At 41.5% G+C, this 72,089-nt stretch overlaps 2 protein-coding genes across 5 annotated transcripts; one reads left to right on the top strand and one right to left on the bottom strand.

The window, feature by feature from the left end:
* Positions 1–26,810: 26,810 nt before the first annotated feature.
* LOC127341516 (mitochondrial-processing peptidase subunit alpha) lies at positions 26,811–31,850 on the bottom strand. 2 transcript variants are annotated; one of them, XM_071827995.1, is made up of 13 exons: positions 31,636–31,850; positions 30,348–30,593; positions 29,957–30,253; positions 29,703–29,870; positions 29,443–29,610; positions 29,267–29,347; positions 29,084–29,150; positions 28,604–28,698; positions 28,420–28,492; positions 28,276–28,346; positions 28,158–28,207; positions 27,295–27,407; positions 26,811–27,208 (listed from the first exon to the last, which is right to left on the bottom strand). In XM_071827995.1, the coding sequence occupies exons 1-13, from the start codon at positions 31,807–31,809 to the stop codon at positions 27,156–27,158; spliced, it is 1,656 nt and encodes a 551-aa protein (XP_071684096.1). In that variant the 5' UTR covers positions 31,810–31,850; the 3' UTR covers positions 26,811–27,155. The 2 variants fall into 2 exon arrangements, with proteins under 2 accessions (XP_071684096.1, XP_051223344.2); XM_051367384.2 differs by having other exon boundaries at positions 30,348–30,596; positions 31,636–31,824.
* Positions 31,851–48,450: 16,600 nt separating this feature from the next.
* Positions 48,451–53,981, top strand: LOC127341519 (NAC domain-containing protein 75). 3 transcript variants are annotated; one of them, XM_051367388.2, is made up of 7 exons: positions 48,451–48,559; positions 48,652–48,835; positions 48,954–49,131; positions 49,678–50,258; positions 50,969–51,220; positions 52,086–52,178; positions 53,401–53,981. In XM_051367388.2, exons 2-7 carry the CDS (start codon positions 48,722–48,724, stop codon positions 53,479–53,481), a joined length of 1,299 nt encoding a protein of 432 aa, XP_051223348.1. In that variant the 5' UTR covers positions 48,451–48,559; positions 48,652–48,721; the 3' UTR covers positions 53,482–53,981. The 3 variants fall into 3 exon arrangements, with proteins under 3 accessions (XP_051223348.1, XP_051223347.1, XP_051223349.1); XM_051367387.2 differs by having other exon boundaries at positions 48,951–49,131; XM_051367389.2 differs by lacking the exon at positions 52,086–52,178 and having other exon boundaries at positions 48,951–49,131.
* The last annotated feature ends 18,108 nt before the right edge of the window (positions 53,982–72,089 follow it).

Genomic DNA, 72,089 nt, shown 5'->3' with positions numbered 1-72,089 from the left:
TGTATGTGTAGGGTTGGTGTCTGAAGGTGCTTGGTCATTGGGGGAATTCTGTACTGTCCAAGATATTTTCAGCACCTGTGTTTGCTCTTATATTTGATCAGATCACGTTAGCATACTAAGGATGCAGGCTACTCTGCCGACCCAATTCCTTAGTTGATGCCAGGGACTTGGTGATCTACCAGTGTATTTGTTTCGATCTTTCAATTTGTTGCTTGCTTGCTACAAACTGCTAGTCAGCTTATTTCACATATATTTTTTCGTGAGGAATCTTTTATATACTTTATAGTAAGGCATGTTGCACCTTTGGCTAGTTTTGTTGGTGTCAGTGCATTGTCAATACAATTTCTTACCGAGGAGGGTTCTTATCTGAAGACAACTTTGTCACAGTTGATTCTCTTGCATCCAGAATTAGCAATTTTCCACTTTTAGGATCCTGTTGTGTTTTATGTCCTGAAAATGACACCATTTTGTCCCGTTTGTTGGTGAACATACCAGCCGACCATATATACGAAAATTCGTTCTATTTGTGTCATTGCCGGAAAGTTGAGGTTTGATTGGTTGTTGTTTAGTTATTTTAGCAAACACCATGTCATATTCCGCCTGTTTTGACTAGAAGAGTTTACACAGCTAGAAGTAGGTAACACAATATTCTTATGCATTTGAACATGCTTGTAAGACAACACAACCCGCTCAACAACTATTACTCATTGATATTTTTTTGGCATAAGAATTACAGAAATGAACAAATTGCCTTGAATTGGTATATTACCTCTGTTTTTAGTTGCCTATGTTTCTCTCATGAAGTTCTCCTTTCAATTGCTGATGTAAACTTTTTTTGAAATGGAATTGTCGAGGTAAAATGACTTTACCAATTGATACTCTGAATATTGAACTGAAGATGTGTCGTACTGTCGTCTACATGGTTGTCAAATGGTCCAAGCTGCCTGTTGAGTTATACGGTTTGGATGTGGATACTAGGATACAGGTCAAAGAGGCTGTGTGGACCAGATTTTATTTCAAATGTGTTTGGTATATGGGTAGGGTTGTTGTCTGAAGGTGCTTGGTCATTGGGGAAATTCTGTACTGTCGAAGATATTTTCAGCAGCTGTGGGTTTGCTCTTATATTTGATCAGATCACGTTAGCATATTAAGGATGCAGGCTACTGTGCCGACCCATTTTCTTAGTTGATGCCAGGGACTTGGTGATCTACCAGAGTGTATTTGTTATAATCTTAATTCTTGCTTGCTACAAACTGCTAGTCAGCTTATTTCACATATACTATTATTTTCTGAGGAATCTTTTATATATTTTATAGTAAGGCATATTGCACCTTAGGCTAGTTTTGTTGGTGTCAGTGCATTTTCAATACAATTTCTTACTGAGGAGGATTCTTATCTGAAGAAAACTTTGTCACAGTTGATTTTATTGCATCCAGAATTAGCAATTTTCCACTTTTAGAATCCTGTTGTGTTTTATGTCCTGAAAATGACACCATTTTGTCCCGTTTGTTGGTGAACATACGAGCCGGCCATATATATGAAAATTCGTTCCGTTTGTGTCAGTCTTGAAAGTTGAGGTTTCATTGGTTCTTGTTTAGTTATTTTAGCAAACATCATGTCCTATTCCCCTGTTTTGACTAGAAGAGATTACACAGCTAGAAGTAGGTAACACAATATTCTTATGCATTTGAACATGCCTGCAAGACAAGTAGACAACACGACCACTCAACAACTATTAATCTTTGATTTTTTTTGGCATAAGATAGAAATAAACAAATTGCCTTGAATTGGTATATTACCTCTGTGTTTAGTTGCCTATGTTTCTCTCATGAAGTTCTCCTTTCAATTGCTGATGTAAATTTTTTTTGAAATGGAATTGTCGAGGTAAAATGACTTTACCAATTGATACTCTTGCACTTGGAGTCTATAATAGCCATTGTTAGAATATTTCCATTCTACTTTTATGTTATTTTGTCGGTGAGTATTTGAGCCGAACAGATATCTGTTCATTTCCATTTATGTACATATGCTCAGTTTTTGTCGGTGAGTATCTGTGCCGAACAGATATCAGTTCATTTCCTTTTATGTACATATGCTCAAACCTAACATAGTTGTCACCATTAGTAGTCAATGTTTAAGTGACCGAAGGAACAATCTTCATAGTTGTCACCATTGTTCTCTGTTCCGTTGCAGTCGGGTGGAAAAACAATCGCTTTGGGCGTGTATACACTGTATTTAGGTAGTCCACCTGGTTGATGAAATGCCGTTCTCAGTTTGGAAAGAGTAGCACCTAGTTTAGCTACCTGATTCTCTGAAGCCTGAACTGAAGATGTGTCGTACTGTCGTCTACTACATGGTTGTCAAATGGTCCAAGCTGCCTGCTGGGCTGTAGGGTTTGGATGTGGATACAACGATACAGGTCAAAGAGTTTGCGTGGGCCAGATTTTATTTCAAATGCGTTTGTGTATGTGTAGGGTTGGTGTCTGAAGGTGCTTGGTCATTGGAGGACTTCTATACTGTCGAAGATATTTTCGTCTCCTCGTTGGGAACGTACCCATTTCTTGGTTGATGCCAAGGACTTGGTGATCTACCAGAGTGTAGTTGTTATGATCTTTCAATTTATTGCTTGCTTGCTACGAACTGCTCGCCAGCTTATTTCATATACACTATGGGGAATCTTTTATATATATTATAGTAAGGAATGTTGCACCTTTGGCTAGTTTTGCTCGTGTCAGTGCATTGCCAATACAATTTCTTACCGAGGAGGATTCGTATCTGAAGACAACTTTGTCACAATTGATTCCCTTGCATCCAGAATTAGCAATTTTCCACTTTTAGAATCCTGTTGTGTTTTATGTCTTGAAAATGACACTGTTTTGTCCGGTTTGTTGGTGAACATACGAGCCGACCATATATGTGAAAATTCGTTCCATTTGTGTCAGTGTCCATGAGTTTTTGAACATGCCTGTAAGACAAGTAGACAACACGACCACTCAACAACTATTAATCTTTGATTTTTTTTTGGCATAAGATAGAAATAAACAAATTGCCTTGAATTGGTATATTACCTCTGTGTTTAGTTGCCTATGTTTCTCTCATGAAGTTCTCCTTTCAATTGCTGATGTAAACTTTTTTTGAAATGGAATTGTCGAGGTAAAAATTACTTTACCAATTGATACTTTTGTACTTGGAGTCTATAGTACCCATTGTTAGAATATTTCCATTCTACTTTTATGTGTTTTTGTCGGTGAGTATTTGAGCCGAACAGATATCAGTTCATTTCCATTTATGTACATATACTCAGTTTTTGTCGGTGAGTATTTGTGCCGAACAGATATCAGTTCATTTCCTTTTATGTACATATGCTCAAACCTAACATTGTTGTCACCATTGGGAGTCAATGTTTAAGTGACCGAAGGAAGAATCTACATAGTTGGAAGTAACACAATATTCCGAAGCAGTTGCACATCCTTGTAAGATAACACACCCACTCAACAGCTATTATTCTGTGTTTGTCTGTTTTTGGCACATAAGCATTGCTGAAAGAAAAGGATGCCTGGTATTGGCAAACTACCTCCGTTTTTTTAATTTACCTATCTTCTCATGCATTTCCTCAGGCCTCATGTAATGTCGCTTCTTTCAATAAAGCAGCTCTTGCAGTGTGATCAGCTAATGATTGTTGCACCACTTTTTGTCAAATAGGCAAATACTTAAATAACCATCAAGGGAAGCATGTGCGAGAAGGTTACGTATGATGATGTTTAAAAGTCCTCATGGCGCATGGGAGGGGACCTGTACCACTTGGGATGTATGAGCATGGACGCAACACAGGTGCAAACCACGTAGTTATACAGAACCCTTTCATATTTGACCTTCAGATTTCTTTGAAAATGGATTAGCTATGCATTGTAATTGATATCATATGGTAGCCATGAACGCTTAATGCACGAGTTAATTTGCCTTCTTCATCTGTCTCTATCTGTTTTTTTTTCATGTAGCATACAGATCAACCACTTGATCTTGTGTACAACTGCGACATTTTATTCCTGGAGCTGATGCCTGGTGGCTATCTGATTTCATGGAATGTGACGAGATTGATAATATGAACTGACTTTTACTTTTACTACAGATTACGTTGCACATAGTGGCTACGGCTTTTACCCACTTTGAGGTGGCTATGACTTTCACTATTGTCCACAGGTGAACGGTCAGTTCTTCACAAATATATCTGTTTCAAACTATATCTGTGAATGCGACCGCATCGGTGGAATTCAACTGAACAGACGAAGCTGGAGTTCTAAGTTTCTTCAGGTACTTGACCCACCTCTTGACACGTGATTGATTGGTACTTAGACACGCAGTGAGTTAATGAATAGGATACTGTTTGCTGCGACTTAAGCCTCAGGTTTTGCACGTATACAAAGCAATGCATTGCAATTATTGTGAGGTTGTGACGGATCTGTCGGTTGGCCAGAACCCTAACCTCCAAGTGTATCTATACATAGAAAATCTACTTTCATCGAAGAACTCTCGCGGACTAAAACCAGAATTTCAGTGGTATGTATATATACAATGCATCATACAGTCGATTAGTCACGAATGGTATTTATGAACCCTGATGAGGTGTTGCTACTACTACTATAAATCCTAATAGCAGTGTCGCTGACAATGAGGCACACACAAGCACACATATATTTAATTAACAGGCCAGATGATGGTGATGAATCTTTCTTTCTTGGCTGCCAGAAATATCAAGAATGACCAGGATCTTCTCGGCAAGCTGTCGTGTCAACATTGGGATGGGTTATCAGGTCATAATGGTTTGATTTGCCTATGAGAGGCACAATGCAACTCGCGGGGAGGTAGATTGGTCGACAGAGATGCAAAGATTGTGTTGGACTCTTCTCTCGGAGCAGGCAGGGAGACAGTAGTAGGCAACCACAGAGTGGCAGGTTTTTTCTTCGATGGAGTAAGGCACAAGTGAAGACGATCTGAGCTGACCCGGAGGCCGTAGGAACGTACTGCAGAAGGTGACCGGCGTCAGGGACTCAGGGTGTATCGTTGGACCTAAGTACCTAATTAGGCTATTTTTGTCGCCACCATGCCTATCTTTGACGCCGTCGTGGTCGCGCCCACTTGGATTCTGGAGACTCTGGACAAGCGTATCGATCTGGTCGAGCTACCTGGGTCCAGGGCACCAGCTCTGTTGTTCTGACCGGGGCCATGTTTTTCTCATGACAGCAACAATGGGAGCCTCAAGTTACAACAGTACTGATGAGCACAATTCCACCTGGGACCCAACTGCGTGCGTAGGGGGTCATCAGTTGTGATTTGCAGCCTCATGATCTACCGCTGAGGTGACAACATGGAAAAGGTGTCGAAATGGGAAACGGATATCTGCTGTTGCCCGATGCAGACTGTAAGCCGTATGTCCAGCTCTGCGCTTTGGATTGATCATGGTCGAAGATGAAGGTATGTTTTTGTATATTTGTTTTGTTTTACCACCTGAAGAGTTTCGTCCAGATTTTTAAGACGTTTTTACTTCATTGCCACGCACAGTTACCCCACTATATATGGAAGTAGGATTGCCGATGGACTGTTTAATAACCAAAATAATGACCAGAATTTGTGACGGTCCTTACACCTTATATTAGTTGATCATATAGATGCTAGATTACAACACTTTTAGATAAAATAAATTTGATGCATTGCGGCACTAATCTTTAAGTGAAAGCCAATCACCCAGGACCATTTTCGACAAACTTGTTCGTACTACTGATTCTATTCGATCAGTGGACTGGATTAGACAACCGTGCTGTACTGACTCACGAATGGTTTTCCATGTCTGAGATCCAGCAAATGGGTCCTGCTTGAAGGTGAAGTTTGTTCCCCTGGTCAGGCATGCGATGCAGCACGGGCTTATTTTTATGTGCCTAGCCTCAGCTTGTCTATATCTGAGCGGTTGGGGTCCATCAAGTGTTGTACTGCTTCATTTGCCTTGGGTGGGACGCAAGTTCTGGGATTTACCTCTCTCTCCCTCCTCAACATCACTGACTCCAATGCCAAAAAGTATCATCATTTGAGCACAAGGCCTCCTCCATATACCCATGTGAGCTCATATGACATCCTTATATTTTTCTCCCTGTTGCGATTTGCAAACCACATTATTGTGCATTGGAAAGAAATACCCTTTTCCATCATTCCAAGCATGCAAGATGAAACAAAATGAACTTGTATGTACATGTCCCTTCCTCATTACTCACAGGTTTACTTTCCTTTTCACATAGTAATTACGCATTTTCTTTTATGCTCAAAATCTAGTTTAATGTCCATTTTCTGGTTAATTTATAACAAACATCGTCAGAGGGTGAAGTTCATTAAGGACAACAAACTGACCTAGTTTACGAGGAAACTAGGCCAGCCGTGCAAACATGTTGTTAAGAAAAAGCTAGGAGAAGTTCATCACTATGACGGGTAAATGAAATGATTTGCAAATAGTTTTTGTGCCTTCCCAACTTACGCGAGCGTCCTCTAATCCCTTATGGCACCATTGACATGATGGATTTTACACTGATTCAAAATGAAGTAGAAGTGACTGCAAATGCTTGGAAGTGCCCCTACAAAAATCACCCCCTCGAAAAAAATGCTTGGAGGTACACTTGTCACTCGTGTGATGAACACTAACTCGATCTCGTGGGCCTTTGCTAACTTAAGTTAATATTTTTCTTGAAGTGCATGCATAAATTACGCCACTCTGTGGTGATGAAGCGATGTGTTTGTGTTGGGTTAGCTGGTGGTACGACCCTAATGGGATAGCTTCATCTTCTGCATTTATACTTGTTGGTAGTTGTTTCAAGAGCTTGTTACTCATTTATGCAGCTTACTATCCTGGCAATTGGTGATGGTGTCACAACCTCTTTCTGGTATGACGAATCCATGTCTGGGTGGCGACTAGGTTGGATTCTCTCCTCAAATCATGTGCATCCTCGCCCTTTCCCTCTCACCTCTCTGCTACCATAATTTGATGGCACTCCTCACTAGTACAAAATAGCATGTCACTAACCCACATCGTTGAGCGGTTTTACGGAACCCCCAGCACCGGGCTCAACAAATGAGAGATTGACTTTAGAAAATTCATCACTAACATGCGCGATGATGGGAAAGAGGGCATGCCAATTGGCGTAGATGCCATAGATATAGACTGAATACAATTTATAGTAAAGGAATGTATATGAGAGAAATAAATTAGCGAGTATTTACTTTTTGAGAAAACGCAAAAGGGTTGTGTCCCATTTCATTGAAAGGAATAAGGAGTATTTACAAGCCAGGTACAAGACACGGGCTGAAGAAAGGACACATATGGCGCGTCGAATAAGGTAGTTCTATTGATATTTGGGAGGATGAAAGGATTCCATAGTTTCTCCTGAAAAATATTTACTAATAAAGGCTAGAATGTGATCACTAAGGTGAGTGACTTGATAAATTCAGCTACAAATCAGTGCAATGAAGCACATATTGATCAGACCTTTTGGAAGATTGATGCTTGCCGAATCAAGTCTATTCCATTGCCTCAACATGATATCACTCATCTTGTTGTGTGGCATCTCAGGAAGAACGGGGGGTTTCGGTATGTCCTGCATACCCATGTTGAATGGGAGATGCAATATGGAAGAAAATTACATGTTGGCCAAGGTCTAGGACCAATGAAAGCTCGTCTGATGTGGGAGAAAATCTAGAAACTAAAAGCATTTGCCAAGGTTAAAATATTTGTGTGGAGGGTAATGCATAATACTTGACCGTGCCGGGTCACACTTGTAAGTCGACATGTTAAAGTGAGTGGTCAATGTCAAATACGCAACAGTGGTGCTGAAGATGTGTTAAACATCTATTGTTCCTATGTCCAAGAGCAAAGCAAGTTTGGAAAAACCTTGGCTTGGAGCTTAAAATTTCGGAGGCATGTGCTATAGACCGTGCTAGTCAAGCAGTTCTAGAGTTCCTTTTGTGCACATATCAACCAAAGTTTCCAATTATGGGCCAGTGTTGTAACCTACGCAATTACATGCCGGTATCCATGGCTTTAACGATGACATGTGATCAATGGTGAACCTATCCAACTTGAGAAAAGATCAATTGTGGTAATCAGTTCATTAATATCCAACTTATCAGCTTATTCGCCTAGAGCAAAACCAAAGAAAGCAAGTTGGATTAAACCTCCGATAATTATGTTAGGGTCAACGTTGATACTTCTTTCAACGGAGACTATTTGAGAGGGACTACTGGGGCTGGGGCTGTTATTCGTGACAGCAAAGGCCAGTTCGTGGTGGCGTGCAACACAAAGATTTGAGCATGTGGTGGATGCACTATCCGCTGAAGCGCAGACACTAAAGAAAGTTATGGATCTTGCACAATTTGTCGGTTGTAACAGATTAGTCATCATGTCAGGCTATTTGGTGGCGGTGGAGATGATGAAGAAGCTAGCCATTGCGTGGCAGCTGCGATCTTAGATGATTTCTATCATATTGCATGTGATTTTGGTAAAATCTCTCTGGAACATGTTTCAAGATATGCAAATGTAGTAGCCCATGAACTAGCTAGGAGATCTCAACCATCTGGTTGGATGGACGATTCCTCTAGATTTTATTCGTACTTGTTTGTTAGACGATGCAACCTTGGTTTGAGTGTGTTTGAGTTGTTAAAAAGGGCTATAGCTCCTGTGCGTGCCCAAAGTATGCCCAAAGTATGGCTCCTGCCTTGATCCTGCACTAAGAGTTTGGATGCGGCTTGGCCCCGTCTTATTGCGGATACTTTAGTTCCAAAATTCTTATATTTACATCACAACCCGATCAATTATATATATGAAAACAAAAAACCATGATTAAGAATTCCACCATTACAAAGGATTGAAACATATGATTATTACAAAAGATAAATAAATATTCTCCTTGTGATTGATGAAGAACTCTTGCCACTCATCCCTCCATACCTTCATATAAATCAAGAAAACCATCGATTAGTTTTCTTGCATACATTTTGTCCTATGTTGACATCAATTAAGACATGAAGCGAAGACCAAATAGAGCGACACCTCTATCGTTGTTCATGTAGAATAGGAAGTTGACTCACATACTATTGGAGTAGTCGGAGCCGAAATCGACTGTATCAACAAAATTATCTTTGGCGGAGCCACCTTCTTTGCAAGCACATGCCACTCCTAAAGTATTATACCATGGAACCTTGTCGAAGCTTTGCTGACTTATAGGCTTGACATATGTTTCCTTTGTAAAGCTAGGAGGAACCGAGTTAGAGGATGCATCCCGGTGCACACTCATGTGGTGATCAAGTGAAGTAGTTCTTGAAGATTTTGCTACAACCCACATCCTCCTTTTAGGTGACTTGGACATCATACCCCAGAACACATCCTTGTTGTTAAATAGATCTCTTTTTCTTTTTCTGATTCGGGATAGGAAATAATCTCTTTCTCTTTAGAAGAGACTGGCGACTTGTTTCCTGGTTTACTTCAGGTGAAACTTAGGAGCTTCCAAACTCAAAGAGACCAGAAGAAGCTAACAAGTTCAAATTTCAGCCCATACCATTGGATATTAGGTCACACGGTTGAGACTATTTTGTGATAAATAATATCATTCAAATAAGATTTGGTCCACATATACTTAAGAGTTCAATGAAAGGAAAGAAGGTTGCTACAACAAAGCGTGGATACCCTTCTGGATGACATGGAGTTGAACAACACTTAGGATAAGGATCGTTTTGTAGATGTCAGTTTAAAGGTGGCATTCTCCAAATAGGAGGCCATCGAGTCTATAGGATACCAAGATCAAGAGTGATGACCTAGACTCGTCGTCTAGTAGCAAGTGAAATAGGAAACTAATGTTTCATGCTATATGCCAGGATATCGAAGAGCTTGGTGAAGCATTTAAAAGGACTTCCCAAGAATTTGATGTTATGTCCATTGGTGTTTTAGAGGATGATAGATTGATAGTGAATCTATTGACTTCCCTGAAGAAGGGTCAAAAGCTGATCAAGCTCATCATATATCAAGTCACCGGCTAGCCGACCCACATCCTATACCTAGAAAGGAGCCTAAGAACAACAATGTAGTTGTGAATGAAACAACTAACCCTATATCTAAGTTGTTGGTCAAGTATGATGTAATCCACATTTGAAAAAAAAAGATATGCCTTCTGTGTATGGTGGTTTACCTCTTTCTCTAGATTTGTGCAAGGCTTTGGTCATAGCTTCCTAGAAGATTATGAAGTGGAAGTCTCACAAACTAAAAATGAATTGAATGATGCGCTAAGGAGGACATGCTGCTAGACTCAAGTAAGCACAAAAATCCTTTTTCTTAGTTCATTTAGGTTGATGATTTTTCTAAAAATCGCATGATTGTTGATGCTGGATCGGCCATAAACTTGTTATATCTCTGTACTCTAAATAGAATAGGATATTCCATGAGACATTTGTTTTGGTCAAATGGAGATATCCATGGATTAATCAACCGGGCCAAGAAACCATGTGTACAACATCCTTGGTTTTTAAATTCGAGAAACGATGCAATTACGTGATGTTCCATGTAATTAATACAACCACCCCATATAATGCTTTGTTGAGTTGACAATGATTGCATGACAATCAAGTTGTACCATGAAAATCAAGGATATGGTACCCATGGCTTCTTGATGTGATTGATCAAAGCCATGAATAACCACATTGGACAGACTCAAATCTCTGGTAGAATATCCCAATCTTTTCAGAGTGTGCAGAGGTGACAAGTTTCATGGCCGATCCACCATTTATCATAATGTGATTTGTAGGTAACTCATTCATCTCACCAAACATAAGAAGATGTATATCGTGATTACTTGAGCGTGCATCATGTCCTCACAAGTGAACATGATATTTAGCATATCATTTAATTTAGTTTGAGTTTGTGAGACTTACACTCTATAATCTTGCCATAATGACAATGATATGACTAAAGCCTTACCCAAATTAGAAGAAAAAGAAAGTCATACACAGAAAGCATAGTTGGAATATTCTTCGAATGTGCAATTGCACTATACTTGATTGAAACCTTAGAGGTAGGGTAGGTTGTTTCATTCGCAACTACATATTGTTCCTAGGCTCCTTTCTAGGTGGAAGATGTGGGTCGAATAGCCGACGACCTGCCTAAGGTGGACTTGATCAACTTCCGGTATTTCTCCTTCATGGAAGTGAAGAGAGTCGCTATCATCCTCAAAAGCCCCAATGGTCATAGCATCAAATTCTTAGGGTAGTCCTTATAAACGATTTGCCAAGCTCTGTGATATTCCTAGCCCAGAGCGCGGAACATGCAATTTTCTTATTTCACTTGATGTTGGAGTCAAGGTCCTCGTCACTCTCGATCTTCTTATCTTTCGGACTTAATGGCATATAATGCTCCTCCTCGAAGAGTGTCTCTTTCTAGTTGACATCTACAACGCCCTCCATACCCCAAGTGTGTTGCTTTAAGTGCCATCATGAAGAGTGGCCATGTTTGTATTAACCTTCTTTTTTCTTTAAACTTTCAAGAAGGTATTCATAAATCATACCTTCATCTATCGTTTTTAATGATATTCTTTACCACAAAACAATCTTTGAGCGTGTGATCCAATATCCGATGGTATGGGACGGAATTTGGGTCGAGTTGTTAGTTTCTTTCGGTCTTTTTGAGTTTGGAAGCTCAATAGGTTTCATATGAAGTAAAACGGCAAACAATTCACCAATCTCTTCTATTGGGAATGTGTATTCCCTGTTCTGAAAGGTCATAGCTTTAAAAATCAAACATGTTGCATGAAGCACATACTATTTATTCTTGTCCATGAACTTCCATATGATCACATTGTAATTAGTTTTGCTTACTTGTAGAAAATAATTTTATGATAGGTGGCAAGTATGATACTTTTGGCTTCACCACGATAAGTATGATTTTTATCTGAAATGGTGACGAGAGGTCACCTAATTTGACAAATTAAGAAAAAAATTGGACATGAGACACAAGAATATTGAAAAAGGAAGTCCAAATACTAAAGCACATGCATAATAACTTTTGTGATAATGTACCTCAAGAAATTTGTACTGGCAAGTGTCCAGTTTGCCCCTCGCTTACAACCTTCGTGAGCGTCGGCCATATGGCCACATTGCGAAAAATGTTCCGTTTGTTTCAAATTTCCGAACACACAAGAATTTCTCCCGTAATGGACTTCTTTTTCTTTACCCAATATCTGGATTTTATTATATAAGGAAAAGTGGAAAACAACATCAGTAGTAACATCCAGAAGTATTAAAACTGCTCCACCAATTACAGAAAATGCAACTGCACATTCCATCTTCATCGAAACGCCGGTGCCTCCGAAGGAAAACAAAGATGACATGGCCAGTCACTGGTTCATCTACTTAGATCCATATATTGAGGACCAAGCCTCGTTGAAGCGCCGCAATGGTACACCACCGCAGACGATGGAGATTAGAAGACGAATGAACCACATCGGCTAGGGCGATGACCCAATCCTTGCAGACGGTCGGGCTGGCGCCGGTCGGCCAAGCCGGCAACCCAGCCCGCAAGAAGGTAAAGAGACCAGCAGGAACAACACTCGAAGTCGTCGACGACTCACCGAATTCTCACCGGTGTCGCCGCTTTCACCGCATATGGAAGAAACTCCAAACCACCACGAAATATTGCAGTAACATAATCTCACAAGCTCCGCGTCGTTGCAGGGGCAGTCAATGCCGCTGCGAAGGAGGAGCTGGAGTACCGTTATTCCGAACGGCGGTGAAACCTTCGCCAGATCGACAACGACGAGGAACACAAACACTAGCAAACTAGGACCCATCGACACGCCAAACATTCGTCAGTCAAAAGAATTTGATGAAAGCGCTCTCTCTCACACACACACACACACAAGGAAAGAAAATGTATAAACCGTCAAAATAGAAGTAGCGGCGGCCTGGTTGTTTTGACAGACAAATTTTTTTGTGAGACTCGTTTTGACAGACATGGACCAGAAGAAAGTTTTATCCGACGCGAAAACGAAAAGGCGAGGAGTACGAACGGGGAAAGACGAGCTAGAGCGGCCACCAGCCACCGGCCGGCCACGCACATAGACGACGACGCGACCGGACGGGAAGGAATCCACGTTCCACGGCCGACCACCATTCTTTTTTTCCTAGACTAGATAGTCTACGCCCATGATGCGTCTCGTCGGTGTCATGATAGCACCAGGGAAAATGGATAAAGGTGCAGCGGATTCCGATTTCTGAGTCGAAACCAGAGACCCGTGGCGTGATAGCCTCTCACGGTCTCACCCAGTTTGTGATAAGCTGATCGACGACACGGGCAGCGGCATGGGATGCCTGCAAACCGGTGGGTTTTGGGAGGGTGAGACGTACGGTGACAGGAGAATGCATCGCAGGATTCCCTAGGGATATTCTTGTGCTGCCTAACTAGTGTCGGATGTTTGGTTGTGGCTTGTGCGGTTGGTTTTTGAAGGATTAAGATGACGACTCGTCGTTACAAGTTATTATTAAATAAAAAAGATGACAGTTGGTGAGAGCAACAAATAATGCATAATATAGGTGGTGTCCTAAAAGCTAACTTTTGCACCATTTGACAAAAAAAATGCTCCAATGGATGCCCTATAGGTATTTGGTGATGCAGAATTTTCCAACAAGTCATACAAAATTTGCAGCACCAACAAATTGAACCGCCCCGCATCGTCTAACCGCCACCCTTAAACACCCGCCTCCTCTCATGTAGCCACCCGCGTCGCGTCCCCCCTGATTCGCGGTGATTCACGTTCGGATCACACTGCCCCGCATCGGGATGCCACCTGACCGCCAGCCCAGGAGCTCAACGGGCTTCCACGGTGTTCGGTTGAGGAAGTCCGACCGCTACACTGTCAGGATTACAGCTGACGGCTAGTGTTGGTGGCCCGGCACTCACCGTGCGTGCTACGACACGACGACATGGATATTAGGCCAGCCGCGGTTAGTGCTTAATTTCCCTGAGGTGGGGAGCCGGCAGAAGGTTGAGCTTTTCACCCTCGAGGTGCGGATGGTCACCCGCGGACAAGAGAGGGAGAATCGCCGAGCATTCTTGGAGCTTCAGACCCACTAGTACGATGAGGTGGTGGCCATGGCGAGGTTCCTCCGTGAGCACTCGGAGGTCGTGCATGCAGAAATGGAGTTCTATGATGCGTGTGGTTGACACGTCCGTTGGGAACCCCAAGAGGAAGGTGTGATGCGCACAGCGGCAAGTTTCCCTCAGTAAGAAACCAAGGTTTAATCGAACCAGTAGGAGTCAAGAAGCACGTTGAAGGTTGATGGCGGCGGGATGTAGTGCGGCGCAACACTAGAGATTCCGGCGCCAACGTGGAACCTGCACAACACAACCAAAGTACTTTGCCCCAACGAAACAGTGAGGTTGTCAATCTCACCAGCTTGCTGTAACAAAGGATTAACCGTATTGTGTGGAAGATGATTGTTTGCAGAAAACAGTAGAACAAGTATTGCAGTAGATTGTATTTCAGTATAGAGAATTGGACCGGGGTCCACAGTTCACTAGAGATGTCCCTCCCATAAGATAAACAGCATGTTGGGTGAACAAATTACAGTTGGGCAATTGACAAATAAAGAGGGCATGACCATGCACATACATATTATGATGAGTATAGTGAGATTTAATTGGGCATTACGACAAAGTACATAGACCGCCATCCAACTGCATCTATGCCTAAAAAGTCCACCTTCAGGTTATCATCCGAACCCCCTCCAGTATTAAGTTGCAAAGCAAATGCACAATTGCATTAAGTATGGTGCGTAATGTAATCAACAACTACATCCTTAGACATAGCATCAATGTTTTATCCCTAGTGGCAACAGCACAACACAACCTTAGAACTTTCTCACATCGTCCTGTGTCAATGCAGGCATGAACCCACTATCGAGCATAAATACTCTCTCTTGGAGTTACAAGCATCTACTTGGCCAGAGCATCTACTAGTAACGGAGAGCATGCAAGATCATAAACAACACATAGACATAACTTTGATAATCAACATAACAAGTATTCTCTATTCATCGGATCCCAACAAACGCAACATATAGAATTACAGATAGATGATCTTGATCATGTTAGGCAGCTCACAAGATCCGACAATGATAGCACAATGGGGAGAAGACAACCATCTAGCTACTGCTATGGACCCATAGTCCAGGGGTAGACTACTCACACATCACTCCGGAGGCGACCATGGCGGCGTAGAGTCCTCCGGGAGATGATTCCCCTCTCCGGCAGGGTGCCGGAGGCGATCTCCTGAATCCCCCGAGATGGGATTGGCGGCGGCGGCGTCTCCGGGAAGGTTTTCGTATCGTGGCTCTCGATGATCGGGGGTTTCGCGACGGAGGCTTTAAGTAGGCGGAAGGGCAGGTCAGGAGGCGGCACGAGGGCCCCACACCACAGGGCCGCGCGGCCAAGGGGGGGGGGGCCGCGCCGCCCTATGGTTTGGGCACCTCGTGGCCCCACTTCGTCTCCTCTTCGGACTTCTGGAAGCTTCGTGGCAAAATAGGCCCCTGGGCGTTGATTTCGTCCAATTCCAAGAATATTTCGTTACTAGGATTTCTGAAACCAAAAACAGCAGAAAACAGCAACTGGCACTTCGGCATCTTGTTAATAGGTTAGTTCCAGAAAATACACGAATATGACATAAAGTGTGCATAAAACATGTAGATAACATCAATAATGTGGCATGGAACATAAGAAATTATCGATACGTCGGAGACGTATCAGCATCCCCAAGCTTAGTTCTGCTCGTTCCGAGCAGGTAAAACGATAACACAGATAATTTCTGGAGTGACATGCCATCATAACCTTGATCATACTATTTGTAAAGCATATGTAGTGAATGCAGCGATCAAAACAATGTATATGACATGAGTAAACAAGTGAATCATATAGCAAAGACTTTTCATGAATAGCACTTCAAGACAAGCATCAATAAGTCTTGCATAAGAGTTAACTCATAAAGCAATAATTCAAAGTAAAAGCATTGAAGCAACACAAAGGAAGATTAAGTTTCAGCGATTGCTTTCAACTTGTAACATGTATATCTCATGGATATTGTCAACATAGAGTAATATAATAAGTGCAATATGCAAGTATGTAGGAATCAATGCACAGTTCACACAAGTGTTTGCTTGAGATGGAGAGAAATAGGTGAACTGACTCAACATTGAAAGTAAAAGAATGGTCCTCCATAGAGGAAAAGCATCGATTGCTATATTTGTGCTAGAGCTTTGATTTTGAAAACATGAAACAATTTTGTCAACGGTAGTAATAAAGCATATGTATCATGTAAATTATATCTTATAAGTTGCAAGCCTTATGCATAGTATACTAATAGTGCCCGCACCTTGTCCTAATTAGCTTGGACTACCGGATCATCGCAATGCACATGTTTTAACCAAGTGTCACAAAGGGGTACCTCTATGCCGCCTGTACAAAGGTCTAAGGAGAAAGCTCGCATTGGATTTCTCGCTATTGATTATTCTCAACTTAGACATCCACACCGGGACAACATAGACAACAGATAATGGACTCCTCTTTTATGCATAAGCATGTAACAACAATTAATAATTTTCTCATATGAGATTGAGGATATATGTCCAAAACTGAAACTTCCACCATGGATCATGGCTTTAGTTAGCGGCCCAATGTTCTTCTCTAACAATATGCATGCTTAACCATAAGGTGGTAGATCTCTCTTACTTCAGACAAGACGAACATGCATAGCAACTCACATGAAATTCAACAAAGAGTAGTTGATGGCGTCCCCAGTGAACATGGTTATCGCACAACAAGCAACTTAATAAGAGATAAAGTGCATAATTACATATTCAATACCACAATAGTTTTTAAGCTATTTGTCCCATGAGCTATATATTGCAAAGGTGAATGATGGAATTTTAAAGGTAGCACTCAAGCAATTTACTTTGGAATGGCAGGAAATACCATGTAGTAGGTAGGTATGGTGGACACAAATGGCATAGTGGTTGGCTCAAGGATTTTGGATGCATGAGAAGTATTCCCTCTCGATACAAGGTTTAGGCTAGCAAGGTTATTTGAAACAAACACAAGGATGAAGCGGTGCAGCAAAACTCACATAAAAGACATATTGAAAACATTATAAGACTCTACACCGTCTTCCTCGTTGTTCAAACTCAATACTAGAAATTATCTAGACCTTAGAGAAACCAAATATGCAAACCAAATTTTAACATGCTCTATGTATTTCTTCATTAATGGGTGCAAAGCATATGATGCAAGAGCTTAAACATGAGCACAACAATTGCCAAGTATCACATTACCCAAGACATTAATAGCAATTACTACATGTATCATTTTCCAATTCCAACCATATAACAATTTAACGAAGAAGAAACTTCGCCATGAATACTATGAGTAGAAACTAAGGACATACTTGTCCATATGCTACAGCGGAGCGTGTCTCTCTCCCATAAAGTGAATGCTAGGATCCATTTTATTTAAACAAAACAAAAAACAAAAACAAACCGACGCTCCAAGCAAAGCACATAAGATGTGATGGAATAAAAATATAGTTTCAGGGGAGGAACCTGATAATGTTGTCGATGAAGAAGGGGATGCCTTGGGCATCCCCAAGCTTAGACGCTTGAGTCTTCTTGATATATGCAGGGGTGAACCACCGGGGCATCCCCAAGCTTAGAGCTTTCACTCTCCTTGATCATGTTGCATCATACTCCTCTCTTGATCCTTGAAAACTTCCTCCACACCAAACTTAGAACAACTCATTAGAGGGTTAGCGACAATAAAAATTAACATATTCAGAGGTGACACAATCATTCTTAACACTTCTGGACATTGCATAAAGCTACTGGACATTAATGGATCAAAGAAATTCATCCAACATAGCAAAAGAGGCAATGCGAAATAAAAGGCAGAATCTGTCAAAACAGAACAGTTCGTATTGACAAATTTTATTAGGCCACCAGACTTGCTCAAATGAAAATGCTCAAATTGAATGAAAGTTGCGTACATATCTGAGGATCATGCACGTAAATTGGCTTAATTTTCTGAGCTACCTACAGGGAGGTAGACCCAGATTCGTGACAGCAAAGAAATCTGGAACTGCACAGTAATCCAAATCTAGTATGAACTTTTCTATCAACGACTTTACTTGGCACAACAAAACACAAAACTAAGATAAGGAGAGGTTGCTACAGTAGTAAACAACTTCCAAGACACAAAATAAAAACAAAGTACTGTAGGTAAAAACATGGGTTGTCTCCCATAAGCGCTTTTCTTTAACGCCTTTCAGCTAGGCGCAGAAAGTGTGTATCAAGTATTATCAAGAGACGAAGTGTCAACATCATAATTTGTTCTCATAATAGAATCAAAAGGTAACTTCATTCTCTTTCTAGGGAAGTGTTCCATACCTTTCTTGAGAGGAAATTGATATTTTATATTACCTTCCTTCATATCAATGATAGCACCAACAGTTCGAAGAAAAGGTCTTCCCAATATAATGGGACAAGATGCATTGCATTCAATATCCAAGACAACAAAATCAACTGGGACAAGGTTATTGTTAATGGTAATGCGAACATTATCAACTTTCCCCAAAGGTTTCTTTGTAGAATGATCAGCAAGATTAACATCCAAATAACAATTTTTCAGCGGTGGCAAGTCAAGCATATTATAGATTTTCTTAGGCATAACAGAAATACTTGCACCAAGATCACATAAAGCATTACAATCAAAATCTTTAACCTTCATCTTAATGATGGGCTCCCAACCATCCTCTAGCTTTCTAGGAATAGAGGTTTCGCGCTCTAGTTTCTCTTCTCTAGCTTTTATAAGAGCATTTGTAATATGTTGCATGAAAGCCAAATTTATAGCACTAGCATTAGGACTTTTAGCAAGTTTTTGCAAGAACTTTATAACTTCAGAGATGTGGCAATCATCAAAATTCAAACCATTATAATCTAAAGCAATGGGATCATCATCCCCAATGTTGGAAAAAATTTCAGCAGTTTTATCACAAAGTTTCATTTTAGCTTTAGCAGTTTCTCGCGCTTTGCATTAGAAGTGGAAACATTGCTAACACCAATTCTTTTATTATTAATAGTAGGAGGTGCAGCAACATGTGAAGCATTAGCATTACTAGTGGTGGTAATAGTCCAAACTTTAGCTACATTCTTCTCTTTAGCTAGTTTTTCATTTTCTTCTCTATCCCACCTAGCACGCAGTTCAGCCATTAATCTTATATTCTCATTAATTCTAACTTGGATGGCATTTGCTGTAGTAACAATTTTATTATGATGATTCTCATTAGGCATAACTTTCGATTTCAAAAGATCAACATCAGCAGCAAGACTATCGACTTTAGAAGCAAGTATATCAATTTTCCCAAGCTTTTCTTCAATAGATTTGTTAAAAGCAATTTGTGTACTAATAAATTCTTTAAACATAGCTTCAAGTCCAGGGGGTGAACTCCTATTATTGTTGTAAGAATTCCCATAAGAATTAGCATAGCCGTTGCCATTATTATAAGGATATGGCCTATAGTTGTTACTAGAATTATTCCGGTAAGCATTGTTGTTGAAATTATTATTTTTAATGAAGTTTACATCAACATATTCTTCTTGTGCAACCAATGAAGCTAATGGAACATTATTAGGATCAATATTAGTCCTATCATTCACAAGCATAGACATAATAGCATCAATCTTATCACTCAAGGAAGAGGTTTCTTCGACAGAATTTACCTTCTTACCTTGTGGAGCTCTTTCCGTGTGCCATTCAGAGTAATTGATCATCATATTATCAAGAAGCTTTGTTGCTTCACCAAGAGTGATGGACATAAAGGTACCTCCAGCAGCTGAATCCAATAAATTCCGCGAAGAAAAATTTAGTCCTGCATAGAAGGTTTGGATGATCATCCAAGTAGTCAGTACATGAGTTGGGCAATTTTTAACCAGAGATTTCATTCTTTCCCAAGCTTGAGCAACATGTTCAGTATATAATTGTTTAAAATTCATTATGCTACTCCTCAAAGATATAATTTTAGCAGGGGGATAATATCTACCAATAAAAGCATCCTTGCATTTAGTCCATGAATCAATACTATTCTTAGGCAGAGATAGCAACCAATCTTTAGCTCTTCCTCTTAATGAGAAAGGGAACAATTTTAATTTTATAATGTCACCATCTACATCTTTATATTTTTGCATTTCACATAGTTCAACAAAATTATTAAGATGTGCAGCAAGATCATCGTAACTAACACTGCAGAAAATTGCTCTCGCATAACAAGATTCAAGAAAGCAGGTTTAATTTCAAAGAATTCTGCTGTAGTAGCAGGTGGAGCAATAGGTGTGCATAAGAAATCATTATTATTTGTGGTTGTGAAGTCACACAACTTAGTATTTTCAGGGTTGGCCATTTTAGCAACAGTAAATAAAGCAAACTAGATAAAGTAAATGCAAGTAACTAATTTTTTTGTGTTTTTGATATAGCAAACAAGATAGCAAATAAAGTAAAACTAGCAACTAATTTTTTTGTATTTTGATTTAGTGCAGCAAACAAAGTATTAAATAAAACTAAGCAAGACAAAAACAAAGTAAAGAGATTGAGAAGTGGAGACTCCCCTTGCAGCGTGTCTTGATCTCACTGCAACGGCGCAGAAATTTGCTTGATGCGTGTGGTTGACACGTCCGTTGGGAACCCCAAGAGGAAGGTGTGATGCGCACAGCGGCAAGTTTCCTCAGTAAGAAACCAAGGTTTAATCGAACCAAGGGAGTCAAGAAGCACGTTGAAGGTTGATGGTGGTGGGATGTAGTGCGGCGCAACACCGGAGATTCCGGCGCCAACGTGGAACCTGCACAACACAACCAAAGTGCACACTTTGCCCCAACGAAACAGGTGAGGTTGTCAATCTCACCGGCTTGCTGTAACAAAGGATTAACCGTATTGTGTGGAAGATGATTGTTTGCAGAAAACAAGTAGAACAAGTATTGCAAAGAGATTGTATTTCAAGATAGAGAATTGGACCGGGTCCACAGTTCACTAGAGGTGTCTCTCCCATAAGATAAACAACATGTTGGGTGAACAAATTACAGTTGGGCAATTGACAAATAAAGAAGGCATGACCATGCACATACATATTATGATGAGTATAGTGAGATTTAATTGGGCATTACGACAAAGTACATAGACCGCCATCCAACTGCATCTATGCCTAAAAAGTCCACCATCAGGAGATCATCCGAACCCCTCCAAAGTATTAAGTTGCAAAGCAACAGACAATTGCATTAAGTATGGTGCGTAATGTAATCAACAACTACATCCTTAGATATAGCATCAATGTTTTATCCCTAGTGGCAACAAGACAACACAACCTTAGAACTTTCTCACATCGTCCTGTGTCAATGCAGGCATGAACCCACTATCGAGCATAAATACTCCCTCTTGGAGTTACAAGCATCTACTTGGCCAGAGCATCTACTAGTAACGGAGAGCATGCAAGATCATAAACAACACATAGACATAACTTTGATAATCAACATAACAAGTATTCTCTATTCATCGGATCCCAACAAACGCAACATATAGAATTACAGATAGATGATCTTGATCATGTTAGGCAGCTCACAAGATCCGACAATGATAGCACAATGGGGAGAAGACAACCATCTAGCTACTGCTATGGACCCATAGTCCAGGGGTAGACTACTCACACATCACTCCGGAGGCGACCATGGCGGCGTAGAGTCCTCCGGGAGATGATTCCCCTCTCCGGCAGGGTGCCGGAGGCGATCTCCTGAATCCCCCGAGATGGGATTGGCGGCGGCGGCGTCTCTGGAAGGTTTTCCGTATCGTGGCTCTCGGTACTGGGGGTTTCGCGATGGAGGCTTTAAGTAGGCGGAAGGGCAGGTCAGGAGGTGGCACGAGGGCCCCACACCACAGGGCCGCGCGGCCAAGGGGGGGGCCGCGCCGCCCTATGGTTTGGGCACCTCGTGGCCCCACTTCGTCTCCTCTTCGGACTTCTGGAAGCTTCGTGGCAAAATAGGCCCCTGGGCGTTGATTTCGTCCAATTCCGAGAATATTTCGTTACTAGGATTTCTGAAACCAAAAACAGCAGAAAACAAAGAATCGCACTTCGGCATCTTGTTAATAGGTTAGTTCCAGAAAATGCACGAATATGACATAAAGTGTGCATAAAACATGTAGATAACATCAATAATGTGGCATGGAACATAAGAAATTATCGATACGTCGGAGACGTATCATTCTACGCTGCGATGGATGTATAGAAGAAGCGAGCTTCAACGTCCTGGGGGAGGATGGCCCTCCACCGTCAACGTCGTGGGCACTCGGAGTGTCAGTATAGATCTTTCTAGTGACTGTCGGTGTCGAGGTGTAGTGTATGTTGGTGTTTGTCGAGCTATTAAGTGTCAGAGTCGATCTACGTAGTGTCAAAGTCGACATTTTGAGTTCTATGTATCGTCGGAGTCAAGTTTAAACATATCAAACTGTCAAACTAATGGATTACAGTGTTGAAATTGAAGTTTGAAGTGCCGAAATGCAAGTTCAAAGTGGTGAACATGCCTTATTTTACATCATCTAGAATTCCTCAGATGCCCTATTTTGGGTCATCTTGTATGGGAAAATAAAGTTTGGTGCTGTAAAAGTCAATAGCAGGCGCCCTAAAACTATTCTGGGCTGCCCTATTTTGCATCATCTGTTAAGAGATAGATCTTAAGAGAGTACTGTACTAGTATAGTGAGATAAAATTAAGCTGATCGATCTCTCCACGGGGCACGCTTTTTGTAGGGATGGGTTAGCGGCTTAGCGCGTTGGCCGGTGGCCAACTATGCCTGAACTTAAGGGTGCGTGTACTCATCCCGAGAAAAAATAAACACCATCAGGACTCGTTTTGGTTTCTTTCACATGTTGCCATTTCCTTTTCTCCTTTCTGCCATAAAAAGTGTACATGCATGCATGGCATGGCGGCAGTTTATGCAAGAGGAAAATTCGTTAGCCATTTTCCTCAAACCATCTGCTCATTTTGTACTTGGATAGTCTGATGGATTACTTCTTTTAGACGAAAAGGCTCGAGGTTTGATGGATTACTAACTCAAACACCAGGCGTTCAACGAATACGAGCGAAACAGGTGCGGTGTTTTTCATGGTTGACCACCAGGGAATACAAGAAACGTGCAAACATAATTATTCTGAAAGTGTCCGGCCGGGTGGAGAATAGAATTTTGCGAATTTTTTTTAAATAATACACATTTTTTTGTTTATTTCAGAAATAATACTCGGTTTTGAGATATTTCAGAAATAATACACTGTCGGGTTCAGGAAACCCGAAATTTGAAACTCGGGGTAGAGGAACCCGAAATTTCAAAAATCGGGGTAGAGGAACCCGACTAATCCTGTTTCCGCGCGAAAAAGAAGGAATTGGGGTAGAGGAACCCGAAATTTCAGAATTAGGGTAGAGGAACCCGAAATTTCAAAAATCGGGGTCGTAACCCGAAATATGTGGGAATCTCGGGGTCGCCTAACCCGATTCACTAATATCGGGTTTCTAAAACCCGATTCTTTCTTTTCCTTTTCTTTTTTCCTTTTTCGCCCTCCAGCCAAAAGAATAAGTCGGGTTCCTCTACCCCGATTTTGAAATTTCGGGTTCCTCTACCCCGAGTTTTAAATTTCGGGTTCAACGAACCCGACGGTGTATTATTTCTGAAATATCTCAAAACCGAGTATTATTTCTGAAATAAACAAAAAAAAAGTGTATTATTTAAAAAAAATGCGCTAGAATTTTGACGAGTATAGCCTCCAAAAACTTGGTGTCCATTGCTTCCTCGCTTTGCTTTGCTCATGAAAACGACACATACCGATGGTATCAAGAAAGTAAGATTCAAATGCTCCTTCTATTGGAGCACAAAAGGAGTTGTTAACCAGTGGCAAAGTCGAGCTTGCCCATTGCTCATTGGATTAGCTGGGTCTCCAACCCATGCCCAAAGGGTACACATCTCTAATTAGAGGAGATCATCATAATCATAATATAATATGCCAAATGAAAGGAGCAAACACCAACTTGTAAAAGTTGCATGTTTCATTAGTAGTATCTCTCCATGTCCATGACCAACCTCCCTCCTTGTCCCATCTTCAGCTCTATAGATCCATTGGCTAGAGATTTGATCCAAGCTATAAAGCTTGATCAAGGTGTACCAATCGATGACGCAGTACATGAAAGTTACATCGATCCATACATACAGCACTTAGACAAGCTTATAATTTGTTTGAACGGTGAAATGCACCCTCCATAGATGGAGTCATCAAATATAGCATAATGCGGCGTAAAGTAATCCTTGCTGCTTTCTGAAGTGATGTTCAGACTTTCTAAATTTCGCAAAGTTTGCGCTCTCAAATGATGTTATCTTTTTTTTCCCTTTCTCCTTGTCCAGATGTGAACATAGGATCTATTTTTCTAATACAAACTGATGGCGATTGCTATTATGACGACATCATTAGCGAGTTTAATCCATGGCTCGAAATTCGCTTGTTCCGGGAGACTTCAAGTTCGTGTTTCAGTTGACTACTGTATGGAATATAAAGCCATCATCGCAGTACGTTATAAAGTAGAATAAGTCGATGCGAAAATGCTTGCAACCTCCTCGATATATAAAAAAAAAATCAGCTGCTTAAAATAACTGACCGACCATCGTCTGTTCCTGGCAAATCCTATACAATATACTAATCGGCAGTGATATTTCAGATAATGAAGGGATCTCTTTAACTTAATAAATCGTGATTTCATTATTGCAACCAGGTGAGAAGGAATTTGAAATACGATATTCACCTCCCTCCGCATGCATATCCTACTATCTCCGTTGCCGCAGATTTATCTATATTCACATATATCTACACACTAAAACACATCTATATACATGCGTATATAGAAAAATTTGCAACAGTTAATATTCAACAGAGGAGATACTAATTAGTAAGATGGTCACCACACTCTTAGCTAGCCTCTAGTACATAGTTCCTCTACACTCTAGTTCCTCCGTTCAGGATTATAAGGCCAGAGAGCTTTTTAGAATTGTTGGGAATTATAAACCCTCTTTTATTTATTGTCCTCTCTCCACCAACGAATGTTCACTATTTCTCCCCCTTCTCTCATGCATGTGAAACTATTGATGCATGTAGTCGTTAATGAGAGGAAGTCATAAACTTTCTTGGTGTTAGTGAATTGGTCTTCTAATTTTACTCCCTCTATCCCAAAATAGGATGCCTATAATATTTAGATAAAGTCATACTTCTCAAAGTTTGACCAACTATATAGAAAAAAACGTCAACATTTATATATTTTTAGAACCATCATGAAATATATTTTCATATTATATGCATTTAAAGGTTTAGATGTTGATTTTTTTTTTGTAAATAGTTGAAACTTTAAGAAGTTTAACTTTAACTAAAATCTATAAACATCCTAACTTGAGAAGGAGTGAGTATAATCTAGAACAGAGGAAGTATCTTGGAGGAACTCAAACTCTGGAAGCTGACAAGGAGGCAGGTTTTGCGAGAGTAGCCGTAGGAACTGCTAGGTGTGTGTCTGTCCTCCGATGTTCCACTAGAATATGATCTACTCCCTCTGTTTACAAATATAAGACATTTTAGCTAGCTAATCTAGCTTGACTAAAAATCTTCCATTACCAAACGGAGGGAGTAGTAGTAAAAAAAATTATCTGTCTTAGAGCAGTTAGTGCAACATTATCTTACAGTGAAATCAACCGAGGGCTTGATTGCAAGGTAGCCAAACATGCATGCAAAGTTTCAGCACACGATAAAAGCTTTAAATACACCGGTGCCACTCGGTACTACTACATGGGTTCTAAAATAAGTGCCTCACTTTTATCTAAATACAAATATATCTAAACATATTTTAATATAGATACATTTAGTTTAGAAAAAAGTTGAGATCTAAAATGGAGCGAGTACAAAGCATGCATGGAGATAAGCTGGTGTGGCTATCATTATATCAGTAGGCCTGGGAGCCGCGTGTAGTATCTTTGACCAGGACGTCCACGGATTCCCTATCTCCAAAACCACGATGGGCTGTTGTTGGTTGGCACTGCGGAAAAACGCCGGCGCTTCCCATCCTCGTGCGGCCGTACGTGGAGTCAAAGCCGATGTGCTACGGCCAACTGCCAACCGCTGCCCCAGTTCATGCTGGGGACAGCCAGCAGAGGAGGCGGCAGCGACCGGCCTCGTTCCGAAGTTGGTTCCAGCCGCCTCGAGCGAGCGAGCGAGCTCAGGGGTCAAAAAACGACGGCTGAGAGAAACCAGGAGACAGGCATTTGGATACCTGGAAAAACTGGAAGCTCCAGTTGTGTCATTTCAGCTTTGATGTGCTCCAAGTCAAGCACGATCTGTCTTCTTTTTTTTGTTGCTTTGCCTCGACGAAACCATCATAGAAGTTTCGGCTGCAAAAATTCCAGTCTAGGTTCAATAACTCGGTCAGATGATTGCCGAGCGAGCACAGCAGAGGTCACGGTCAGTTGCATCTAGATGCGTAGCAATTTATTTCACGTATGCTAAAGAGAAAAACGCAGCAGCTGCTAGAAGAGTTCCGATTTCTGAATAGCTTCATTTAACGTGCTTCATGTTTTGACCGACACAAATCAAGGAAACCAATCACGAAAAACATGGTAGACAAACTGGTCGGTCGAAATCCAGAACAGAGGCAGAATGTTTATTCATTTCCACGCTCCAACACTAGTTTCAATGATTTATCAAAACAAAAAAGTGAAGGAACATTTCATACACTCTTCCGGACTTACCACCGAGAGAGGACCCTTGCATGATTTGACTAAATTTACAAGCGAATAACTTATGGGAACAACATTAGCACCACCAACTCAGGTGGATACATGTTCTGCAAAAGAATAACACCCCAAATACGCCCCACAGTAGGAGTTAATGATCAAAATTGTATGTTTCTTATTTTCTGTGAAAATTGACCGCAAATGATCTCAGAGGAAAATATCAACAGTTAACTTGTCCAGAAGCCTACTCATTTCGAGCTGAACTTGCCGCGCACGGTCTCGTAAGCTGGTACGTTGAGAACTGCACATCAAAGGGAACCAGATTATAAACAGTGCAATTGAACACATGATGTACACAGATGACTGGTAATAAATGAGGAAGCTCACCGTTTCCATGGGATGCCATTGTCAAGGGAGATGAGATGATTTTCTCAGCGAGAGTTGACACATCTTTCAGAGTGACACCATCAACAATCTTCAGAAGGTGCTCCACGGGTTTCCTGCAAGGTTTTACATGGAAAGTGTCAGACGGTGCAAAGCTACATGCTGCAAATGTTACACTTGGCAAAGATCATACAGATTGATGCAGAAATAATACACCAATTGTGGAGTTCTTTTTCTTATCACCAACATGCAGTAAAAAGTACATGAACTTGGATGAGCAATGTTCTCCGCTGATTATGCGTGGGAAATTTACTGGCTTCAAAAAGGGGCTGTGAGTTCATGATACCATTACAGCACATGTTCTGTTACTAAGTGCAATAACACATTTCATACATCAGATAGCACTCAATATGTGGGGGCAAAGATGTTCCTAACCCACCAAGTCACTAAAGATCTTGTTAACATCAAAACATGCATTTTACTTCTATTTACTACCAGTAATTTACATAATTTCTCTTAGTATCATAGGGTTGGCTAAAGAGAATAGCCATGTGTAAAACCTGATTTTCTCCAGAATCTTGCAGTTGTCATACGGATATAAAAAAAGTATGCATCGCATGTTTCTAGAGAAAGAACAACCCAAGTACTAACCAACAGTGATATCTAAGGTAAAGAGGGCTCCTTGGTATCTAATATGGTTGCAATACGTGCTATAAATTAAAATGTCACTATTCTGTGAACCAGGTATAATTGCAGAGTATCTAGAGCATTGCTTAAACTTATGCATATTCTCGGCCTTGCAGGGAATAGAAGCATAGGCACCATGACAAATGTTGCAGTTTAGCACAAATGTTTAACAACTGTACCTTTCACCAAATGCCAAAACTTGGCGCCCCATATCTTCGGTTGCTGATGCCTGTGAGTTGAATTGTTAGTACTAGATCATTAGGCACAGTTACAGAAATATCACAGGAGCATGCATACCTTTGATTCCAGGCTTGCCAAGATTGCAGATTTAGCTGCTGCTTTAGCACGATCTAGCTGGGTCTGGTCAACTGTAATTAAAAAAAAAAGTTTCAGGCAAAAGCAACTTATGACTGAGGAGTCAATATAGGAGAGTTAAGGTACCTTGACCAGGAGTCGCAAGGGAAGTGAGTTCTCGGGCTGCTAAGTCAATAGCTTTAGGAGCAAATGCTGCAGCCTGATTATGAAATTATATTTTTGTCAGTTGTCAAAGTACAATACTCCGTAGCTAAAAACGAAAATACTATGCATAACAGGCTTTGCTTATCCAATTGTAAATGATACTTACAGTTGATGTATGAATTCCAAAAATGCCAGTGGTACTGTGAACATCCTTGAAAGCAGAGATTGATTTGATTTGGTCAAATTCATTTACAAGATGATCTGTACAAAGTATACCATGGTTAAGGCACTAATGTGATTACTAATACAGATACAAGATAGTTTGTGGTGCTATCAGAATCGGAATAGAATTTTTTTAAAGCCCGTTGGCGTTACACTGCAAATAATAGTAGCTATAACCTAGAATGGTTGCCAGAAAAAGGATTTGACTATTAGCTGACCTACATCATCTATGGTTTACAATTTGCAGAATAGCTGGCTCAAAGAGCAAATCATATTTGAACTATCACCCAGTCAGACAATTAAATAATATATGTGCTATTGGCAATGTAAGTTTCATTGTTGCTCATTTTTTTCATAACTATGCAGAGTTCCCCACAGATATAACCAAAGCTTGAGTGCCAAACTGTAGAATATGTCTGCTTACTTAGGCGTGAATGCAAGCCTTTTCCAGGTCTTCCCCAAGAAAACAAACCACCACCACCCAAAAGTGTCTGTAAAAAACAGTTTAGCTCTTTTTATATTAGACAACAGTGCTGCACGAAATCAGTATAAGTGGACTGCTGAATAAAATTATCAATGCAACTTAAAGCGCATATTTATCATGAACCTGGAGAACTGATGCAGTAACATAATCTTTTTCTTTCAACCATCCACCAGGAAGCTCAAAAGCCAGAGCAATATCTGTGTTCTATTTTTTGAGAAGAAACCAAAGTAAGAACAAAGATACATGACGAAAGACATCACATAAATGACTAATGAGTGGCTCAAAACCATAAAACATACGGATGAATCTGCTGCACGTCTATATTCTCCACCAACATAGACAGATTTTGGCTTTACTGTTCCAGTTGCATTGGGAATGTCAGAGAGGAGAGGTTCGGCAATTGATACAAGTTCATCATGGTCGACACCAGATGCAGCTAGAACAATTCGAGGGGAGGTGTAGTTCTCCTGGCATCCATGAAACAGATATACAAATAGCATGTTAACAAGAATACCAACACAACTATACTACTAAAAGGATTTGTGGGGGTGAATCTCACAGCTAGGAACTCTTCCAGAACATCTGTATTTAATCTGCTAATGGAAGCTTCTGAGGCAATCAATGGGTTAGCCAAAGCCCCAGAATAGCCAGCGGAATGAAGGGCGTCCAAGAGGAAACTTTCTGGATTAGTTGAAGCTTGTGCAAGCTCTGCCTTCAGTTTTGCTATCTATGAAGGCAATAAGTTAGCATTCAGCAACATATTCCAATCATCTAGAGTACAGAGCAAAAGGGCATAATATTAAGATGAAATACCTCTTCCTTCACTTCCCAGTCAAGCAAAGCAGGATTCCGAACACAATCAACAAGAACTTCAACCATTTCAGGCATGTAAGTCTTCAGAGCCCCATAGCTGTAGCTCGTGAGCTCACGGTTAGCTGATGCTTTGGCATTACCACCTATAGCACAGATTTCACGCACAACACGCAACTGGCTCCTGTTTCTAGTGGTTGCAAAGGCCAGTTTCTTCAACAGCTGAGTGGCACCAAGTGTTTCAGGTGCTTCATAGACAGACCCGCTGTTGACATAAACTCCTACGGAGCATGATGATCCCTAGAAAAGAGATGCAAAACATAGGTATCACTAACCGACCACCATGAGGAACATGCATGAAATAGCTAGATTACAAGAAATAAGGAACACATACCGGAGATGTCTCAGATGCAATTTTGACACCATTTGAAAGTGCTGTGATTTTTGTCTCAGAAGGCTTCACTAGGTCGGGTAGCGGCTCTGGAATGGTGACTCCTGGGAGTGCAAAGTCAGGTGGGAGTAACGCATTTGAAGGTGCGCCTGTGAGCCAGCTTAGGAAGCCGCCACCCGATGAACGCTGTGCAACACTTGTGCTAGCAGACCTAATTGCGATATTCAACATTTGAGCATCCGCCCCACGCTGCTGCAAGTGGTAAACAACAGATATTATGTAAGCAGCTAAAGTTGAGCCAACCAGTATGAATTATTATATTTAAAACCCAACAAAAACAAGCTGTCTCTGCTTGGTGGTTATTAGGTATTGCAGTAAAATATCACATGGCAGAGTGTCTCAATGACGAAATTTTGTGCATCCCTATATAGATGTTATCTAAATGCAAGGTTATGGCTCTAGCCGTGAATAAAACATTTCATGGGCCGAACTAGTAAGCCAAACACTACTTGCTACGACAGTAAAGCATTTCAAGCATATGTATGGAGCAAATATATCATGAGCATTCGAAGTAAATTATGCTCGTTCCAGAAGACTACTTCTATTTCTCTATATTATTAAGATAATACTGATTAAATAAATACAAAACTAATTGTTCAAAGGACTTTAACAAGCCATTTCCAATTTGAAGAAAAGCTCTTCCAAATCATACATTTGACTACATGCAGCCTGAACACAAGACAAGAGCTCATAAAGCAGAACACAAGGTGAAACACAAAACAAAGCTATGTCATTAACCTGGTGAAGCACAAAAGTTATAGCTGCCCAGCTCGTGAAATTGTTTAGAAACAGAGCCAACGAGAAATTCGGCGACATCGGAACTAACTCATTTCGCTAATAACATAATCCAATTAGCATGCCTTTGCAAACGACCGTAGACATCACCCTTCCCCTGATAATTACACAAACCTATCCAACATAACAAATTCGCCACACACCACTACTCATCGCATCTAAAATCCATGCTTAGTCAATTCAACATATCAGGGGAAACATTCAGACAGCGGCAACTGCTACTTGCGCCTCTAGAATGCCTCCACTACACGCACACCTATCGAATCCGCATGACCGACCCAAGGATGCTAGTTCCCTACCAATCGCGAGGCGACCACAGACTACGGCCGTTCGGATCGGGCGCATCGCGGCGGGATGGGCGCCACGGAGGCATCAGATCTAGCGAAACGTAAGGGAGGGGAGGGGACGGTAGGGTTTCGGGCGAGGGATGGCTGACCTTGAGGGCGCCGAGGCCGGAGGCGGCTCGGTACATGGTGGCCGGAGCCTGTCGGAGGATTCGCTCGACGGAGTGGTCGCCGGCGGCGCCTGCGGAGGGAGCGGCGGAGGCGGAGATGGGGACGGAGACCGTGGGACAAGTGGAAGGCGACAATTCGAGAGACTGGCTGCGCATATAGAAGAAGTGGGTGAGCTGAATTCGTGGGCAGTTTCTTAACGGGCCGGACCGGCCCAGCTTAGGCGTCCTAGCCCAATAACTTCGGTGCCGTATGGGCTGACCTGGACTCATTTCGTGGCCATCACATCGCGCATCAAATCCCTAACCGCCGCCCCGCGTGATGCAAAAAAGAAAACGCCTTTCCGTCTCCGTGCTCATCGAGACGCGGGGCCAAGCGAGGGAGCGCCTACTCACACCTTTAAATGGGAGCTAGCAACGGGAGGTGCTTCCTGCCGACCTGGTCGGCGGAAACAAGCCACCGCACCCCCACGGGCAGGCAGCAGTTTCATGGGCCGCGGCCCATCAGGAAACCTTTTCTTTCCTTTGTTTTGTCTTCGCATTTTTAAATCTCAACGTTTTTTGGAAAACCAAAATAATTTTTGAGGTTTCTTAAAAGATATTTGAAAGTTTTTCAAATCTGAACAAATTCAAAATTTAAACATTTTTCAAAATATAGATTATTTTAAATCCCGAATATTTTTTAAAATTTGAACAAATCTGAAAAGTGAACAAATTTCAGATTTTGAACAGATTTCAAAATTTAAAGGAATTTCTAAATTTGAACGAATATCGATTTTCCCTAAAATTTGAACATTTTTTAAAATGAACATATTTTAATTTTGAACATTTTTCGGATACGAACAATCTTTAGCTTTGAACATTTTTCGTCTTGAACACTTTTCAAATTTGAACGTTTTTGAATTTGAATATATTTTCAAATTTGAACTATTTTGATTTTGAACAAAATGAAAAATGAACAGAAAAGAAAAGGAAACAAAAAAGAAAACATAAAAAGAAAAAACAGAAACAGAAGACGAAGAAGAAAAAAAAAAGGTGAAAATGGGCCAGGCCCAATACCCGATCAGGGTGTGCGGTGCCTGGTAGGCACCGACCTGATCGTTGTATAGGATTTCCCGCTAGCAACAGCTGTCTTCATAGCATCTTCAACAGGTTGTAAATAGAGGGTGAGCGACGCTCGCGTGATTGAAAAATGCGTCTGGAAACACGCCTAGCGACCCAACGCATAGTGTTCGGGCAGTCCACGGAGACGCAAACCTGGTCCAAATAAGTGTCTCAGATGCGTCTCTGCGGATACTGCGCGGACGAGCCAAGTGTCCGCTCGCGTGTGGCGGATGTTTCGTCGAGTCCGCCTAGTAGCGGCTCTGGCTCGATGCATCTTCTCAGGCTCGTCACTACTGGCGCCGAGGCGTCGCTTCGGCACGTTAGTGGCGATGCCTCGCGTGCCGAGCGGCATCCGCCCACCTCTACGCACGAATTAATGGCGATGTCACGCGTGCCGTGCCCCGCGCATCTCATCTCCTCCCACACAAAACCCTAGCCGCCGCACAACCTCCACTATAGCGCCGCCTCCACACAGCCCTCCACATTTGCCATGAGCAGCGCCGGGCGTGGCCAGGCTACTGCGCCTCCACCTCTGTGCATGAAGTAATTATGATGCCACGCGTGCCGCGCCCGTCGCCTGCTTCCAGCGTATATAAAGGGGGCGCACGCATCTCATCTCCTTCCACACAAAAATCTAGCCGCCGCACAACCTCCACCGTAGCGCCGCCTCCACACAGCCCTCCACCTTTGCCATGAGCAGCGCGTGACGCGATCAGGCTACTGCGCCTTCACCTCCAACTCCACCTCCGACGGTCGAGAGCTGCGAAGAGGAGTTGGAGGATGACGAAAGCACGGACAACGTCCTCGACGCGGCCATGGACGCGAAGTTCATGGGTGATGCGGAGCGGGAAGCATAGGAGGAGCGGGCGGCCCATGCGACGTTCGATGCCGAGACGGAACGCCGCAGGGAGGCGGCCACCGCAGAGGACGACTCCTCCGATATCAATTGGTCCTCTAATGAGCCTACCCTGAAGTAGAGGGTGGCAGAGGAGAGGGCGTTAGTCGACTCCTTCAAGACGCTCAACAAGGCCGAGGATGCCGCGTAGGAGGCACTGTGGCAGCACCTGCTGGAGGATGTGGCGGCTCACCGAGCTCTATCAGCCGCATGGCGGGCGGCGGAGAAGCAGACGAGGAAGGGACACAACGACGGGGTCGGGCCGTCGGGCAGCAAGTAGGCTAGGGCTTGGATTTCTTTTAGTTTGTAGTATATTATGCTTTTTTACTTGGTGATAAAAAATTTATTGAAAAAATGAGTCGCCCCGCTGGAAACACACCTAGACGCAAACGGACGCGCTGTCAAAATATGTCGGCAGGGCAACGGAAGCGGATGCGCACGACCACTTTTGAGCGTCCGATATACGTCGCCTCGAGATGCCCTTATTCTATCTTAGTTTACCTGACAACTCAGCGTGAGTCTACTTTGGTTTAAAATCTTAAAAAATTCAAACCGAAGAAATTTCAAAATCGAACGATTTCTGAAAACAAACAATTTTCAAAATTTAACAAATTTCAAAACAAAATTCAAAACAGAATGATTTTTATAAATGAACAATTTTCAGAATTGAACAGATTTCAAATTTCAAAAATTTCGAATTAAAAAATATTCAAAAATGAAAACTTGCCCAAAATGAAAAGGTTCATATTTAAAAATGTTCAAATTTTGAAAAAAAATGAAACTAGTTAAATGTTGAAATTCAAACTTCCTAAAAAATGTTCAAAACAAAAATTGTTCAAAGTCTAAAAAAAATTCTAATTCGAAAGTGTTCAAATTTTTCAGAAAAAACAGAAAAATTTGACATGCAAAAGCAACGAAAACGGGCATAAAAAACCATTGAAAACCGAGAAAGAACATAAGCAGAAACCTGAACAAAACCCGACTGCCGTGCTAATGGACCGGCCCAACCTTCACCGCCCTGTGCGGAGCCCCAGCTAACTCCCGCAGTAAGCGGCGAATAGAAATCGCCGCCAAGCGATCACCGCCGCCGCGTGCGCTCTGCGTCTCCGTCGGCGACAAGGGAGGCCTGCTCAACACGCGTCCGCGCGCGGCGGTGATGGATGTGGTAAGTTCGGCGAAGCGATTGGCCTCGATCGCGCGCCATTGGGGAGTACCTTGCACCGCTCCGCGCGCGGAGGAGCACGGGGTTTTCCGGTGGTGCCCGCCGGCCGCCGGCCGTGGCTAACTTCGAGCAGGTGAACTGTTTGACCAAACGCCGATTAGGTACTTACTATCCTCCGGGACTCTGATGCCCTGCATGTGTTCTGGCCTGTTGCGTTTGTTATCTTGCGGATTCTGTTGCCTTCGCAAATCGCAATTGTGTTCGGCGAAATTGTTCGGTGATGGTTCTCTGTTCAGTTGCAGTCGAGTGGAAAAAACAGTCGCGTTGGGCTGGTTGTAGGTAGTCCACCTGGTTGATGAAATGCCGTTCTCAGTTTGGAAAGAGTAGCAGCTAGTTTAGCTACCTGATTCTCTGAAGTCTGAACTGAAGATGTGCCGTACTGTCGTCTACTACATGGTTGTCGAATGGTCCGAGCTTACTGTTGGGGTCTGTAAGGTTTGGATCCGGATATACAGCTATGCAGGTCAAAGAGTTTGGTGGGTCCGCTTTCATTTCAAATGTGTTTGGTAGATGGGTAGGGTTGTTGTCTGAAGGTGCTTCGTCATTGGTTCGTCACCCGTTGATGCTCTTATATTTGATCAGATCACGTTAGCATACTAAGGATGCAGGCTACTGTGCCGACCCGTTTTCTTAGTTGATGCCAATGACTTGGTGATCTACCAGAGTGTAGTTGTTATGATCTTTCAGTTTATTGCTTGCTTGCTACAAACTGCTCGCCAGCTTATTTCATATACACTGTGGGGAATCTTTTATATATATTATAGTTAGGAATGTTGCACCTTTGGCTAGTTTTGCTGGTGTCAGTGCATTGCCAATACAATTTCTTACCGAGGATGATTCTTATCTGAAGACAACTTTGTCACAGTTGATTCTCTTGCATCCAGAATTAGCAATTTTCCACTTTTAGAATCCTGTTGTGTTTTATGTCCTGAAAATGACACCATTTTGTCCCGTTTGTTGGTGAACATACGAGCCAACCATATTTATGAAAATTCGTTCCATTTGTGTCATTGTCGGAAAGTTGAGGTTTGATTGGTTGCTATTTAGTTATTTTAGCAAACATCATGTCCTATTCCCCCTGTTTTGACTAGAAGAGTTTACACAGCTAGAAGTAGGTAACCCAATATTCTTATGCATTTGAACATGCCTGTAAGACAAGTAGACAACACAACCACTCAACAACTATTAATCTTTGATTTTTTTGGCATAAGACAGAAATAACCAAATTGCCTTGAATTGGTGTATTACCTCTGTCTTTAGTTGCCTATGTTTCTCTCATGAAATTCTCCTTTCAATTGCTGATGTAAACTTTTTTTGAAATGGAATTGTCGAGGTAAAATGACTTTACCAATTGATACTCTTGCACTTGGAGTCTATAATACCCATTGTTAGAATATTTCCATTCTACTTTTATGTTATTTTGTCGGTGAGTATTTGAGCCGAACAGATATCAGTTCATTTCCATTTATGTACATATGCTCAGTTTTTGTCGGTGAGTATTTGTGCCGAACAGATATCAGTTCATTTCCTTTTATGTACATATGCTCAAACCTAACATTGTTGTTACCATTGGGAGTCAATGTTTAAGTGACCGAAGGAAGAATCTACATACTTGGAAGTAACACAATATTCCGAAGCAGTTGCACATCCCTATAAGATAACACACCCACTGAACTGCTATTATTCCGTGTTTGTCTGTTTTTGGCATAAGAATTGCTGAAAGAAAAGGATGCCTGGTATTGGCAAACTACCTCCGTTTTTTTAATTTACCTATCTTCTCATACATTCCCTCATGTAATGTCGCTTCTTTCAATAAAGCAGCTCTTGCAGTGTGATCAGCTAATGATTGTTGCACCACTTTTTGTCAAATAGGCAAATACTTAAATAACCATCAAGGGAAGCATGTGCGAGAAGGTTACGTATGATGATGTTTAAAAGTCCTCATGGCGCATGGGAGGGGACCTGTACCACTTGTGGTGTATGAGCATGGACGCAACACAGGTGCAAACCACGTAGTTATACATAACCCTTTCATATATGAGCATCACATTTCTTTGAAAATGGATCCGTTATGCATTGTAATTGATATCATAGATGATACTTGGTAGCCATGAAGGCTTAATGCCCGAAGTTAATTTGCCTTCTTCATCCGTCTCTATCTGTTTTTTTTTTTTAATTAGCATATGGATCAACCACTTGATCTTCTGTACAACTGCGACATTTTATTCGTGGAGCTGATGCCTGGTGGTCATCTGATTTCATGGAATGTGCCGAGATTGATAATATGAAGTGACTTTTACTTTTACTACAGATTACGTTGCACATAGTGGCTATGGCTTTTACCCACTTTGAGGTGGCTATGACTTTCACTATTGTCCACATTTACAGGTGAACGGTCAGTTCTTCAGAAAGATATCTGTTTCAAACTATATATATCTGTGAATGCGACAGCATCGGTGGAATTCAACTGAACAGACGAAGCTGGAGTTCTAAGTTTCTTCAGGTACTTGACCCACCTCTTGACACGTGATTGATTGGTACTTAGACACGCAGTGAGTTAATGGATAGGATTATAAGTATTTGACTGTTTGCTGCGACTTAAGCCTCAGGTTTTGCACGTATACAAAGCAATGCATTGCAATTATTGTGAGGTTGTGACGGATCTGTCGGTTGGCCAGAACCCCAACCTCCAAGTGTATCTATACATAGAAAATCTACTTTCATCGAAGAACTCTCGCGGAGTAAAACCAGAAGTTGAGTAGTATGTATATATACAATGCATCATACAGTTGAGTAAAACCAGAAGGTCAGGGAGTAGTCACGAATGGTATTTATGAACCCTGATGAGGTGTTGCTACTACTGCTATAAATCCTAATAGCAGTGTCGCTGACATTGAGGCACACACAAGCACACATATATTTAATTAACACGCCAGATGATGGTGATGAATCTTTCTTGTCTGCCAGAAATATCAAGAATGACCAGGATTTTCTCGGCAAGCTGTCGTGTCAACATTGGGATGGGTTATCAGGTCATAATGGTTTGATTTGCCTATGAGAGGCACAATGCAACTCGCGGGGAGGTAGATTGGTCGACAGAGATGCAAAGATTGTGTTGGACTCTTCTCTCGGAGCAGGCAGGGAGACAGTAGTAGGCAACCACAGAGTGGCAGGTTTTTTCTTCGATGGAGTAAGGCACAAGTGAAGACGATCTGAGCTGACCCGGAGGCCGTAGGAACGTACTGCAGAAGGTGACCGGCGTCAGGGACTCAGGGTGTATCGTTGGACCTAAGTACCTAATTAGGCTATTTTTGTCGCCACCATGCCTATCTTTGACGCCGTCGTGGTCGCGCCCACTTGGATTCTGGAGACTCTGGACAAGCGTATCGATCTGGTCGAGCTACCTGGGTCCAGGGCACCAGCTCTGTTGTTCTGACCGGGGCCATGTTTTTCTCATGACAGCAACAATGGGAGCCTCAAGTTACAACAGTACTGATGAGCACAATTCCACCTGGGACCCAACTGCGTGCGTAGGGGGTCATCAGTTGTGATTTGCAGCCTCATGATCTACCGCTGAGGTGACAACATGGAAAAGGTGTCGAAATGGGAAACGGATATCTGCTGTTGCCCGATGCAGACTGTAAGCCGTAGGTCCAGCTCTGCGCTTTGGATTGATCATGGTCGAAGATGAAGGTATGTTTTTGTATATTTGTTTTGTTTTACCACCTGAAGAGTTTCGTCCAGATTTTTAAGACGTTTTTACTTCATTGCCACGCACAGTTACCCCACTATATATGGAAGTAGGATTGCCGATGGACTGTTTAATAACCAAAATAATGACCAGAATTTGTGACGGTCCTTACACCTTATATTAGTTGATCATATAGATGCTAGATTACAACACTTTTAGATAAAATAAATTTGATGCATTGCGGCACTAATCTTTAAGTGAAAGCCAATCACCCAGGACTATTTTCGACAAACTTGTTCGTACTACTGATTCTATTCGATCAGTGGACTGGATTAGACAACCGTGCTGTACTGACTCACGAATGGTTTTCCATGTCTGAGATCCAGCAAATGGGTCCTGCTTGAAGGTGAAGTTTGTTCCCCTGGTCAGGCATGCGATGCAGCACGGGCTTATTTTTATGTGCCTAGCCTCAGCTTGTCTATATCTGAGCGGTTGGGGTCCATCAAGTGTTGTACTGCTTCATTTGCCTTGGGTGGGACGCAAGTTCTGGGATTTACCTCTCTCCCTCCTCAACATCACTGACTCCAATGCCAAAAAGTATCATCATTTGAGCACAAGGCCTCCTCCATATACCCATGTGAGCTCATATGACATCCTTATATTTTTCTCCCTGTTGCGATTTGCAAACCACATTATTGTGCATTGGAAAGAAATACCCTTTTCCATCATTCCAAGCATGCAAGATGAAACAAAATGAACTTGTATGTACATGTCCCTTCCTCATTACTCACAGGTTTACTTTCCTTTTCACATAGTAATTACGCATTTTCTTTTATGCTCAAAATCTAGTTTAATGTCCATTTTCTGGTTAATTTATAACAAACATCGTCAGAGGGTGAAGTTCATTAAGGACAACAAACTGACCTAGTTTACGAGGAAACTAGGCCAGCCGTGCAAACATGTTGTTAAGAAAAAGCTAGGAGAAGTTCATCACTATGACGGGTAAATGAAATGATTTGCAAATAGTTTTTGTGCCTTCCCAACTTACGCGAGCGTCCTCTAATCCCTTATGGCACCATTGACATGATGGATTTTACACTGATTCAAAATGAAGTAGAAGTGACTGCAAATGCTTGGAAGTGCCCCTACAAAAATCACCCCCTCGAAAAAAATGCTTGGAGGTACACTTGTCACTCGTGTGATGAACACTAACTCGATCTCGTGGGCCTTTGCTAACTTAAGTTAATATTTTTCTTGAAGTGCATGCATAAATTACGCCACTCTGTGGTGATGAAGCGATGTGTTTGTGCTGGGTTAGCTGGTGGTACGACCCTAATGGGATAGCTTCAATCTTCTGCATTTATACTTGTTGGTAGTTGTTTCAAGAGCTTGTTACTCATTTATGCAGCTTACTATCCTGGCAATTGGTGATGGTGTCACAACCTCTTTCTGGTATGACGAATCCATGTCTGGGTGGCGACTAGGTTGGATTCTCTCCTCAAATCATGTGCATCCTCACCCTTTCCCTCTCACCTCTCTGCTACCATAATTTGATGGCACTCCTCACTAGTACAAAATAGCATGTCACTAACCCACATCGTTGAGCGGTTTTACGGAACCCCCAGCACCGGGCTCAACAAATGAGAGATTGACTTTAGAAAATTCATCACTAACATGCGCGATGATGGGAAAGAGGGCATGCCAATTGGCGTAGATGCCATAGATATAGACTGAATACAATTTATAGTAAAGGAATGTATATGAGAGAAATAAATTAGCGAGTATTTACTTTTTGAGAAAACGCAAAAGGGTTGTGTCCCATTTCATTGAAAGGAATAAGGAGTATTTACAAGCCAGGTACAAGACACGGGCTGAAGAAAGGACACATATGGCGTGTCGAATAAGGTAGTTCTATTGATATTTGGGAGGATGAAAGGATTCCATAGTTTCTCCTGAAAAATATTTACTAATAAAGGCTAGAATGTGATCACTAAGGTGAGTGACTTGATAAATTCAGCTACAAATCAGTGCAATGAAGCACATATTGATCAGACCTTTTGGAAGATTGATGCTTGCCGAATCAAGTCTATTCCATTGCCTCAACATGATATCACTCATCTTGTTGTGTGGCATCTCAGGAAGAACGGGGGGTTTCGGTATGTCCTGCATACCCATGTTGAATGGGAGATGCAATATGGAAGAAAATTACATGTTGGCCAAGGTCTAGGACCAATGAAAGCTCGTCTGATGTGGGAGAAAATCTAGAAACTAAAAGCATTTGCCAAGGTTAAAATATTTGTGTGGAGGGTAATGCATAATACTTGACCGTGCCGGGTCACACTTGTAAGTCGACATGTTAAAGTGAGTGGTCAATGTCAAATACGCAACAGTGGTGCTGAAGATGTGTTAAACATCTATTGTTCCTATGTCCAAGAGCAAAGCAAGTTTGGAAAAACCTTGGCTTGGAGCTTAAAATTTCGGAGGCATGTGCTATAGACCGTGCTAGTCAAGCAGTTCTAGAGTTCCTTTTGTGCACATATCAACCAAAGTTTCCAATTATGGGCCAGTGTTGTAACCTACGCAATTACATGCCGGTATCCATGGCTTTAACGATGACATGTGATCAATGGTGAACCTATCCAACTTGAGAAAAGATCAATTGTGGTAATCAGTTCATTAATATCCAACTTATCAGCTTATTCGCCTAGAGCAAAACCAAAGAAAGCAAGTTGGATTAAACCTCCTATAATTATGTTAGGGTCAACGTTGATACTTCTTTCAACGGAGACTATTTGAGAGGGACTACTGGGGCTGGGGCTGTTATTCGTGACAGCAAAGGCTATTCAGTGGTGGCGTGCAACACAAAGATTTGAGCATGTGGTGGATGCACTATCCGCTGAAGCGCAGACACTAAAGAAAGTTATGGATCTTGCACAATTTGTCGGTTGTAACAGATTAGTCATCATGTCAGGCTATTTGGTGGCGGTGGAGATGATGAAGAAGCTAGCCATTGCGTGGCAGCTGCGATCTTAGATGATTTCTATCATATTGCATGTGATTTTGGTAAAATATCTCTGGAACATGTTTCAAGATATGCAAATGTAGTAGCCCATGAACTAGCTAGGAGATCTCAACCATCTGGTTGGATGGACGATTCCTCTAGATTTTATTCGTACTTGTTTGTTAGACGATGCAACCTTGGTTTGAGTGTGTTTGAGTTGTTAAAAAGGGCTATAGCTCCTGTGCGTGCCCAAAGTATGCCCAAAGTATGGCTCCTGCCTTGATCCTGCACTAAGAGTTTGGATGCGGCTTGGCCCCGTCTTATTGCGGATACTTTAGTTCCAAAATTCTTATATTTACATCACAACCCGATCAATTATATATATGAAAACAAAAAACCATGATTAAGAATTCCACCATTACAAAGGATTGAAACATATGATTATTACAAAAGATAAATAAATATTCTCCTTGTGATCGATGAAGAACTCTTGCCACTCATCCCTCCATACCTTCATATAAATCAAGAAAACCATCGATTAGTTTTCTTGCATACATTTTGTCCTATGTTGACATCAATTAAGACATGAAGCGAAGACCAAATAGAGCGACACCTCTATCGTTGTTCATGTAGAATAGGAAGTTGACTCACATACTATTGGAGTAGTCGGAGCCGAAATCGACTGTATCAACAAAATTATCTTTGGCGGAGCCACCTTCTTTGCAAGCACATGCCACTCCTAAAGTATTATACCATGGAACCTTGTCGAAGCTTTGCTGACTTATAGGCTTGACATATGTTTCCTTTGTAAAGCTAGGAGGAACCGAGTTAGAGGATGCATCCCGGTGCACACTCATGTGGTGATCAAGTGAAGTAGTTCTTGAAGATTTTGCTACAACCCACATCCTCCTTTTAGGTGACTTGGACATCATACCCCAGAACACATCCTTGTTGTTAAATAGATCTCTTTTTCTTTTTCTGATTCGGGATAGGAAATAATCTCTTTCTCTTTAGAAGAGATCATGACTTGTTTCCTGGTTTACTTCAGGTGAAACTTAGGAGCTTCCAAACTCAAAGAGACCAGAAGAAGCTAACAAGTTCAAATTTCAGCCCATACCATTGGATATTAGGTCACACGGTTGAGACTATTTTGTGATAAATAATATCATTCAAATAAGATTTGGTCCACATATACTTAAGAGTTCAATGAAAGGAAAGAAGGTTGCTACAACAAAGCGTGGATACCCTTCTGGATGACATGGAGTTGAACAACACTTAGGATAAGGATCGTTTTGTAGATGTCAGTTTAAAGGTGGCATTCTCCAAATAGGAGGCCATCGAGTCTATAGGATACCAAGATCAAGAGTGATGACCTAGACTCGTCGTCTAGTAGCAAGTGAAATAGGAAACTAATGTTTCATGCTATATGCCAGGATATCGAAGAGCTTGGTGAAGCATTTAAAAGGACTTCCCAAGAATTTGATGTTATGTCCATTGGTGTTTTAGAGGATGATAGATTGATAGTGAATCTATTGACTTCCCTGAAGAAGGGTCAAAAGCTGATCAAGCTCATCATATATCAAGTCACCGGCTAGCCGACCCACATCCTATACCTAGAAAGGAGCCTAAGAACAACAATGTAGTTGTGAATGAAACAACTAACCCTATATCTAAGTTGTTGGTCAAGTATGATGTAATCCACATTTGAAAAAAAAAGATATGCCTTCTGTGTATGGTGGTTTACCTCTTTCTCTAGATTTGTGCAAGGCTTTGGTCATAGCTTCCTAGAAGATTATGAAGTGGAAGTCTCACGAACTAAAAATGAATTGAATGATGCGCTAAGGAGGACATGCTGCTAGACTCAAGTAAGCACAAAAATCCTTTTTCTTAGTTCATTTAGGTTGATGATTTTTCTAAAAATCGCATGATTGTTGATGCTGGATCGGCCATAAACTTGTTATATCTCTGTACTCTAAATAGAATAGGATATTCCATGAGACATTTGTTTTGGTCAAATGGAGATATCCATGGATTAATCAACCGGGCCAAGAAACCATGTGTACAACATCCTTGGTTTTTAAATTCGAGAAACGATGCAATTACGTGATGTTCCATGTAATTAATACAACCACCCCATATAATGCTTTGTTGAGTTGACAATGATTGCATGACAATCAAGTTGTACCATGAAAATCAAGGATATGGTACCCATGGCTTCTTGATGTGATTGATCAAAGCCATGAATAACCACATTGGACAGACTCAAATCTCTGGTAGAATATCCCAATCTTTTCAGAGTGTGCAGAGGTGACAAGTTTCATGGCTGATCCACCATTTATCATAATGTGATTTGTAGGTAACTCATTCATCTCACCAAATATAAGAAGATGTATATCGTGATTACTTGAGCGTGCATCATGTCCTCACAAGTGAACATGATATTTAGCATATCATTTAATTTAGTTTGAGTTTGTGAGACTTACACTCTATAATCTTGCCATAATGACAATGATATGACTAAAGCCTTACCCAAATTAGAAGAAAAAGAAAGTCATACACAGAAAGCATAGTTGGAATATTCTTCGAATGTGCAATTGCACTATACTTGATTGAAACCTTAGAGGTAGGGTAGGTTGTTTCATTCGCAACTACATATTGTTCCTAGGCTCCTTTCTAGGTGGAAGATGTGGGTCGAATAGCCGACGACCTGCCTAAGGTGGACTTGATCAACTTCCGGTATTTCTCCTTCATGGAAGTGAAGAGAGTCGCTATCATCCTCAAAAGCCCCAATGGTCATAGCATCAAATTCTTAGGGTAGTCCTTATAAACGATTTGCCAAGCTCTGTGATATTCCTAGCCCAGAGCGCGGAACATGCAATTTTCTTATTTCACTTGATGTTGGAGTCAAGGTCCTCGTCACTCTCGATCTTCTTATCTTTCGGACTTAATGGCATATAATGCTCCTCCTCGAAGAGTGTCTCTTTCTAGTTGACATCTACAACGCCCTCCATACCCCAAGTGTGTTGCTTTGAGTGCCATCATGAAGAGTGGCCATGTTTGTATTAACCTTCTTTTTTCTTTAAACTTTCAAGAAGGTATTCATAAATCATACCTTCATCTATCGTTTTTAATGATATTCTTTACCACAAAACAATCTTTGAGCGTGTGATCCAATATCCGATGGTATGGGACGGAATTTGGGTCGAGTTGTTAGTTTCTTTCGGTCTTTTTGAGTTTGGAAGCTCAATAGGTTTCATATGAAGTAAAACGGCAAACAATTCACCAATCTCTTCTATTGGGAATGTGTATTCCCTGTTCTGACCCTTAGTGATGGTCGGCCCCCTATAAGTTCATGCACATGTACGCTCTGTACTGCTCACGGGTGTTGTTGTGTCCATAACTTGCACCATCTTCGGCTTGGTGGGAAACTTATCGCACTGATTGTATTATCGACCAGCTTGGTAGCTACTTTGTTCAACATGCCACGAGCTTCATATAATTCTCAATATATGTAGATTTTGAGGTCATCTCCACAAAAGTTAGAGTCTGCAAGTGCAAATACATGTGATAGGATGCAGATTATTCATACAAATACCCACCACTTCAAGTTCAACAATCGGTGGATTTCTGAGTTATCCCTTGCTCTGCTTTAAGTTAGCTCAGTGATGCCCACAGTTTCGAGTGTTGTTGAAGCTCTCGAAAAGTGTCTTGTATTTGTTCCTATGTCCTAGCCAAACTCGATGGAAGTGTAAAACAGGACTTGAGAATGTTTGCACAAATTGTCGTAGGAGGAGTGCACCATTTTGAGCCAGGAAATGAGCTATGTGTTCATGTGGAGACCCACCTCCATTGAATTTACTTAAGTGAGGATGCCGGAAAATTGGCCGAGAATAGTACAAGGTCAACATCTGGTGTGTATGGCTTAACATATGCCGGTCGCATGTAGTGACTTTGCATATACTGTGTCTTGACTCCTTCGGCTGTCATTTTCTTAATTCTTAAAGGGTTAAGTTTTTGACTTTCTTGATTATTTTTATGACTAGCACAAGCATTTATGTCAACTTCTAAATTTGTAATTATTAGCTACACTATTCCGTAAAGCAACCAACTCATCTTCCTTTTGCGGTAAGTTGTGCCACTCCTCTTCATCCTCACATACGAAGTTTATATATGTGACGAAGAGGAGTTGTGGCACAATTTACAACCTCACTACCATAGAAATAAAAATGATTTGGTTGCTTTATGCTAATAAAAGAAATTCAGAATCTGGGATAAATGTCTCTGCTAATAACCTAATAACCAGAAAGTCCATAAATTAACCTTGAAGCTATTAAAAATGATAGCCAAGGGAGTCAAGGAACAATATATGCAAACTCACTGCTCCATGTGACCATGATATGTTAAGCCATATCTGCCGGGTATTAACCTTGTACCATTCTCGGTCGTTTTTCGGGCATCCTCAGTTAAGTAAATATGGTGGAAGTGGATCTTCATATGAACACATAGCTCATTTCCTCACAGCATGTAAAGTAATGGCTCAAAATAGTTCACTCCTCCTAGGACAGAATGTGCAAACATTTCCGGTTCCTGCTTTTACTTGTACAACAATTTACCACCAAGTTTAATTAGGACATAGAAACAAATGGAAGACACTTCTCGAGTGCTTCAACAACACTCAGGACTCACTGGGCTAGCAAGGGATGAATGAGAAAGTTGCATATTTCGTTAATAGATGGAGAATTACCTAAGCCTCCACCGGTATGTGTATGTACAATCTGCATCCTAACACATGTATCTAGCACACAATGCAGCCCATTACTTTTGTGGAAATGGCCTCAAAAGCCCGAAGATGACTAGGGTTCCCATGAGCTGTGCATTTGGACTGAGGTGGCGATAGCTAGGGTTTCAATGAGTCGCTCATCCCTCCCACGAGTAGGGTTTCCGGTGAGCAAGATATCATTGTCAAGCTCACACTCCTTTCGAAGTGTGAAGCTTCATGTCCTGAAGTGGCCGCCTTGTAGGAGTTGAACATGCACCTCATTTTTCAAGGTGTCACACACCAAAAAGAACTCCAAGAATCTATGCAACAATCGTATGCAGGAAGGTAGGTAATTGGTCAGCAACACTTTTTTAGCTTATCCTATGCACCTAAATTTGGAGATGGATTTTGGTTCGATTTCTTACAATGTCGTTACTTCGTATGGGTGGATGGGATAATATGATCCATGATGGATCAACTTGCTTCTCAAGGTTATAAAAAGTACATGACGTTGACAATACATTCACAAAAAAGTTGCAGATGGCTCGTTCAATTGGTATTGATGGACTTGCAGAGTGCAAAATTGCTGGATAAATGGTTGAGCTGAAAAATTTAGCTTTTCTATGTTCAGTTGTTGCCAACACCCTCCTCTTACCGGTGCTCTAAATAATATGGAAGAGCGGGAACATATTTTTTTTTTTTGGACGGTGATCGCTCCCTACCCGGTAGATTGTAGATATTCTCGAAGAGCACAAGCATACATGGCCATGGGCAGCCCGGCCAGGCCTGGGTAGCCCGAAAACACCATTTTACACTATGGCCCGGCCCACGGCCTGACGGCCTTGGTGGGTATTTGGTCGGGCTAGGCCGGGCTTGGGCCTGATTTTTCGGTGTCGCGCTTTTCTCGGCTCGGCCCGGCCCGAGACATGGCTAGGTATAAGCACAGGTGTCTTTTGTTTTCTCTACACCTTTATTTAATTAATTTAAGTTTATGTAGGTGGACTTTTCTAATTCCTTGTTGTTATTTGCTAAAAGGCTATAACTCCCCTTGTCTCTATTTACATGGGCAAACATATTTCAGCTCAACTTTTATCATTAAATTGAACAACAAAACTTGAGACATGTGCTACATAAATTATACCATTGAATTCATATTCAACCCATATGTTATAATTTTATGACACATATTTCTATATTATTGGTATAATTTGATAGTTAAATTTAGATCACGTCTTAAGAGGACGTCGTGTATGTATGGATGGAGGGAGTACTTGAAAAAAATGGGATTTAGCATTGTACTCCCTTCGCTTCAAATTACTCCGCATGCAAATCGGAAGTTTATTTCAAGATGATTTTAATAACAGTGATTTGATTTTATGGATGCCGATACATTTCTCTATAAATTTGTCCATACTTTACAAAATATAACTGTAAAATTTGATTTTGCCAAAATCTAATATGCAACTTAATTTGAAACAAAGAGAGTACATGGTAATTTAAACCGGAGCCCAGAGGTCAATTATATGTTAGTTTTTAACCCTTTGAGATGCATGGCAATGCTAGCTACCATGAGTCTACTACAGATGCTAGCTAGCCTCCGTTGGTAGGGGGGCTTTAAGCTCACCTTCTCTTTCTTTCTGCGTGTGAGTGAGTGCATTACAGTGTGTGGAATCTGCAGTAACAGCTGTGGTGTGTGGTGTGGCGGTACAGCAGCTCTTCTTGCTTTTACTTTCCGTTTTACTAGTAGTTTGCTGGGCAGCAACACCACAGCCTCTGAACTTCCAAGCCCTATAAAATATAGAAGCATCAACGCCAAACATCTACTGGAGGTGCATATCCTGGGCATCATCTTACTTCTTACATCCAGTTTGCACTAAAAATTAATGAGAATCTTACTGCCGGTTCGTTCAATTTTAGCAGACACACGAAAGTTGTCTGTGTGCGCGTGTCAGTGTGTGTTGTGTATGCTGTGTTGTGCCTGAGAGAGAAAGAGAGAGCGAGAGAGAGAAGCTAACGAGGAGGGGCCCTTTAACTTTTCCTCAAGGGGCCAGCCGAGTGTGGCTTGAGTTAAAGTAGACAAGGAATTCTGCTCTCTCTCGTATTAAACCGGTGAAAGCAGCAGGCTGCCTGCCTCGATTTTTCTGTTATATGTACGCCTCTCTCCCTCACTCGTTGCCCTCTCTCCTTCGTCGCTCCCCTACCGTACCCCAACTCTACTCTACTCTCCTCTCCTCTCGGTTGGCTTCTCGGCTTCCTCTCTCGATCTCGATCTCTAGGTTGCCAATTGTGCTTGTTAACCATAGGCGCTTGTCAATTTGATCCTTTGCAGCTAGCTAGCAAGACGGAGTGCACCCGCGCATGCATGGACACCGTGTCCGGCGGCCGCGCGTGAACCAGACATGAACAGGGGTCACATCAGCAGCTCGGAGCTCATCGACGCCAAGCTCGAGGAACACCGGATCTCCACCGCCAGGCACTGCCCCAATTGCCGCCACAAGCTCGACTGCAAACCGGTACGTATGTCAATTCCGTTTTGCCTTTCTGCCACAGCTAGGCGTTAGGGTTTCTTGAATGGTGCAACTTGCTGATTTTGATGGAATTATTGATCTGATTGGTGTAAACTGCAAGAAGGATTGGTTGGGTTTGCCGGCTGGCGTCAAGTTCGATCCGACAGACCAGGAACTGATCGAGCACCTCGAGGCCAAGGTGAGGGAGGAAGGCTCGAGATCTCACCCTCTCATCGATGAGTTCATACCGACGATAGACGGCGAGGACGGCATCTGCTACACACATCCTGAGAAACTTCCAGGTGAGCGAGTGAGATGGCTATCTAGCTAGCTACTATCTCAGATAGCCGTGAACAGAAACATTAATTGAAACCGTATACTTGCACACAGATATATTCCTTGCTTTTAACAAACTTTAGCTTTGCTTTCCATGGTGTGATACATATATCGTATGTTGGGATTATATATATATTTCGCCATGAATTTTGTGTTGTGGTTTGGATTTGGGTATATGGCATATATTCTCTTGTTGTTCTGGATGTGCTCTAGCTCCCCCCTCTATTCTTAGTGTTCTCTACATGTGCTCTTGGGTTGGGTATATGCAAAGAGAACTAATATTGTTTATGGAAAGTTGTGCCTGCCTGCCTAGTCTCATCTCCCTCTCTCTCCTCTCTATGTCATGATGGTAAGATGCTTCTGAAGTTTCCAAATAAGTTTCTTTCCTCCCTTTCCATGTCTTCTCTTTTTTCCAGAGGTTTGTTGCATCTGTCAAGAAATCATAGGCCTCCCACCCACCAATACCGCGTACTCACACAGTAAATTAATTCCTGCATCTGATCACTGACCAGGTGTGACAATGGACGGCCTAAGCAAGCACTTCTTCCACCGGCCGTCCAAGGCCTACACCACGGGCACGAGGAAGCGGCGCAAGATCCAGACGGAGTGCGACTTGCACAAGGGGGAGACGAGGTGGCACAAGACCGGCAAGACCCGGCCCGTGATGGCGAGCGGCCGGCAGAAGGGGTGCAAGAAGATCCTGGTGCTCTACACCAACTTCGGCAAGCACCGCAAGCCGGAGAAGACCAACTGGGTGATGCACCAGTACCACCTCGGCGACCTCGAGGAGGAGAAGGAGGGGGAGCTGGTGGTCTGCAAGATCTTCTACCAGACGCAGCCCAGGCAGTGCAGCTGGTCCTCCACCTCCGCCACCGACCGGGGTGCCGGCGCGGCATCCATTGCGGCGGCGGCGGTGCAGGAGCAGCGCATGAGAGACAGCGGGAGCGGCAGCTGCTCGTCTAGGGACCATGAGGCGTTGTCGGCGACGTCCTACCCGGGCGGGTATGCCGTGGCGGCCGCCGTCGAGATGCAGCATCTGAAGCATTCCGGTGACCATTTCAGCTTCGCGCCTTTCAGGAAGAGCTTCGAGGAGGTAACTAATTAGACATTCTTTCGTCGCAGCATTTCGGTATGTGGTTAGTTACTTTGTTTGCGAAGTCGAGTAGTGCTGGTGAAGGAATTCATGTTCGTAGCTAACGCTGCCGGTAGGTCCAGGTGCACATCATGCAGATCGCGCAAAGTACAGCTTGGTCGGTCCGTCCATTCCCAATTTCCCATGCATGCACGCAGGCACTACTATAGTTTTCTTGTTCGCTCAGAGGCGCAGAACGATATAGATAGGTCATTTCTGTTTGGTTAGATGGGTTTTCCTGACGCATACGTGTGGATGGGCCGTTTGGGGTAGCTGACCTAATGTGCCATTGTAAAGCAAGAGATGAGCTACATACATGCACATCACACAGCATGGGAGAGAGAGTAGAGAGGCAGAGGTCCCTTTTAATTAGTTCGAGCCTCACATCATTTTACTCAAACTGCAAGCAACGCTGCCTAGAAACCATCCACCCACCGTGAAAGCAAAAACTACCAACAGATTTCTTTTTTGAATAATTGATGCATGCGTCCCATTCTCTCCTACCTAAGAAAAAAATAGATTACGAGAAAGCTCAGACAACGCACGTAACAGCATAACAGAAAGGGAACGCAAATAAATGAGTGGTGATACATAAAGGAGACTAGCTATATACGATTTTTCATGTGAATATGAATGCATTATTAATTTCACCACTTGTATATGTTGAGCAGGTTGGTATCGGTGGTGACCAGGTGCCATCCGATCAGCTGCGAAGATCAGAGCAGCAGCACCGCGACGGCCAGGAACAACAACCTCACCGGCCGGATCTTGCAACGACGGTCGTGCCTGCCACGGCCTTCCTCATCAGTAGGCCAACGAATCCCATTTCAACTACGGTTCCACCACCGTTGCAGCATTCCTCTGTTGTGCTTGATCATGATCAGTTTCATGTGCCAGCAATTTTTCTCCATGACAAATTTCAGGTGATTCCTTCCTGCCAGTTTATTTTCCAACTTATATCATCTTAAATAATCTGCTTCTATTTTCTGAGTAACTGAATTCTGCAACGCAAGTTTGAAACCACCATATGAACGCATGTGTCCATTCACATTGAGAACGGTCACGTTAAGGAAAAAAAATAACTAGTGTGTGCTTCTATCTACACAAGTTTAGGCACTTGCCATCCATTTTCCGTACAAATTAACATCCATTTTCTTACTTAATATTTCACACTATTTTTTGGCACTAGCTAGGGTTGCTAACAAATATACCAAAAACAATTTCCAGATTTTATATAAATAAACCTCACTTACATAAGCACATCTAGGATGCCAGTCATTTCGTTTGAATTTGCATTAGTTTATGAAAATAAAACATGCCGTGCAAAGTGACACTGTTTTTAAGCATGGGTATTTTGTTCTTTTCTGAACGTCAACTTGGGTAATCTGTTACTCTCAATGTACAATGCACATTAGCACATATATGTTCCACCAACTTTATGTTGTGTAACTTGTGTTGGAAGATGCATTGCAGTTTTTACAGGAATATATAGGGAGAGCATAGACAATTTTGGAAGAATTCTTTGTGCTATGGCATATTGTTCAGTTTTGTAGCTAGGTTGATACTTATAGTCCGAAAATTCACTATTTTGTTAATACACAGCTCTATAATTCCACCCTTCGCACTTGGATAAATTTGGAATTATGGCAATACATTACTTTTTATTTGATGTATATATTGATCCATTGTGCAAGACAGAATTATATTCATAGTTCCTTTACCCTTTTCTTTTCCTCTTTACTAAAAGAGCGCTTTAGTTACTGTTCCATTCCAACGTTATTACCACAGAACATGCAACAACAGCAACATCAAAAGATTGACCGTAGGTCTGCTGGCTTGGAAGAACTGATAATGGGCTGCACGTCTACATGTACAAAAGGAGTAAGCAACAATTTCCTTCCACTTATATTTGATTGCCTCCTAAGCTCGTTGAAAACTGACAAGAAATACACAGCTTAACATGATTTGTATGTTAGTGATTCCTGAAAATATCTAGGGAGCATACGGATAGGTGCAGCATGAGCTGCATGTGACCTTTTCACACGGTTTAAGCTAAGCACACATTAGTCTCTAATAAGTTAATGTACATTTGGTTATCTTGATTCATATAGATATAGGTGGGAAAGCTGCAAGTTGTGTGGTATAGGGCATAGAAAAGAAAGACTGCTCCAGGGGGGCCTGAGGAAACTTCAGTGTGGGGTCTCCCAGTTTCTCTGTCTCCCTAGCGCTCTGAAACAAGTCCTTCACCATGACAGCTTTTCATCCCATTTGTTTCCTGTTTATAAATTGGTCATTTTAGGTGCTTTTACAGCATGCATGCCGGGAGAGACCTTTGGCGCTCCTAGTGAGATAGAAGAGACATCATGAATATATGCAAACAAGGACCACCCTTTACTTTTCTTTGGAGTGCCAAAGGGGTGTCCAAAGACCAACGTAAAAAACAAGGCCATACTTTCCTGCTTTCATGACCATATAGGCTAAAATGGGAGCTTTTTATCCGTGTCGGTGGCCCCTTCTTGTTGTTCAGACTTGTAGGTACTTTGGCCTGTAGAACTAGAGTTATGTTTACTATTATCTCTTGTGTCAAGAACAAAGTAAATGGAGTATGTTTTGATCTTTTCTCTGTCTTTTCTGTCAACCGATTCACATTGAACCATGCATGCATTGAACTTGCAAGCTATTGTTATGATTGATAGTCTGGGGTTCCTCCTAGTGTACAGTTTACTAGATTGTCTTGTCAAGTTATCAGTTCAGCCTTAGTGTAGTACAAGGTCCTGGTTTGCAAACTGTACATATTCCGACAATACAAACGAACTGCTTTCATATCTCTCATAGTCTCATGTCTAATCCAGCTTTGCCAAATCCTTGCAAAGACACCTCAAGTGATGATGTATCTCTCTCACTTGAACCTTGATGTCTTCTGGACTCTAGAACGTAAAATGGAATTCTAAGCAGTTGGATTCAAATACACATTATCGATTTTTTTACCTACTGACATGTATCCTGCTCTCTTTCAAGTGATGTCGTAGCTTTCTCACTTGAATCATCTGTTGCACTTCACTGGGGCTGTTCCTTTTTGACCACTTTTCCTATCATACTGCAGGAGACCTCGATTCCTCACTCCCAAGAGACAGAATGGCCTTACCCATACTGGCCTCCTGACAACCAAGATCATCATGGATAGTAGCAACAAGACTTGGTAAATAGTGCCAATCAGTACCAGATTAAAGAAAAAACCAGCCACGACCTCTTTTACTAGTGTGGTCTCTGCCTCCTTGAATATACGGTGTTGCTTTCTTGGAGAATGCACAACTGTTAATTGGGAGAAGAGAGAGATCTCATAGATCTTGGTGTGTCAATGGGAAAAAAATAAAGAATCCAATTTAACTTTGCAACACTCCAAGATAGAAGAGACAAAGGTGTTGAAGCAAAAGAAAAGAGGAAAACGGTTGGGGAAAGGTATTGCTGTGCTGACACCAGAATGGGGCCTAATCAATGAATCTTACTCGAAGTATTATTATATGCACATCATTAAGTTTATCACAACTTTTGGTGTAGTTAATTAGATATTTCTTAATTGTAAAAAGTAATTCTACTGCTTGCATGTACATTAACCCTTGTATAACCTGTGTTCCAAGTGCGCAAGGGTAAATGGATTTGACACACGTTTTTTCTCCCTTTTTAGAGGCACGGTATTTGTGTTGTCTTGCTTACTGGTGTTACTTCACTTTGGGATGAGTTGAATTCATGTGCCAGATTATTTTCAAGAAATAAAGTGATCCTGTCATGTGTACATAATGTTATCTTACATACAAATTTGTTGTGACCTGAATTTATTTTGTTCAATAAAAAAAAGTTCGTATGTAGCTATCATGGACACTACATATAAATTTGATTCATAACACATTTGTGTGCACCATATTATAGTACTCCCTCCGTCCCATGAAATTTATATTAACTTTGTCCGAATATGGGTGAGGGAGTACATGAATTTATAACATATTCTTGGCCTTGGAAATCATATGTTTTGTACCAAGGGTTAGTAATGCTAACTAAATTTCTTTTGGCACGCAATTAGTTTTACCACAATAAAGATAACTACTTTATCAAACATATCAAATTAGATTATGGAAACCCATATATCAACACTAAAACTAATATGGCAAATGATATTCCAAATGAAAGAATATGGCATGAACTTAAATCAATATTCCTTTTGCCCTGTTCTCGTCTATTTAGAACTGTTGGTGATTCATCCTTTCATTTAAAATATGTTCCTTTGTTTCAAGGGGTATCACCCCTAGTTCTCTAACAACATATCATGTCTTATGAATATAATGTTGGCACTCGCATGTGCTTGTTTTAAGGTTGTAGCTTGTACTACATATCCTATCTGTTAATATTATATGTAATTAATGATAAGACATTCTACACACATTACAAGTATATGCACATCATATGCTTATTCCCTTATTATTTCTGATATTTATTGTACATACTATAATATGCATGTGTAACTTTTATTCCCCAAGACAAAAGAAGAAATTGATTCAGGAGTACCACGGAACACTTCAGTTCTCATTTTGAATAAAGACATTCAAGTATGAAAAAAATGAAAAACCATGCAAATAAAAAATACATATAAAATTGGAAAAAATAAGAGTTGTGGAACGTTTCTGCGATTTTGACTATCCACATCTCGCCGAAAGCAGTGTGCCATCCAGTGGTGAGCCTAGAAGGACATGTGCAGCCATCAGGACGGAGCACCCTCTCCTGCTCCCACCACGCGCCCTATCCCCCCCCCCCCCCCTCGTTGCTATGGTCGCTAAGTGAGAAGAGTTTAGGGCGCGTGAGAGCCCCGCTTCCATCGCGAAGTGGGGACCGAAGCGGTCCGAGCTTTCATGTGAGTTTTGGAGATATGCCCAAGAAGCAATAATAAAAGTGTTTATTGTTATATCTTAGTGTTCATGATAAATATTTACATCCCATGCTATAATTGTATTAACCGGAAACATTAATATTTGTGTGTTTTGTAAATATAAAGTAGTTCCTAGTAAGCCTCTTGTTAAACTAGCTTGTTGATTAATAGATGATCATGGTTTCCTGATCATGAACATTGCATGTTATTAATAACAAGATCATATCATTAGGTGAATGATGTGATGGACATACACCCATAATAAGCGTAGCATAAGATCAAGTCATTAAGTTCATCTTGCTATAAGCTTTCGATACATAGTAACCTAATCCTTAGATCATGATATCATGTAAATCACTTACACCAGATGGGTAATTTGATTACATCAAACGCCACTTTGTAAATGGGTGGTTATAAAGATGAGATTAAGTATTCAGAAAGTATGAGTTGAGTCATATGGATCAAGAGTGGGATTTGTCCATCCTGATGACGGATAGATATGTTCTGGGCCCTCTCGATGGAATGTCATTCAATTATCTTGCAAGCATGTGACTACGTCACAAGGGATGACATACCACAGTACGAGTAAAGAGTACTTATCGGTAACGAGGTTGAAGTAGGTATAGAGATACCGATGATCGAACCTTGGATAAGTAAAGTATCGCGCGACAAAGGGAAACAGTATCGTATGTTAATGGTTCATTTGATCACGAAGTCATCGCTGAATATGTGGGAGCCATTATGGATCTCCAGGTCCCGCTATTGGTTATTGGTCGGATAGGGGTCTCGATCATGTCTGCATAGTTCACGAACCGTAGGGTGACACGCTTAAGGTTCGATGTTGTTTAGTAGGTACGGAATATGAGTTGGAGACCGAATATTGTTCGGAGTCTCACATGAGATCCAGGACATCACGAGGAGGTCCGGAATGGACCGGAGGCAAGTTGTGTTTCGGAATTGTTCTGGAAGAATTCTGCTGTTTTATATTTCAGAAAAGTTGTTCTGGAAATATTCTGGGAATTGGACAAAACAAAAACAGAAGTTCCTATTTTTCTGTCACGCAGACGGAGTCAAAAGGGGAAACAGATACAGGCCAAGAGTGGGACAGACCACCCCTAGGCACGGGCCCACCCCAGGCCGCGCCTAGGCATGGTCTAGGCCCACCAGGCGCCGACCCTAGATGGGTTCTGGGAAACCCTAACCCTACCCCCGACTATATATAGAGGGATGGGTTGTCCGGCCATAGCTGCTCCGTACGCAACCCTAATCTGCCACCTCTCCTCCCTCCCAGTTTCTCCTGCTCCGTAGGCGAAGCCCTGCAGGAATTCTCCTCCACCACCACCACCACGTCGTCGTGTTGTTGGGATTCCGAGTGGATCTACTCCTCCGCTGCCCGCTGGAACGGGGAGAGGAAGGACTTCATCGACATCGTACGTGTGACCGAGTATGGAAGTGCTGTCGGATTGCAGCACTAGAACGATCGTCTACATCAACCACGAGATCTCATCTCGTTAAGGCTTTGGATCTTTGAAGGTTAGTCTCTCTTCTATATCGTTGCTCTGATCTCATAGATTATATCTTGGCTTTTCCATAGATTGGGTCTTGGTTTTATTCATCTTTACGGTAGAAAACTTTTTTTTATGCTACAAACCCTACAGTGGTATCAGAGCCGTGTCTATGCATAGATTTGTTGCACGAGTAGAACACAATGGTTTTGTTGGCGTTGATGCTTTTGTTGTTGCTTGCCTTTCGTGTACTTTGCATCTTGCGGGATGGGGGGATGAAGCGGCCCGGGCTAACTTTACATGACCGCATTCATGAGACTTGCTCCACGCTTGACATGCAACTTGTATTGCATAAGTGGCTCAGCGGGTGTCAGTTTCTCTCACCATAGTTAAGATCCAATTTACAATCTGCACTTGAAAACACTTGTATCAGCGTTGTGGTTCTTGTTCGTAGGTAAGATCAGATCTTATTTGGAAGCCCCAAGACACATAAAATATGCAAAGAAAATTAGAGGCGTCTAACTTGTTTTTGCAGGGGCATGTGATGTGATATGGTCATTATGTGATTATGTTTATATTTGATGTAAGAGATGATCATTATTGTAATATGGCAACCGGCGGGAGCCTAATGGTTGTATTTATTGTTTCATGACCTGTGTGTCAATCACCATGTAATAGCTTTATTATATTACTATGAGTTAGTAGTTGTAATAGTTGTTGTGGATGGTGGACAACCATGAAACAGTGCCATGGACCTTGGCGCAATGCTGGTGATGATGGAGATCATGCTCGTGTGCTTTGGGGATGGAGATCAAAGACACAAGAAGAAAAGGCCATATCATTGACATTATCCATGCATGTGATGTTTATCCTTGTATGCATCTTATTTTTCTTAGATCGCGATGGTAGCATTATGAGATGATCCCTCACATTAATATCAAGATAATAAAGTGTTCTCCCCTCGTATGCACCGTTGCAAAAGTTCGTCGTTTTGAAGCATCTCGTGATGATGCTAGGCGTCCCGAACCTCCAACTAGTTGGGCACTAACAATATTCACATATCCATAAAGTGTTCGTCCTTAGTATACACCGTTTCTAAGACTCGCCGTTTCGAAGCATCACTTGATGATCATGTGTTATAGATTTTACGTGTGCATACAACGGGTGCAAGCCAGATTTGCGCATGCGAATACTAAGGTTAAACTTGATGAGCCTAGCATGTACATACATGGTCTCGGAATACGGGATACCGAAAGGTAGAGTGTAGCTTAATCATGAAGTTGTCATGATTTGATGGATAAAATTATGAGTGAAATTGTTCCTCACATTAAAATCAAGGTTACTAATAGTGAAATCCGGAACACTTGTCATGCGATGATCAACTTCAATGTACGAACCTCAAGGTTATTGGTATTTGACCAACAAGCCTAGAAGTTATTGATGTTGAAGTGTTTTCTAAAATGTGAGGAAAGTCGAAAGAGAAACTACAAAAAAAATTGGCAGAAAGAAAGAAAAGACTAAAAAGTCTAGCTCAGGTGTATATAGATGATATACATGTTATGAAAGTATTCTTTGATTGGTCACAAAATGAAATTCTTGGGTATTTGTACCATATTGGTTGGTATGAAATGTCATACAACACAACGCAATACAAGAATATAATGGCCTAAGTGACTGACAAGGAATGTGGTAATAATGCACGTCTGGAACAAAATAAAGTGTTATTATGTTCATCGTTCGTATTCTACCTAGCCATTTAGATTTATAATAAAGAACTTCATAATTATTATTTTGCTCTGGTCGAATGAAATCAATGAGTTGTTCAAATTATGACCATACTCCATGAACGATGGATAAGTTATTATAAATCTTAATAGTGAAACACACATGCATAACACTGACGCTAAAATGCCATAAGGCAAATGATAAGTATTCCACTTATTTATGGAACCTCCATTTAGGTCATGTTAGAAAGGAGCGCATGAAGAAACCCCATGCAAATGGATTTTTGGAGTCATTTGATTTTCGAATCGTTCAGCGCTTGCAAATCTTTTTTAAAAAAGAATAACTGAAACACCGTTTATAGGCCAAGAGTTGAACGGGCAACTAGCTTAGAGGAAACATACATGATGATGTATATGCTTCATTTGGCATAGTTGTGTGCGGAAGATTCTTCTACTTCATGAAAACTTCCAACAATGAATTGAGTGTATATATATGGATATATTTATTCGATGAGGAAGAAGTTTGAAACATTTGAATAGATTCAAAATAATTTCTGCATGAAGTGGAAATCATCGTAATAGAAAAGTCAAATATCTATGATTAGATCATGGTGGAAATATTTGAATTACAAGTTTTAGCGAACCTCTAAGAGAGTTGCGAAATTGTTCCACAACTGCTTGTGACGGTAAAGCACTCGTCCGTTGGGAACCCCAAGAGGAAGGTGTGATGCGTAGAGCGGCGAGTTTTCCCTCAGAAAGAAACCAAGGTTATCGAATCCAGTAGGAGTCAAGAAGCACGTTGAAGGTTGATGGTGGCGGAGTGTAGTGCGGCGAAACACCAGGGATTCCGGCGCCAACGTGGAACCTGCACAACACAACCAAAATACTTTGCCCCAACTTAACAGTGAGGTTGTCAATCTCACCGGCTTGTTGTAACAAAGGATTAGATGTATAGTATGGAAGATGATGTTTGCAAAGAACAGTAGGAACAATGTTTGCAGTAGATTGTATTCGATGTAAAAGAATGGACCGGGGTCCACAGTTCACTAGTGGTGTCTCTACGATAAGAATAAGCATGTTGGGTGAACAAATTACAGTTGGGCAATTGACAAATAAAGATGGCATGACAATGCACATACATGTTATGATGAGTAGTGTGAAATTCAATTGGGCATTACGACAAAGTACATAGACCGCTATCCAGCATGCATCTATGCCTAAAAAGTCCACCTTCAGGTTAGCGTCTGCACCCCTTCCAGTATTAAGTTGCAAACAATAGACAATTGCATTAAGTATGGTGCGTAATGTAATCAACACAAATATCCTTAGACATAGCATTGATGTTTTATCCCTAGTGGCAACAGCACATCCACAACCTTAGAACTTTCTGTCACTGTCCCATATTAAATGGAGGCATGAACCCACTATCGAGCATAAATACTCCCTCTTGGAGTTACAAGTATCAACTTGGCCAGAGCCTCTACTAGCAACGGAGAGCATGCAAGATCTTAAACAACACATATATGATAGATTGATAATCAACATAACATAGTATTCCATATTCATCGGATCCCAACAAACGCAACATGTAGCATTACAGATAGATGATCTTGATCATGTTAGGCAGCTCACAAGATCCAACAATGATAGCACAATGAGGAGAATATGACCATCTAGCTACTGCTATGGACCCATAGTCCAGGGGTGAACTACTCACACATCAATCCGGAGGCGATCATGGCGATGAAGAGTCCTCCGGGAGATGATTCCCCTCTCCGGCAGGGTGCCGGAGGCGATCTCCTGAATCCCCCGAGATGGGATTGGCGGTGGCGGCGTCTCTGGAAGGTTTTCCGTATCGTGGCTCTCGGTACTGGGGTATTCGCGACGAAGGCTTCTTATAGGCGGAAGGGTAGGTCAGGGGCGTCACGAGGGCCCCACACGCCAGGGCCGCGCCGCCCTGTTGTGTTGGCGCCTCGTGGCCCCACTTCGTATCTCCTCCGATCTTCTGGAAGCTTCGTGGAAAAATAAGACCCTGGGCGTTGATTTCGTCCAATTTCGAGAATATTTCCTTACTAGGATTTCTGAAACCAAAAACAGCAGAAAACAGCAACTGGCTCTTCGGCATCTTGTCAATAGGTTAGTGCGGAAAATGCATAAATATGACATAAAGTGTGTATAAACATGTGAGTATCATCAATAAAGTAGCATGGAACATAAGAAATTATAGATACGTTTGAGAAGTATCAAGCATCCCCAAGCTTAGTTCCTGCTCGTCCTCGAGTAGGTAAACGATAACAAAGATAATTTCTTAAGTGACATGCTATCATAATCTTGATCAATACTATTTTAAGCATATGTAATGAATGAAGTGATTCGAAGCAATGGTAAATACAATGATTAAACAACTTAATCATATAGCAAAGACTTTTCATGAATAGTACTTTCAAGACAAACATCAATAAGTCTTGCATAAGAGTTAACTCATAAAGCAATAAATTCTTAGTAGAAAGTTTTGAAACAACACAAAGGAAGATATAAGTTTCAGCGGTTGCTTTCAATTTCAACATGTTTATCTCATGGATAATTGTCAACACAAAGTAATATGATAAATGCAAATAAGCAAGTATGTAAGCATCAATGCACAGTTAACACAAGTGTTTGCTTCTAAGATGGAAGGAAATAGGTAAACTGAGTCAACATAAAAGTAAAAGAATGGCCCTTCGCAGAGGGAAGCAGGGATAAATCATGTGCTAGAGCTTTTCAAGTTTTGAAATCATATAGAGAGCATAAAAGTAAAGTTTTGGGAGGTGTTTGTTGTTGTCAACGAATGGTAGTGGGCACTGTAAGCCCCTTGCCAGACAGACCTTCAAAGAGCGGCTCCCATGAAATTTTTATTTTTGGGTGATACTCCTTCCAACCTTTGCTTTCACAAACCATGGCTAACCGAATCCTCGGGTGCCTTCCAACAATCTCATACCATGAAGGAGTGTCTTTTTATTTTAGTTTTATTTAGATGGCACTCCTCCCCACCTTTTCTTTCTCAAGCCATGGCTAACCGAATCCTCGGGTGCCTTCCAACAATCACATACCATGGAGGAGTGTCTTTTTGTAAAATTATGAAGGTTAATTAATTGGGGCTGGGAACCCCATTGCCAGCTCTTTTTGCAAAATTATTGGATAAGCGGATGAAGCCACTAGTCCATTGGTGAAAGTTGCCCAACAAGATTGAAAGATAAACACCACATACTTCCTCATGAGCTATAAAATATTGACACAAATAAGAGATAATAAATTTTGAATTGTTTAAAGGTAGCACACGAAGTATTTACTTGGAATGGCAGAAAATACCATGTAGTAGGTAGGTATGGTGGACACAAATGGCATAGTTTTTGGCTCAAGGATTTGGATGCACGAGAAATATTCCCTCTCAATACAAGGCTTAGGCTAGCAAGGTTGTTTGAAGCAAACACAAGTATGAACCGGTACAGCAAAACTTACATAAGAACATATTGCAAGCATTATAAGACTCTACACTGTCTTCCTTGTTGTTCAAACCCTTAGCAGAAAATATCTAGACTTTAGAGAGACCAATCATGCAAACCAAATTTCAACAAGCTCTACAGTATTTCTTCACTAATAGGTGCAAAGTATATGATGCAAAAGCTTAAACATGAGCACAACAATTATCAAGTATCAAATTATTCAAGACATTATACCAATTACCACATGTAGCATTTTCTGTTTCCAACCATATAACAGTTAACGAAGCAGTTTCAACCTTCGCCATGAACATTAAGAATAAAGGTAAGAACATATGTGTTCATATGCAACAACGGAGCGTGTCTTGCTCCCACACAATGAATGCTAGGATCCAATTTATTCAATCAAAACGAAAACAAGAACATAAAGACGCTCCAAGTAAAGGACATAAGATGTGACGGAATAAAAATATAGTTTCACTAGAGGTGACCTGATAATTTGTCGATGAAGAAGGGGATGCCTTGGGCATCCCCAAGCTTATATGCTTGAGTCTTCTTGAAATATGCAGGGATGAACCACGGGGGCATCCCCAAGCTTAGAGCTTTCACTCTCCTTGATCATATTGTATCATCCTCCTCTCTTGATCCTTGAAAACTTTCTCCACACCAAACTCAAAACAAACTCATTAGAGGGTTAGTGCATAATCAAAAATTCACATGTTTAGAGGTGACATAATAATTCTTAACACTTCTGGACATTGCACAAAGCTACTGAAAGTTAATGGAACAAAGAAATCCATCAAACATAGCAAAACAGGCAATGCAAAATAAAAGGCAGAATCTTTCAAAATAGAACAGTCTGTAAAGACGAATTTTTCTGGGGCACTAAACTTGCTCAGATGAAAATGCTCAAATTGAATGAAAGTTGCATCCGTATCTGAGGATCACGCACATAAATTGGCAGATTTTTCTGAGTTACCTACAGAGAACACTGCCCAAATTCGTTACAGCAAGAAATCTGTTTCTCCGCAGTAATCCAAATCTAGTATGAACCTTACTATCAAAGACTTTACTTGGCACAACAATGCAATAAAATAAAGATAAGGAGAGGTTGCTACAGTAGTAACAACTTCCAAGACTCAAATATAAAACAAAAGTGCAGAAGTAAAATCATGGGTTGTCTCCCATAAGCGTTTTTCTTTAATGCCTTTCAGCTAGGCGCAGAAAGTGTGTATCAAGTATTATCAAGAGACGAAGCATCAACATCATAATTTGTTCTAATGATAGAATCAAAAGGTAACTTCATTCTCTTTCTAGGGAAGTGTTCCATACCTTTATTGAGAGGAAATTGATATTTAATATTACCTTCCTTCATATCAATAATAGCACCAACAGTTCGAAGAAAAGGTCTTCCCAAAATAATGGGACAAGATGCATTGCATTCAATATCCAAGACAACAAAATCAACGGGGGCAAGGTTATTGTTAACCGTAATGTGAACATTATCAATCTTCCCCAAAGGTTTCTTTGTAGAATTATCAGCAAGATTAACATCCAAATAACAATTTTCCAATGGTGGCAATTCAAGCATATTATAGATTTTCTTAGGCATAACGGAAATACTTGCACCAAGATCACATAAAGCATTACAATCAAAATCATTGACCTGCATCTTAATGATGGGCTCCCAACCATCTTCTAACTTCCTAGGAATAGAAGTTTCAAGTTTTAATTTCTCTTCTCTAGCTTTTATGAGAGCATTTGTAATATGTTTTGTAAAGGTCAAATTTATAGCACTAGCATTAGGACTCTTATCAAGTTTTTGTAAGAAATTTATAACTTCAGAGATGTGACAATCATCAAAATCTAAACCATTATGATCTAAAGCAATGGGATCATTGTCCCCAATATTTTGAAAAATTTCAGCAGTTTTATCACAAGCAATTTCAGCAGTTTCAGGCAATTTTTCACGCTCTGCATTAGGAATAGAAACATTGCCAACACCAATTATTTTACCATTGATAGTAGGAGGTGTAGCAATATGTGAAGCATTAGCATTACTAGTGGTGGTAATAGTCCAACCTTTAGCTACATTATCATCTTTAGCATTTTCTTCTTTTTCCCACCTAGCACGCAATTCAGCCATCAATCTAATATTCTCATTAATTCGAACTTGGATGGCGTTTGCTGTAGCAAATGACTTAATATCTTTAGTTTCATTAGGCATAACTTTCGATTTCAAAAGATCAACATCAGCAGCAAGACTATCAACTTTAGAAGCGAGAATATCAATTTTACCAAGCTTTTCTTCAACAGATTTGTTAAAAGCAGTTTGTGTACTAATAAATTCTTTAAGCATAGCTTCAAGACCAGAGGGTGCATTCCTATTATTGTTGTAAGAATTACCATAACCATTACTATTATGAGAAGGATATGGCCTATAGTTGTTACTAGAATTGTTCCGATAAGCATTGTTGTTGAAATTATTATTTTTAATGAAGTTCACATCAACATGTTCTTCTTGGGAAACCAATGAAGCTAACGGAACATTATTAGGATCAACATTAGATCTACCATTCACAAGCATAGACATAATAGCATCAATCTTATCACTCAAGGAGGAGGTTTCTTCAACAGAATTTACCTTCTTACCTTGTGGAGCTCTTTCTGTGTGCCATTCAGAGTAATTAATCATCATATCATCAAGAAGCTTTGTTGCGGCGCCTAGAGTGATGGACATAAAAGTACCTCCAGTAGCTGAATCCAATAGGTTCCGCGAAGAAAAATTCAGTCCTGCATAAAGGTTTGGATGATCATCCAAGTAGTCAGTCCATGGGTAGGGCAATTCTTGACCAAAGATTTCATTCTTTCCCATGCTTGAGCAACATGCTCATTATCCAATTGCTTAAAATTCATTATGCTACTTCTCAAAGATATAATTTTAGCAGGAGGATAATATCTACTAATGAAAGCATCCTTACATTTAGTCCATGAATCAATACTATTCTTAGGCAAAGACAGCAACCAATCTTTAGCTCTTCCTCTTAATGAGAAAGGAAACAATTTTAATTTTATAATGTCACCATCTACATCCTTATACTTTTGCATTTCACATAGTTCAACAAAATTATTAAGATGGGTAGCAGCATCATCAGAACTAACACCAGAAAATTGCTCTCTCATAACAAGATTTAGTAAAGCAGGTTTAATTTCAAAGAATTCTGCTATAGTAGCAGGTGGAGCAATAGGTGTGCATAAGAAATCATTATTATTTGTGCTAGTGAAGTCACACAACTTAGTATTTTCAGGAGTACCCATTTTAGCAATAGTAAATAAAGCAAACTAGATAAAGTAAATGCAAGTAACTAATTTTTTTGTGTTTTTAATATGGAGAACGCAAACAAGTTAGTAAATAAAGTAAAGCAAGTAACTAATTTTTTTTGTGTTTTTGATATAATGCAGCAAACAAAGCAGTAAATAAAATAAAGCAAGACAAAAACAAAGTAAAGAGATTGGAAGTGGAGACTCCCCTTGCAGCGTGTCTTGATCTCCCCGGCAACGGCGCCAGAAAAAACGCTGCTTGTGATGGTAAAGCACTCGTCCGTTGGGAACCCCAAGAGGAAGGTGTGATGCGTACAGCGGCGAGTTTTCCCTCGGAAAGAAACCAAGGTTATCGAATCCAGTAGGAGTCAAGAAGCACGTTGAAGGTTGATGGTGGCGGAGTGTAGTGCAGCGCAACACCACGGATTCCGACGCCAACGTGGAACCTGCACAATACAACCAAAATACTTTGCCCCAGCTTAACAGTGAGGTTGTCAATCTCACCGACTTGCTGTAACAAAGGATTAGATGTATAGTATGGAAGATGATGTTTGCAAAGAACAGTAGGAACAATGTTTGCAATAGATTGTATTTGATGTAAAAGAATGGACCGGGGTCCACAGTTCACTAGTGGTGTCTCTCCGATAAGAATAAGCATGTTGGGTGAACAAATTACAGTTGGGCAATTGACAAATAAAGATGGCATGACAATGCACATACATGTTATGATGAGCAGTGTGAAATTCAATTGGGCATTACGACAAAGTACATAGACCGCTATCCAGCATGCATCTATGCCTAAAAAGTCCACCTTCAGGTTAGCGTCCGCACCCCTTTCAGTATTAAGTTGCAAACAACAGACAATTGCATTAAGTATGGTGCGTAATGTAATCAACACAAATATCCTTAGACATAGCATTGATGTTTTATCCCTAGTGGCAACAGCACATCTATAACCTTAGAACTTTCTGTCACTATCCCAGATTAAATGGAGGCATGAACCCACTATCGAGCATAAATACTCCCTCTTGGAGTTACAAGTATCAACTTGGCCAGAGCCTCTACTAGCAACGGAGAGCATGCAAGATCTTAAGCAACACATATATGATAGATTGATAATCAACATAACATAGTATTCCATATTCATCGGATCCCAACAAACGCAACATGTAGCATTACAGATAGATGATCTTGATCATGTTAGGCAGCTCACAAGATCCAACAATGATAGCACAATGAGGAGAAGACGACCATCTAGCTACTGCTATGGACCCATAGTCCAGGGGTGAACTACTCACACATCAATCCGGAGGCGATCATGGCGATGAAGAGTCCTCCGGGAGATGATTCCCCTCTCCGGCAGGGTGCCGGAGGCGATCTCCTGAATCCCCCGAGATGGGATTGGCGGCGGCGGTGTCTCTGGAAGGTTTTCAGTATCGTGGCTCTCGGTACTAGGGTATTCGCGACGAAGGCTATTTATATGCGGAAGGGTAGGTCAGGGGGCGTCACGAGGGCCCCACACGCCAGGGCCACGCGGCCAAGGCCTGGGCCGCGCCGCCCTGTTGTGTCGGCGCCTCGTGGCCCCACTTCGTATCTCCTCCGGTCTTCTGGAAGCTTCGTGGAAAAATAAGACCCTGGGCGTTGATTTCGTCCAATTCCGAGAATATTTCCTTACTAGGATTTCTGAAACCAAAAACAGCAGAAAACAACAACTGGCTCTTCGGCATCTTGTCAATAGGTTAGTGCCGGAAAATGCATAAATATGACATAAAGTGTGTATAAAACATGTGAGTATCATCAATAAAGTAGCATGGAACATAAGAAATTATAGATACGTTTGAGACGTATCAACAACTCACGTTTCTTGGAACACCATTGCAAAGGGTTTGAATCTATCTAGGATTAACAACAAATGTCTTCCAGTGATTCTTGTGTCGTACGTAATACCCGTGTTAACCATAAGATCTGGAGTGGGACGGAGTAGTCAGTTGTGTTTGTTCATCTCGTACATCAACGGATGCGCTTACCGTAGCAGTTGTGTGTTGCGAGAACAACCGGTGGGTGGGGATCCCATTCTAATTCCCCACGGTAATGCGGTCTATGATGGGTTGCAACGACCGGCGAAGGTATCGAAGTCGTGATACGTGATAGTAGTCGAGGTCGGATGGTATCCAATGGATATGCTGACCAACGAGGACCCAAGGTAGGAACTGTAACAAAGGGTGGGTGTGCGGGGCCACGGAGGAATGCAATGATTGATTAGGACCTTATACCAGGCCTCACACCACAGATGGGATGTGCTATGAAGAACCAGACCTCTCTGGAGGAGTAGAGGGGGTTGGTTACCTGATCGTGTACGGAACCGAGGAGGTTTCGGAAGAAGACCACACTTAAGCAACACTAGTAGTAGTAGTAGTAGTAGTAGTAGTAGTCGAGCAGCACGAACTCTATAGTATTTAGCTGCTCGAGTAGAATTAATGGTGTTAAGCCTTCTAAGACATATATTGTATCGGAGTTATCCTCTATGGACTCAGGAGGAGCTCCAATGTGATGTGTATATATGGCTTGTCTTGTAATCTTAAGTGACTGAAATAAAGACCAGCTATGCTTATGTTGTATTACTCTGAGGGATGTAATATTTGCGGATTGGTACTTCGCACATGTTATGTTAACGACTGGCATACTACAACATGCAGTGTTATGCAGGATCACCACACAACGCAAGACTCGTAGCACAGGGTTTTACGCAGAGGCCCGTCATTGTGAAGTTGACGGGTGTCGTGACCGCATATCTTTGTGGGTCACTATATTCAAACATATAGAAGAAGATTTCTGATGGAGTCTTTGTCCTCGATGCAGGCGCAAAACACAACACGTATTGTGTAGAATTGAACAAGTCTCTTTACAACTTGAAATAGTCGGAACGGATGTGGTACAACCAACTTAGTGAGTTCCTTAATCGCAAAGGTTACTTCAACAGTGATGACTTCCCATGTGTCTTCATCAAGAAGTCCTCTTCAGGATTTTGCATCATATCAGTGTACGTTGATGATCTCAACGTCACTGGCAACACACAAGATATTGATGATGTTGCCTATTCTTTCAGTTTCATAGAAATCTGGACACACTATGATTGGATACACATATGATAGCTATTTATCGGATCACATAATGCCAGATCATAGACCGGATTTGTGTTCCTACATGGTGGAGCAAACTATATCATGGAAGTCTTCGAAACGAAATCTAGTTGCAACGTCCATGAATCATTCTGAAATAATTTAATCATATGAGGCATCATGTGAATGCGTTTGGCTTCACATGATGATAAACCACATACAATAGTCATCCGAGATTGGTTCTATCGAATCACCTACCATTATCTACGAAGATCATGCGGCTTGTGTTGCAAGGAAGCAAACATGATACATCAAGAGAAAAATCACTAAGTATATTGCCCCTAAATTGTTTTATCCCCATGAGCTCAAAAAGAGTGAGAAAGTAAACATCTTGCAAGTTAAATCATGCGATAACCTTGCTGATCTATTCACGAAGTCTCTACCAGCTTGAACATTCTAGAAATATATTCATGAAATTGGTATACGACGGCTCCAAGATTTGCAAGAACTAGATGGAGTATCTTCCTAAACTATTCATGTTCAAAGCATCGTATAATACTATTTTCCCTTAGCGAGTTTACTTTCCATATTCTCATTAAGGCTTTTAATGAGGTAATATCAACATAAGATCATATTTTATACTACCCCTTTTTCCCACCAGGTTTTTAGGAAAGTATATACACGACATATATTGTTCTCTAAACTCTATGGGGTTTTCCCTTTACATGGTTTTTCTCATATCGAGTTAACAAAGAAGCAATACCAATTATATGTTGTATCATTTTCTCCTTATTTTTCCACTGGATTTGAAGGAGTTTTAACAACATATCCTACACTACCCCTCACATTTTTTCCCATAGGGTTTTCGGGGGAGACATAATCAAGATGATGGATCGTTATGCAATGAAGCGGTGATTAGGAGAAGTGCTAGGAATAATCAACACCAGTTAATTATGAGACAATCCCCACATGGCCCCACACTTGTAATCCCAGGTTTATGGGAACCGTCGTAGCAGTTAGACCCTAGAGCGTCGCCTCCAGGGAACCACCTTTGTAAACAACGCATTTGTTCAAGGCATCCGTTGATGTTGTACGTATATAAGGAATTTGTCTCAATCAATAAAGACCACCGATTGAATCACTGTCATTTTCTCTCGTTATTTGCAATTTCACTCATTACAATGTTATCAAGCTATTAATTACGTGTACAAATTCTATGCTTGACACGACAGTGGGATGAACATTTATGGGAAAACCCGACATTGCCAAGAAGCTCCAAGATAATATGCAAGATAACCATGCCGGGTGGCATGTGAAGTCCATCACTGAAGAAAAGAATGAAGAACTCTCCACTAAGGTATATGAGGTCATAGGTATAATCAAAGGTAAATAGGAAAATCAAATTAGTGACGCCACTGAAGATAGAGTAGATGAGGTTGATTTTTTGCTCACGATACTTATAAACCTGCAAGGAGAAGCTAAAACTATGGTTTGAATTTTCAAAACCCCTCCAGACAACTACAATAATGATAATAATGGAATGAACAGTGGCAACCTCCGCTCACTGAGGATACCCTAAAAACTTTCATGAATGCTCAGACCGAGCAACATAATATTTTCGGTAAGATGGCTGAAAACCATGATGTACACTTGGAAAACTTACTAACAAAGTTAGCACCCTCTTAACAGAAGTACTAACAAAGTTATCACTATTAAAATTGATACATAGACTCTATAAGAAATAACAAAGACCGTACAGTCACAACCATTTACCCTGCAAAAAGGTGGGTTGCTTGCTAGCTTGATCGATTGATACCTTGTACCATAAGTTATTCTCAATATGCTGTTACCACCAGAATTTGACCAGGTCAGAGGTGGGCCACGATCAAGATGGGCTTGAAGATATGTACATGGAAGAAATACGTGAATCGGCCTTGTGTACCAAGTTTGGGCTAGTTTGCCCTTGTATCTGTACTTTATTAGATCGTATCTTAAGTTAGAAGTTAGAGTTTTACCCGTGCACGGTTAGGTGCACGCCTGAATTAGAAAGTCCCTTGGACTATAAATATGTATCTAGGGTTTATGGAATAAACAACAACACACGTTCACCCAAACAAACCAATCTCGGCGCATCGCCAACTCCTTCGTCTCGAGGGTTTCTATCCGGTAAGCGACATGCTGCCTAGATCGCATCCTGCGATCTAGGCAGCACAAGCTCCACGTGGTTCATACGTTGCTCGTACTGAAGCCTTGTTGATGGCGAGCAACGTAGTTATCATAGATGTGTTAGGGTTAGCATAGTTCTTCGTGTAACATGCTTACGTAGTGCAACCCTTGCATGTCTAGCCGCCCTCACACCTGTCTCAGGTGTGGGGGTGGCACCCCGCTTGATCATTATTTAGTAGATCCGATCCGTTACGATTGCTCCTTGTTCTACAAGGATTAGTTTAATATCTGCAATAGTTAGGCCTTACAAAGGGGGGGAGGATCCAGCGGCACGTAGGGTGGCGTTCGCAAGTCCTAAACAGGATGTTCCGGGGATCAACTTCGTGTTGGTTTTTAGGCCTTGTTTAGGATCGGCTTACGAGTACCGTGCGTGGCCGCGAGGCCCAACCTGGAGTAGGATGATCCGATTATGCGGTGAAAACCCTAAATCGTCGTAGATCTCATTAGCTTTATCTTGATCAAGCAGGACCACCATATATTCGTGCACCCCGTACGAATCATGGGTGGATCGGCTCCTTGAGCCGATTCACAGGATAACCTGAGAGCCGATCGAGGCTCGTATTTAATGTTTACGTGTATGCCATGCAGGAAACTAAGCGAGGCATCTCCATCACCTTCCTGGCCAGGTATAGGTCAGGTGGCACGCCCTTGCGATCAGCATCGGGTGTGTGACCAGAAGTGCTTTGCGGGCCGTCGCTCGGAGGGGTCTCAGCCAGCCGCAGCTCTAGGCTCTTCCCGGCTCTACGGTGTTGACCCGTCGCTGCCCGTCGGTGGGTTTCTGACGTCAACACATTCTGGCACGCCCGGTGGGACACCGAGCAAAAGAAAGCCGATGACGAGACATCGGCTGGTACGAACACGATGCTCGTCCTCCCGACGGAGCCTAATACTTCAGGATTACGCGAGGGATATTACAGAACCTTCATGGAGTGCTTCGATCCAGCGAATCGGCCAAGTTTATTCTCACCACACGGTCTGCTTGGGTTTAACGGTGATCCAACGAACAGCGGCCACGTCGGCTACACGAATCCCAACGGAACCGACGTACGAGTACAGTGCATTGGCACAATACAGAGCCGACATCTGCAGTCACCCGACAGATTCGGCTCGGGGGAGGCGTATGATCAGCAGACAGACGCATGGCCAGTAAGAAATATTAGGAGCCGATAGGAAATCGGCCAGTAAAAAAAAAATCATTAGCAAGTACAAATGTAGCAAGTACAGAAAGATCCAGTCCAGCGAAACATCATCTGTCTCTGAAGGCCCTACTGAAGAAACACACCGAGGGCGAGAACGGCGTCGACACGGATCCGATCCGCCTCAGCGATCTCAGCCTTGTCATCCTCGTCTTTACCCGTCACCAGCTGATTGCTCAGGGTACGGATTTCAGCCAGATCGGTCTTCAGATCGGCTGTGAGGCCTTTTGCTTCGTCTTGAGAACGGGCAACAAGGGCTTCCTTGTCCTGGATGAGCTGTTTGGTCACCCTTACCCTCTCTTCA

The sequence above is a fragment of the Lolium perenne genome, chromosome 3, assembly GCF_019359855.2.
Source record: "Lolium perenne isolate Kyuss_39 chromosome 3, Kyuss_2.0, whole genome shotgun sequence".
Classification (NCBI taxonomy): domain Eukaryota; kingdom Viridiplantae; phylum Streptophyta; class Magnoliopsida; order Poales; family Poaceae; genus Lolium; species Lolium perenne.
Note: the sequence above shows the minus strand (reverse complement) of the source record. Positions and strands in the feature narration are given on the sequence as shown.

What these genes read in the sequence shown, in the direction of transcription:
- LOC127341516 (XM_051367384.2), bottom strand. Translation starts at nt 31,809, where the DNA reads ATGCGCAGCCAGTCTCTCGAATTGTCGCCTTCCACTTGTCCCACGGTC. An exon ending in TTGCATCTGAGACATCTCCG is followed by an intron (nt 30,254 to 30,347) that starts GTATGTGTTCCT and finishes TCTCTTTTCTAG; the next exon opens with GGATCATCATGCTCCGTAGG. An exon ending in GACGTGCAGCAGATTCATCC is followed by an intron (nt 29,348 to 29,442) that starts GTATGTTTTATG and finishes CTCAAAAAATAG; the next exon opens with AACACAGATATTGCTCTGGC.
- LOC127341519 (XM_051367387.2), top strand. Translation starts at nt 48,722, where the DNA reads ATGAACAGGGGTCACATCAGCAGCTCGGAGCTCATCGACGCCAAGCTC. An exon ending in ACATCCTGAGAAACTTCCAG is followed by an intron (nt 49,132 to 49,677) that starts GTGAGCGAGTGA and finishes ATCACTGACCAG; the next exon opens with GTGTGACAATGGACGGCCTA. An exon ending in TCAGGAAGAGCTTCGAGGAG is followed by an intron (nt 50,259 to 50,968) that starts GTAACTAATTAG and finishes TATGTTGAGCAG; the next exon opens with GTTGGTATCGGTGGTGACCA.